Source organism: Medicago truncatula, chromosome 3, assembly GCF_003473485.1.
Source record: "Medicago truncatula cultivar Jemalong A17 chromosome 3, MtrunA17r5.0-ANR, whole genome shotgun sequence".
Lineage (NCBI taxonomy): Eukaryota > Viridiplantae > Streptophyta > Magnoliopsida > Fabales > Fabaceae > Medicago > Medicago truncatula.
Genome location: NC_053044.1, coordinates 25,746,661 through 25,818,749, shown reverse-complemented (window position 1 = coordinate 25,818,749; position 72,089 = coordinate 25,746,661). Strand labels below are relative to the sequence as shown.

General features: G+C 36.8%; 4 protein-coding genes and 3 long non-coding RNA genes across 12 annotated transcripts in view; 4 read left to right on the top strand and 3 right to left on the bottom strand.

The window, feature by feature from the left end:
• Nucleotides 1–1,051, top strand: part of LOC25489069 (disease resistance protein RPM1) — a 3,127-nt gene extending 2,076 nt beyond the window's left edge. Inside the window, exon 2 of one of the 2 annotated variants that reach the window (XM_039831206.1) lies at nucleotides 841–1,051. In XM_039831206.1, coding sequence (XP_039687140.1) covers nucleotides 841–844 — 4 coding nt within the window. In that variant the 3' untranslated portion in view covers nucleotides 845–1,051. Of the gene's footprint in view, nucleotides 237–840 lie in introns of those variants that run through there. The other variant, XM_024779540.2, reaches the window with a different exon arrangement.
• A 6,452-nt stretch (nucleotides 1,052–7,503) lies between these two features.
• LOC25489068 (disease resistance protein RPM1) lies at nucleotides 7,504–10,891 on the top strand. 2 transcript variants are annotated; one of them, XM_024778073.2, is made up of 3 exons: nucleotides 7,809–7,965; nucleotides 8,088–10,348; nucleotides 10,442–10,891. In XM_024778073.2, the coding sequence occupies exons 1-2, from the start codon at nucleotides 7,941–7,943 to the stop codon at nucleotides 10,295–10,297; spliced, it is 2,235 nt and encodes a 744-aa protein (XP_024633841.1). In that variant the 5' UTR covers nucleotides 7,809–7,940; the 3' UTR covers nucleotides 10,298–10,348; nucleotides 10,442–10,891. The 2 variants fall into 2 exon arrangements, with proteins under 2 accessions (XP_013459956.1, XP_024633841.1); XM_013604502.3 differs by having other exon boundaries at nucleotides 7,504–10,348.
• A 2,142-nt stretch (nucleotides 10,892–13,033) lies between these two features.
• LOC25489067 (disease resistance protein RPM1) lies at nucleotides 13,034–16,632 on the top strand. Its single transcript, XM_013604501.3, has 2 exons — nucleotides 13,034–15,992; nucleotides 16,324–16,632. The coding sequence occupies exon 1, from the start codon at nucleotides 13,229–13,231 to the stop codon at nucleotides 15,989–15,991; it is 2,763 nt and encodes a 920-aa protein (XP_013459955.1). The 5' UTR covers nucleotides 13,034–13,228; the 3' UTR covers nucleotide 15,992; nucleotides 16,324–16,632.
• A 493-nt stretch (nucleotides 16,633–17,125) lies between these two features.
• Nucleotides 17,126–21,742, bottom strand: LOC25489066 (uncharacterized). 3 transcript variants are annotated; one of them, XM_039831205.1, is made up of 3 exons: nucleotides 21,564–21,742; nucleotides 19,931–21,398; nucleotides 17,126–17,920 (listed from the first exon to the last, which is right to left on the bottom strand). In XM_039831205.1, the coding sequence occupies exon 2, from the start codon at nucleotides 21,350–21,352 to the stop codon at nucleotides 19,970–19,972; it is 1,383 nt and encodes a 460-aa protein (XP_039687139.1). In that variant the 5' UTR covers nucleotides 21,353–21,398; nucleotides 21,564–21,742; the 3' UTR covers nucleotides 17,126–17,920; nucleotides 19,931–19,969. The 3 variants fall into 3 exon arrangements, with proteins under 3 accessions (XP_039687139.1, XP_039687138.1, XP_013459954.1); XM_039831204.1 differs by having other exon boundaries at nucleotides 17,126–17,915; XM_013604500.3 differs by having other exon boundaries at nucleotides 17,126–17,528.
• Nucleotides 21,743–29,441: 7,699 nt separating this feature from the next.
• On the bottom strand, nucleotides 29,442–31,042 carry LOC120579331 (uncharacterized). Of its 2 annotated transcripts, none has more exons than XR_005645127.1 (4): nucleotides 30,624–31,042; nucleotides 30,183–30,340; nucleotides 29,761–29,920; nucleotides 29,442–29,667 (listed from the first exon to the last, which is right to left on the bottom strand). It is a non-coding gene; the product is annotated as an uncharacterized lncRNA (long non-coding RNA). The 2 variants fall into 2 exon arrangements; XR_005645128.1 differs by lacking the exon at nucleotides 30,624–31,042 and adding an exon at nucleotides 30,429–30,514.
• Nucleotides 31,043–32,511: 1,469 nt separating this feature from the next.
• Nucleotides 32,512–57,904, top strand: LOC120579301 (uncharacterized). The gene is made up of 3 exons (XR_005645103.1): nucleotides 32,512–32,615; nucleotides 39,060–39,063; nucleotides 57,776–57,904. It is a non-coding gene; the product is annotated as an uncharacterized lncRNA (long non-coding RNA).
• LOC120579300 (uncharacterized) lies at nucleotides 57,774–64,322 on the bottom strand. The gene is made up of 4 exons (XR_005645102.1): nucleotides 64,270–64,322; nucleotides 60,219–60,271; nucleotides 60,059–60,111; nucleotides 57,774–58,368 (listed from the first exon to the last, which is right to left on the bottom strand). It is a non-coding gene; the product is annotated as an uncharacterized lncRNA (long non-coding RNA).
• Nucleotides 64,323–72,089: the final 7,767 nt, after the last annotated feature.

The window sequence follows — 72,089 nt, the reverse complement described above, 5'->3', positions numbered from 1 at the left end:
AGAAAGCTACGCCATTTTTTAGGCATTCGTATGTCTTTGATTGAGTTGAAGGATAGTATTGGAGGCATGACATCCCTACAAACTCTAAATAGTGTTTGTTTAGATGATAAGGAAGATGAAAATGATAATAGAGTGGTAGAGCTAATCGAAGATCTAGGAAAGCTAAATCAGCTAAGGGAATTGGTCTTGCTCGGTGTTAGGAGTAAATATATGAGTGCTATATCTTCCTCAATCAATAAGATGCAACAATTGGAGAAACTACAAATTAGTGGAGTCCAATATGACACATTCATTGATCTGGATTAGAAGTCACCCCCACCTAGGCTTCAACGTGTTAAACTCTATGGATATTTTAAGAAATTACCTGAGTGGATTTCAAAACTCCAGAATCTTGTTAAGCTGAGAGTGATGCTTACGAAGCAAGGGAATGATGCAATGAAATTACTCCAAAGTATGCGAAAATTGCTGTCCCTCTATGTCAGTGGTAGTGATGATTATGAAGACAAATTGGAAAGGTTACATTTTCAAGATGGATGGTTTATGAATTTGAAGGAACTAACTATTTTTGGACTTGATAACTTGAGTTACATCGTTATTGACGAAGGTTCATTGGGCTCTCTGAAAAAGCTCAATTTAACCTTCACTACTCAACTCAAGACGTTACCAACTAGCATTCAACACTTTTCTTATGAATATGTTTTTATTTATTCAATTTAATTTTACACATTACTCGATGGCAAGGTTCTAAACCCTCGAAAGGATAATTTTCCAATCCTTATATTAAATTGTGTAATCGTTGCATTATTGTCTTATATATTGATAATTTGGTGTGAACTGCAGGTGATGGTCATCAATGGATTTGAGATTCACATTTCTTCAAGTGGACTTTTATATCAATGTTATTTCTACCTACTTTGTCCTTTTATTCAAGAAAATTGAGTTGTTTATGATGTATAATATATGTTGTGAGATTTTTTCTTTGATGATTGTAATAAGACATTAATATGTTATGAGAGCTTTGCTTGGACAGATAGGATCTGAGTATTGTGCATACTTCTTCTACTTATGTAGTTTTGGTTGTTATTTTTAGAACGGATATAAAATTTCTTTAAAATTCAGTTATTTTTGCCATGTAAAAATGCATTTACATGTTAAAAATTTAGTGAAAATATGACTTTAGAGCTAAACAAGGATTCCCATTTGACTCGGGTAAGAAAAGTTTTAGGTTTTAGCTACAATGATATGCCTTTTTATCTTAAATCATGTGTGTCGTATTTTGGACTATATCCAGAATATTATGAGGTTGAATCAAAGAGATTGATTCGACAATTGATAGCTGAAGGATTTGTGAAAGAAGAAAGGGGAAAAACTTTCGAAGAAGTCACAGAAGGATATTTAACAGAGTGATTATCGAAGTTTGGTGCAAGTATCGTCACTTAGAATTGATGGAAAAATTAAAAGTTGTTCTAATAGAAAAGCTTTTTTCCTCCTTCTCCAAAACACCATCGTCAGCTCACCTAAACGGTGACCTATCGCCGTATTCCAACTTTTGTTGGCCGCATCACTACCATCATTAAATTCCTCTCTCTTTCCTCTACAAAAGCCCGCAATTTATTTCTAGATTGGAGAAGTTTAATTGATGACCACTGTATTGGAAATCATCTCCGCCGCGTCGGGAAAGCTACATGCGCCTGTTTCACTTCCTTTCTTTTTGCTTGGGCAAAAAAATGTTAGAGTTTTTGGTTGAAAGGGATGCTACACATTCATTGGAATCATTATCTTGAATGAGGTAAATCTATAAACTGTGAGAGTTAACTTAAAATCAGAAATCTGGAGTATCGTGCCACGATGGAGAAGCATCACGCCACGATTGTTGAAGCAAGATTCTGAGGAAGCTACTGGAAAAATCGTGCCACGATGAAGCCGTGTCGTGCCACGATGGTCGCGCTGAAGATAAAAATAAAACGTATTTTCAGTTAGATCTGTTTCAGTTTTTTAAGGGTTTACTTTCTGATGACATTCTGTCATTACTCTTTTAGTAGACATTTTTCATGTAATTTTAGGGGTTATTTATTGTAATTCATGGAGTTGCAAGCTACAAAAGAAGAAGAAATTGAAGTTTTCAAGATTGGAAATCGGCCACCGATGAAGAGAAATCGGCCACCGATTTTTGCTGCAATTTTGAGCTTTAGCCTCGTGAAAAATCGGCCACCGATTGAGAAAAATCGGCCACCGATTTGGTACTTTCTGGGCACGCGTTCTGTTGAAATCGGCCACCGATTTTGGAGCACGGTGGCCGATTTTGACCTGCTTATAAATATAAAGAGGCGTTTTCAGATGAAGGGTTGACGAATTTTGAGACCTAAAGGCATATTTTGGAGCAGAGACTTGGAGATCTGGTGGGAAACCATCAAAACTAAGAGTCAATCATCCTTCACATGTATGAATCCTTTTTCTTATGTTAGTTATCTTATACTTTAGCTATGAGTAACTAATTCTTTTGTGGTTAATTCCTGAGATGAATCTGATGTAATCCTATGGGAACCCTAATTTGTTGAACTCCTTTGAACATCAATGAAAGTTTAGTTTTTATTCATATTACTTTGTGCTTAATGCCTTATGTATGTTTATGATAAACTATTAACCCTAGTGTTATGAATATGCATATTGATCATAGAAATTGAATGACCACTAACCCTGGCTTTTAACTCTGAATTAGGTAATAGGTTTAACCTAAGTAATCAAGCTAGAGATAAGATCATTATTAGGTTATGATATAGGGATTAACGTTCGTTTAATACCTCCAATGGTTTCGAATTCACTTAAGAGATTAAGGGGTTGTCACTTGCGGGGAGAATTCTAGGTCAAGAGATTGGATAGAATTACTAAGTTAATCCGTCGTGAAACTAAATAATCATTGATCGTATTTAGGAGTGCAAATTACCATAGGAGAGCTTTGGAGGATTCGAAGGACTTAACCATACTTCTCTCAATTTTCTAAATCCAATTCTTTATTGTTTTTAATCAGTTTATGTTACTAAATCAACTCAACTGCCTAGGGCACCAATATAAATTTATACATCCTTTTTAATAATGAAATCGCTAAGTAGAAGTTAAATACAGTCCTCGTGGAAACGAACTTTTTATTACTTCGATCGAATTTGGTTCACTTGCCAAATATCTATCACTTTCCACTATAAATACAGCCTTGTATCAGATGATAAAGTGTGTAGAAAAACAGGGTTTAGAAACCAACATACAAACTAGGGTTTATGGAGAATTTCTCTTGGCAACAACTCTAGGGTTGGGATTGTTTTGATTCACCTTGAACAAAACACTATTAGGATTGAGTCTCTTGGTCACGGGAAGAGGCTGGGACTTGGGTAGAATTAGGTTTGAAAACTGATTCTTGAAACTCATTATCTCTTTGTAAAGAAACTCATATCATTATAGTGGATCGGAGAACTGCTCTCTCCCCCAGACTAGGTCATCATTAGACCGAACTGGGTAAACAAATATCTTGTGTTCTTTCTCTCTCTCTCTCTCTTCCTTTTATCTCTTGTTGTTTTTGTTTGGATTATTTGCTACCCGCTTCTTTTGATTACTTGGTATTAATTTGCTCCACACATCAAGTTTTTATTGGTGTGGTTTTCTCAACGAATTCACAACAATTGCCGTCCACCGTGGGGCAAAGGTCAAATCAATAACCAGGTATCATGGGTTCGAAGTGGGATATTGAAAATTTTACCGGTAGTAACGACTTCGGGTTGTGGAAGGTAAAGATGAGGGCAATTTTAATTCAACAAAAGTGTGTTGAAGCATTGAAGGGAGAAGCACATATGGCTGCACATCTGACACCTGTTGAGAAGACGGAGATGAATGATAAAGCGGTCAGCGCTATCATTCTGTGTCTTGGGGATAAGGTGTTGATAGAAGTATCAAGGGAGACTACTGCTGTGTCTATGTGGAATAAACTTGATTCATTATACATGACCAAGTCTTTGGCACATAGACAGTGTCTGAAACAACAACTCTACTTTTATCGAATGGTGGAGTCAAAACCTATAATGGAGCAACTGACGGAGTTCAATAAGATTATTGATGATTTGGCGAACATAGATGTTAATCTGGAAGACGAGGATAAAGTCTTACACCTACTGTGTGCTTTACCTAGGTCCTTTGAGAATTTCAAGGATACTATGCTTTATGGCAAAGAGGGCACTATCACTTTGGAGGAAGTTCAAGCAGCTTTGAGAACCAAAGAGTTAACTAAGTTCAAAGAGTTGAAGGTTGATGATAGTGAAAAAGGCTTGAATGTCTCAAGGGGGAGAAGTCAGAACAGAGGAAAAGGGAAAGGCAAGAATTCCAGGTCGAAGGGTGATGGCAATAAAACACAGTACAAATGTTTTATTTGTCATAATCCAGGCCACTTCAAGAAGGATTGTCCGGAGAGAAAGGACAATGGAGGTGGTAATCCATCCGTTCAGATTGAAAGTAAAGATGAGGGTTATGAGAGTGCTGGAGCACTAACTGTGACAAGTTGGGAACCTGAAAAGGGCTGGGTCTTGGACTCTGGGTGCTCTTATCACATCTGTCCGAGAAAGGAATACTTTGAAACGTTAGAGTTGGGAGAAGGTGGAGTAGTTCGCCTTGGCAACAATAAAGCTTGTAAAATTCAAGGTATTGGTACTATCCGTCTCAAAATGTTTGATGATCGTGATTTCCTTTTGAAGGATGTGAGGTATATTCCTGAACTTAGGAGAAATTTAATATCCATAAGCATGTTTGATGGTCTAGGCTATTGCACTAGAATTGAACGTGGTGTGATGAGAATTTCTCATGGTGCATTGGTTATAGCTAAAGGGTCTAAAATACATGGTTTATATATTTTAGAAGGTTCTACCGTAATAGCTCATGCATCGGTTGCTAGTGTTGACACTCTGGACATAACTAAACTATGGCATTTGAGGTTAGGTCATGTCAGTGAGAGGGGTTTGGTTGAGCTAGCTAAACAAGGTTTGCTATGGAATGAAAAATTGAACAAGCTAGATTTCTGTGATAACTGCACATTAGGCAAACAGCACAAGGTGAAGTTTGGAGTGGGCGTACATAAATCTAGTAGGCCTTTTGAGTATGTTCATTCAGATCTTTGGGGTCCAGCATCAGTCAAGACTCATGGGAGAGGTTCATATTTCATGTCTATCATTGATGATTATTCTAGAAGAGTGTGGGTTTACATTCTGAAGAATAAAAGTGATGCCTTTGAAAAATTCAAAGAATGGGATATACTTATAGAAAATCAGATTGGAACTAAACTGAAAGTGTTGAGAACTGACAATGGCCTGGAGTTTGTTTCAGAGCAGTTTAATGAGTTTTGTAGGAAGAAAGGTATAAAGAGGGATAGAACCGTGGCATACACACCTCAACAAAATGGTCTTGCTGAAAGAATGAATAAGACTTTGTTGGAGCGTGTGAGGTGTATGCTGTTGGGAGCTGGATTGTCCAAGAGTTTATGGGGAGAGGCTGTTAGTACTGCAGCATATTTGATTAACAGATGTCAATCAACAGGGATAGATCTCAAAACACCTATGGAGTTTTGGAGTGGGAGACCGGTAGACTACTCTAACTTGAAAGTTTTCGGAGCTTTAGCGTTTGCTCATGTCAGGCAAGACAAACTTGATGCTAGAGCTATGAAGTGTATTTTCATGGGTTATCCTGAAGGTGTGAAAGGTTACAGACTGTGGAAGATGGAACCTGGAGGATCAAAATTTATAATAAGCAGGGATGTTACTTTTGATGAGACCCGAATGGGGATGAAGTGCAAAGACTTGGATATAAGCTCGAAAACGGGGACAGAGAAAATTCAGTTTGAGGTGGAACCTATCACTGATGAAAGGGAAGAGGAGGATCAGACTCCAGTACCTGATGAGAGTGAAGGCCAAGGGATAATTAATCCTGACTATCAGCTAGCAAGAGATAGGGAGACGAGACATATTAATCCACCTGATAGATACGGTTATGTTGACCTTGTTATGCTTTGAATGCGGCTGAAGAATTGCAAGACTCGGAACCAAAGAACTTCAGGGAAGCATTATAAAGCAATGAAAACAAGGACTGGCTGAAGGCAATGAATGAGGAAATGCTTTCATTGGAGAAGAACCAGACTTAGAAACTTGTTTCATTACCTAAGAATCAAAGGGTAGTGGGAAGCAAGTGGGTGTTTAAGAAGAAAGAAGGTATACCAGGGGTCGAAGCACCAAGATGGATGTGAAGACCGCATTTCTACATGGAGAGTTGGAAGAAACTATCTATATGCAACAACCAGAAGGTTTTGTAGAAGACAATACAAAAGTGTGTTTGTTGAAGAAATCTTTGTATGGGTTGAAGCAAAGTCCAAGGCAATGGTATCGTCGGTTTGATGAGTTCCTAGTAAAGGCTGGTTTTGTGAGAAGCAACTATGATAGTTGTGTTTACATGATGAGAAGGAATGAGAAAGTCATTCTCTATCTTCTCCTTTATGTAGATGATATTCTTATGGCAAGTTCTGACAGGCAAGAGATTCAGAAGCTCAAGGAAAGATTGAATGATGAATTTGAGATGAAGGATCTTGGTAATGCAAAGAAGATACTTGGTATGGATATCATAAGGGACCGGAACAAAGGTGAGTTGTTCTTATCTCAGCAAGGGTACTTGAGATTAACAAGACTATCATCAATTCATCAGATTAACAAAACTACACTTAATCTAATTTTATCATACCTTGTTTCAAGTGTAACACCCCACAAAGCGTAACACTTAAGACTATCACATAATATCATCAAATCTGTTTGGATGTTAAAGATGTCAACGATAAAATAGTACATGTAAGTCCAAGATGTTGCAAGCATTACTAGATGAATTACTATTGATCATTAATCAGTAATCAACTATTTAAAAATGAATCAAACATTAAAATCAAAATTAACTTTTTCAAAAAAATCAGTTTCCTGACTGCACCGTAAAAGCTCCCTTAAAAATGAGATAGATATTACATATAAGATAAGATATGTAAGGTATAAAAAAATAATAAATTATAATATTCTATGCTGATGCTAATAAAAACAAAATTCACGCTACAAAGACTACAATATGCATGCATCACAACATGCCATCAATTATAGTGGCCTTAACTGCAACCAGAATTTAACGTTTGATATAGTAATTATGTCGGCAATCTACGACGAAACTCATCACCCTTTTCCTACAAAGACATTCATACCAAGGTCGTCTTTTAAATTTGTTTTTGGACCTCTAATATAACAGAAAATAAAAAATAATGTTCAATTACTTTTATAGGTCCGTTGGATCATATGATTCACAAGAAGCTCTAGTCTAAGAAAATACATAGAAAGTCTCAACTTAAACATCAATGCATACACGTCTTTCTTAAACAATATTGTACAATGACAAAGTCAAATTATATTCCTAGTAGAAGGTGATATATATATATATATATAATAAGTCTTGAGAAATACAATTTTCATATCACCAAAACACAAATCAGAACTTGACTAAAATGGCAGAAATTGCAGTGTCTTTTGCAGTTGACCAATTACTTCCATTGTTAAGGGAAGAAGCCAGTTTGCTCAATGGCATTCACAAAGAATTTGCAGACATTAAAGATGAACTTGAAAGCATCCAAGCCTTCCTTAAGGATGCTGATAGAAGAGCTGCAGGTGAAGAAGATAACACTAGTGAAGGAGTCAAAACATGGGTGAAACAAGTTAGAGAAACAACCTTTCGCATAGAAGACATCATTGATGATTATATGATCCATGTGAGACAACAGCCTCGTAATCTTGGGTGTATGGCTTTACTCCATAATATTAGTCACTTAGTCAAAACTATGATCCCTCGCCATCGAATAGCGTCCAAGATTCAAGGCATTAAGTCATCTGTGCATGGGATCAAGGAAAGAAGTGAAAGGTATGGCTTCCAAATCCAACCTTCTATTGAACAAGGATCAAGCCACTTTAGAGGAAGCCAAAAGGCGAAATGGCATGACCCTCGAATGGCTGCTTTATATATTGATGAATCTGAAATTGTAGGCTTTCAAGAACCCAAAAATAGATTGATTGGATTGTTGGTGGATGGAAGAGAAGAGCGAACTGTCATCTCTGTGGTAGGAATGGGAGGACAAGGAAAATCCACTCTTGCCAAAAAGGTTTTCGACAGCAAAGAGGTCATGGGACACTTCGAATATCGTGTATGGGTCACAGTGTCACAATCATACGATATAGAGGGGTTGCTGAGATACATGTTGAAGGAGATTTACCAACAAAAAGGAGACGACCCTTCTCAAGATATCTCTGAAATGGATCTAGGGTCATTGATTTCTAAGTTGAGAAACCACTTGCAACAAAAGAGGTATGTTTTTGTATTTGATGATGTATGGACCATAGATTTTTGGAATGAAATAGAGCATGTTGTGATTGATAATAAAAATGGGAGTAAGATATTGATTACAACAAGAAGTATGGATGTTGCTATTTATTGTAAAAAATCTTCTTTTATTGAGGTGCATGAACTACAACCTTTAACTGAGGAACAATCTTTTGAGTTGTTCAATAAGAAGGTATTTCGATTTGACTTTGATGGAAGTTGTCCAAAAGATCTAATTGATATATCTTCCGAAATTGCTAGAAAATGCAAGGGTTTACCACTAGCAATTGTAGCCGTTGGTGGTCTTTTATCTACAAAGTTGAAAAATGCATTTGATTGGCGGAGATTTAATGAAAATATGACTTTTAATGAAAATATGACTTTAGAGCTAAAGAAGGATCCCAATTTGATAGGGATTAAAAAAATATTAGGTTTCAGCTATGATGATTTGCCTCTTCATCTTAAATCATGTTTATTGTATTTTGGATTATATCCAGAAGATTATAAAGTTGATTCAAAGAGATTGATTCGGCAATGGATAGCTGAAGGGTTTGTAAAAGAAGAAAGGGGGAATACTTTGGAAGAAGTTGCAGAAGGATACTTAACAGAGTTGATCCATAGAAGTTTGGTGCAAGTATCTTCACTAAGAATCGATGGAAAAACAAAAAGTTGTTGCGTTCATGATCTAATACGTATGATGATACTTGAAAAGTGTGAGGATCTAAGTTTTTGCAAGTATATTAGTGAAGATTGTCATTCATCTTTAAGTGAAGTTACTCGACGCCTATCAATAGCAACCAATTCCAATGATTTTATGGCATGCACTAAAAAAAACTCAAGTGTTCGGTCACTAATGGTTTTCACAGAAAATTTAGACCGATGCTCTCTGAGGAAGTTCTATACAAAATGTAGGCGATTGAAGGTGCTTCATTTTGAAAATGATAATTGGTTTATGGGTGATGAAGATTTGAGAAGTTTGATCCACTTGAAATATTTAAGCTGCAAGAATTCTTCGGGGGATGGATACGTATATCTTTCCAAATCAATTGCCATGCTCCAAAACCTAGAGACCTTGGATCTAAGGGGGGTTAATGTTAGGTTCTATGATATACCAAAGGAGACTAGAATGTTCAGAAAGCTGCGACATTTTTGTGGTTACAAAATCTCTTTGTTTCAATTGAAGGGTTGTATAGGAGGCATGGAATCGCTACAAACGCTAAGTGAGGTGGAAATAGATAGCAATTATGAGGATGGAATAGAGTTAATTAAGGAGTTGGGAAAGTTGAGGCAGTTAAGGAAATTGGGTTTGGTTGGTGTTAGAAGAGAACATGGAAGCGCTTTATCTTCCGTATTGAATGAGCTGCGACACTTGGAGAAACTACGCATTGGGAAAAAATTTGGATACTACTCTGTTTATGTTCATGATGTTATTGATTTTCATTTGGTTTCATCCCCTCCTATGCTTCGAACTCTTAAAACGCGAGCAAAGTTGACGAAGTTTCCAGAATGGATTCCCAAGTTTCAAAATCTGGTTGAATTGATGTTAAGACGCTCCGGTTTAATTGAAGATCCAATAAAGTCGCTTGAAAATCTGCAAAACTTGTTGTCCCTCTCAATCATCAACAATGCTTATGAAGGTGAAAGTTTACATTTTCACGATGGAGGGTTGCAAAATCTAAAGGAACTATATATTAGAGAATCGCCTAACTTGCATTCAATTTTCATCGACAAAGGAGCGCTACATTCTCTAAAAAAGTTCGAGTTATCTAGCATCCCCAACCTCAAGACGGTTCCAGATGGCATCCGACACTTAGAAAAGCTTGAAGTTCTCGATGTTTGGGATATGCCATGTGTAGATATTTATCCTAAACTTTAAGGACTAAGGAGTTTCAAAGCATATGCCATTGAATTTCAAGGAGGGAAAAAGGTGAACACTTTCTTCTGTAGCATTCCTCTTTGTATTTTTAAAACAGTTTTATTGTACTGTGACCTCAAGAGCTATTTTGTTGTTAATCTGTAGGTGGTTGGCTTCTAGTGTGATGTAAAACGAAAAGTGGACTTTTACAACAGGGGGCTGATTATGTTCATGATTTGGAACTTTTGTTCTAGTGAAAAAAAGAATGTGTTGTGGTGTAATTAGTTGTTCTCTGGTGCTGGCCCTTGTTTTTGTAATTATAGTATATACGGTGTTTTCATTTTTAGGTTTTACTTCCTCGGTTCATCTTGAGCTCGGAAAGCCTGTGGTAATATATATCTCATTTTAGTCTCTTTAAAAATAAAAAATAAAAAAGAATGTGTTGTCTGTCTTTAATAATGGTACATGAAACCTCTATGTAATTGATTCAAGATCCTGTGTTTGTGATTTGAGTTGTTTATTATGTATTAAATTTATGTACGCCTAATGTTGAGAGCTTTTTGCTTTCAAGGATTGTAAGACCTTATTTCTCTCTTAAAGTGAAGTTTTATGTAATTTATAATTGGCTTAAACAACTTTTTGAACTGTTATCTTTATTTTGGGGTTCATATTGGCCCCTTTATTAAAATAATGTGCAAATAGGTCTTTTAATTTGTTTAATTGGTATTACATAGGTCTTTTTCATGTGAATTCATGTTTTGAAGTACGAGATCCAAGTGAGTTTCTGTTGGATCCACCCTATGCATCATTGTTCAATGATTTCAGAAAGGAAGAAGATGAGGAACACTCGTGAACTTGACATGTTTGCTCAAATGGAAAAAAAGATTGGTTGAAATCTCTAATTTGGGTCGAAGAAATTGGGGATATGTGGGTTTCAATGAACCTTAATTTTGATTTATAGGGGAATTGGTAAAGTGGAAAGAATGAGATGTTAACTTACATGCCATGTACATTGCATCTTTTTTTAAATAAGGGAACAATATGAATACCGAAATAAAGATAAAGGACCAGAAAGTTGTTTAAGCCTTTATAATTTGTTGTTCTAGTGTGTCTTCCTGATTTATTTAATTGACAGTATTTTTCATATCATTGCTTTGTACTATGTTACAATTTTACAGGTTTAAACATAACCGAAATTTGCATTAAACATACTGACTTGTTATTGGTACTTCACTGGAAAAAAATAACTAAGAAAGTAGGGGTTGGATAGACTACTCACATTAAAATCCAACATAAAATGAGAATCAGGTTTTTCTTAGCAATGACTTCCAAACAATTACTTGAATAAATTGGGATATTGCTTGCTCTAACAAAGAGAAAGGGGGTTGGGGGTTAAGCGGATAAGGAAATTTGATATGGCTCTGGTAGGTAAATGGTGTTGGAGGTTAAAGAAGGGGCGATGTAGTTTATGGTATAGAGTTCTTTCAACCAAATTTGGAAAGGATGGTCTTATGTTGTGTATGGAAGGGGAAGGGAGATCAATTTGGTGGCGTCTTTTTCGCATCTTTTCAACAAAAGACAATTTAAACAAGAGGGGTTGATCCCGGCTACTGCTCAATCCTGCGTGGGAAATTGTGGTAATCTAGACGACACGATCCATCTTTTTCTTCTTTGACCTTTTTCGCCATGGTAGTTCCATACCGTATTTCGGAACACATGACCCAATTTAGTGTTTTGGGTGGTTTATTGAAATCCAAACTTGAGCTTCTTTTTTTGCTGGTTTTCCTTTGGATTATTTGTCAAGAGCGATATAACAGAATATTCAAGAATAAAGATGATACTATTCACCACTTGCTTGACAAAATTAAGCCACATTCTTATGGATGGCCAAAGATGAAACATGTCAACTTTACTTTTAGTTACCACGTGTGGTGGATCAATCCTCTATTATGCTCGTAATTGTTTTTCTTAGCCTTGTTTTTTTGTTTTTGTAATTGTCTGGTTATGTAATTATACTCTTCTCTTTACTTCCTTTAGCACTTCTTATGCAGAAAAATGTTAGTTAATAATATAATTCTATTTTTTTTGGTAGATAAAATAATTCCATTTTATCTTCTTGAAAAAAAATTAAAGACAAATATCTAAATTAGACTTTTAATTTGACCTATGCAACTTGATAGTCCCGCTCTGTTCTTGGTCTGATGTATTGTGAACCCGCCGCTATAGAGGATCCAAATATTCAAGGTATCACATGACATGGAGAGTAAAAATAAATAAAAAAATCACAATATTTATGAAGTATCATGGTCAATTAAAAAGACTGTATTATATACCCTGTGTATTATTATGAGCATCCACGTACATAATTCATTTATTATAAACATTCGAGTAGCACTGGGGGACATTGTGGTCGGTAATATTGACCAACCGTAATGTAACTTTCTTCTCTCTCTTTTATAAGGTTTTTTTTTTTTACATTTATGACATTGTCAACCACAATGTCATCGAAGGGGTAGCACTTGGGTGACACTGAGGTATCAATGTCATGTGACATTGATCAACCACAATGTCAGAAGTGTAAAAAAAAAAAATTATGGTTTTTTCTCTCTCACTTGCAAATTTTTTTATCTTTTTATACACGTGTGACATTGCGGTGGCATCCCCAATGTCACCCAATTGTTTTCCGTCACCCAAGTGCTATCCATTAACATTTTCCACCTATATAATCCCTGTCAATATTATAACCACTCATCACATGCGTGAACCTAATGACTCTTGTTTGGACACTACTCGTGGAATATATTATAAGCCTGAAAATAAAATTGAAACATTCAAATCAAATTTATTTACTCCCACTAGATAACCAATTCAGCAAGCAAATCAAAATAGGGATGAAACAAAATCTTCATCTAACCAAAAATTCAAAACTGCAAAAGTGAGAGGTTGACTGCAATGGCTGAAATGGCTGTGAGTTTGGCTATTCAGCAACTGCTTCCACTGTTAAGGAAAGAAGCCAATTTGCTTGGAGGCATCCACAAGGAATTTGCATACATCAAAGATGAACTTGAAAGCATCCAAGCATTCCTTAAGGACGCCGAAAAAAGAGCTGCAGTTGAAGGAGACAACGTCCGTGAAGGGGTCAAAATATGGGTGAAGCAGGTGATAGGAGTAGCTTTTCGTATAGAAGATATCATAGATGAATATATGATCTATGAACCACGAAAACCTCGTCATCCCAAATATCCAGATTCACTCCATAAGATTGTTCAATTGATCAAAACTTTGATCCCTCGCCATCGAATTGGGTCAAAGATTCAAGAAGTTAAGTCGTCTGTTTGTATGATCAAGGAAAGAAGTGAAAGATATGGCTTCCAAATCCAACCTCAAGAATCAAGTGGAATACAAAATGCTAAATGGTATGACCCTCGATTGGATACTCTTCACATGGAGGAAATTGACGTTGTGGGATTTCAAGAGTCTAGAGAAAGATTGATCGGCTGGTTGGTAAAAGGAAGAGTAGAGCGCACTGTTGTCTCTGTGGTGGGAATGGGAGGGCAGGGTAAAACCACTCTTGCCAAGAATGTTTTTGATAGCAAGGAGGTTTGTGGACACTTTGATTGTCGTGTATGGATCACAGTGTCTCAATCATACAGTATAGAAGGGTTGTTGAGGGACATGTTGCGCAAGTTTCACAAGTCTTTGCCTCGGGATATTCCTACAGAAATGGATAGAGGGTCATTAATCGATGAGGTAAGAAACTACTTGCAGCAAAAGAGGTACGTTGTTGTGTTTGATGATGTATGGAACATGCATTTTTGGAATGAGATTGAATCTGCTGTAATTGATAATAAAAATGGAAGTAAGATATTTATAACAACAAGGAATATAGATGTTGCACTTTCTTGTAAGAGATCTTCGTTAGTCAAAGTGCATGAGTTGCAACCTTTAACTGAAGAACAATCTCTGGAGTTGTTTAATAAGAAGGCATTTCAATTTGACAAATGTTGTTGTCCAAAAGAGCTCATTGATATATCTTATGATATTGTTAAAAAATGCAAAGGTTTACCACTAGCAATTGTTGCCATCGGAGGTCTTTTATCTTTAAGAGATAAAAATTCAATCGAGTGGAAGAGGTTTTGTGAAAATCTACTCTTAGAGCTAAACAAGGATTCCAATTTAATTGGGATTAAAGAGATTTTAAGTTTGAGTTATAATGATTTGCCTTACTATCTTAGATCATGTTTGTTGTATTTTGGATTATACCCAGAAGACTATGAAATTGAATCTAAGATACTACTTCGTCAGTGGATAGCTGAAGGGTTTGTGAAAGAGGAAAGGGGGAAGACATTAGAAGAAGTTGCGGAAACTTATTTATCAGAGTTGATTAATAGAAGTTTGGTGCAAATCTCTTCGATTAATATTGATGGAAAAGTTAAAAGTTGTCGTGTTCATGATCTATTACGTGTGATGATCTTTGAAAAATTTAAGGATTTAAGTTTTTGCTGCCATATTAGTGAAGACAGTCAGTCATCCTTAAGTAAACAATTCCGCCGTCTATCAATAGAAACAAATTCTAATGATTTAATGGCAAGTATTGAAGGTTCACATGTTCGGTCGCTGCTTGTTTTCACGGATAAAGAAATAACTGAAGAATTTGTAAATAAAATCACTACAAAATTCAAGTTGTTGAAAGTGCTTGATTTTAAAGATACATCCCTTGATTTTGTTCCTAGGAATATAGGCAATTTGATTCACTTGAAGTACTTGAGCTTTAGAAACACAGATGTAAAAAGTCTTCCAAAATCCATTGGCATGCTCCAAAACCTAGAGACTTTGGATGTAAGAGGTACAGATATCCATGAGATGCCAAAAGAGATTAGCAAGCTTAGAAAGCTACTACATCTTCGAGGTTATACAATGTCTTTCATTAAATTGAAGGATGGTATTGGAGACATGACATCTTTACAATCATTGCGATATGTTGTATTAGATGGAGAAGAAGTAGTAGAGCTAATCCAGGAGCTAAAAAAGTTGAAGCAGTTAAGAGAATTAGGCTTGGTTCGTCTTAGAAGAGAGCATGGAAGTGTTCTATCTTCTTTAGTCAATGAGATGCAACACTTGGAGAAACTACATATTCGAGAAAAACCAACAAACACAAATGAAGTCAATATTGATTTACATTTGATTTCATGTCCACCAATGCTTCGAGATATTAGACTGTATGGGAAGTTAGAGAAGTTGCCAGAGTGGATTCCAAAGCTACAAAATCTTGTTGAGTTAAAGTTGGAATGCTCCCAATTAACAGATGATCCAATGGAATCACTAAAACATATGCAACACTTGTTGTCACTCTATATCAGCCACCATGGTTATGAAGGTGAAAGTTTGTATTTTCAAAATGGAGGGTTTCACAAACTAAAGGAACTAAACATTGGAAATTCATCTTCCTTGCGTTCCATCATCATTGACAAAGGATCATTGTGTTCTCTTAGAAAGCTCGAGTTATGGCGTAACACCCAACTCAAGACTGTACCTACCGGCATCCAACACTTAGAGAAGCTTAAAGTTCTCAATATTTGGGATATGCCAACTGAATTTGTGCAAAGCATTGCTCCAAATGGAGGAAAAGAGCACTGGACCATTCAGCATGTGCCCTTTGTAAAGTTTTATCCTGCTGGCGGCAAATCAGTTCGATACTTCAGGACAAAGAACTAAGGTATGGTACTTTTCTTCCAAATAATTTGTAATATGTTTTGGTTCTGTCATCAAACAAACTGGATTCTCTGCAGTCAGCTTTATAGTTCAGTCGACTGTAGAGGATTCAGGTTAGTCATCAAAGTACAAACTCATTTATCTCCTAAATTAATTTCTCTATTTGCCTCACTTTACTTTTCTTTTGGAATTTCTTTTTCTTTCTAAAAAAACTATATCAATAATTATAAGTTTTTAGCATTCAGTTTCCTCAAAGGCTTTTTTGTTGTAGTCCTTTCATACTAAGTAGAGAAAACTTAAGTCATATTTAGTAATAATTTTTTCTTAATTGGTAGGTGGTTGGCTTCCGGTGATTGCTTCAAGTGTACTTTTACAACTGTTGCGGCACGTCTGTTCCAAATGAAGAAAATAATGTATTGTCTTTCTCTAATAATGGTATACGAAGCATCAGTTATTTTTTATGAAATCTAAAGTTATCGATTCAAGATTCTTGGTTATTTTATTTGAGATTTGAGTTCCTTGTAATGTATCATGTATGAAATATGTTGTGAGAGCTTTTTTTCTTTCAAGGATTGCAATACATTATTTCTCTGTTGATTTATCTTTTCTTTTAGAATAAGAGAAATGAAGTTTTATTTAATATATGATCTGTTGTTCTAGTGTTTAGTATGCTTTGTACTACATTACAATTATACTACCAGTTTAATGAAGCATAACTGGAATTTGTTTTAGATATTTCTAATTTATGCAGGGACATTTATGAGTTAGGATCCTCTCCACTTTCCCTCTACATTTTTCCCTCTTATTTTCTACTTAATATGTGGTCTTAGCTCCTTAACTTCCTCTTTGTAGTGTGACAGCTCTATAGAGCTATCCTAAGTTTCTCTGCACTTACTAGGTTTTAAGTCTCTCTTAATATCAGTGTATATTCTTTTGTGCTTGTTCTATCAATAGAGAATAACTAACTGGCCAATCATCTACATAGAAGAAGCACTTTCTGACATTGACTTGAATGAAACAAATGGTACGGTAGAGTTTTCTCAAGGATGTAGACTCGATAAAGAAAATACTAAAATTTTAAAATGAATGACTTCTTTGAACCTCGATTAAACGTGGTTGTTTCTGATTCATCGAGAATAACACAAAGGCTTCTAATTCATCAAGATTAACACAAAGGCTATTACTTTCCTCATCAGTAATAATTACAAGTTACAACAATAGGTGACAATGCCAGATAAGTTGAAGAAATTCAAGCATTTTCCTACAAGCAAATGACTATATACTCCCTCTTTTATAAATTATACAACAATGATACCAAGACTGTTTCTACCAATTTTCATTACAACATAAATCTAAGACAGGGAGTGAAACTGATACAAGGTAAGAGTCCCAACAACCTGCTTTGTAAAAGCATCAAGATCAAAACATACCTGTAAGACAATTAAACATAATCCAGGATCCGAATGAGTTGCTCAACACTCGTTCTACAAAAAGATCAAGTCATATGCCCGTTTGATGCACGAATACGAATTAGTCTATTCTGCATATATCAGAATGAAGGAGTATTAACTACATCAGATAATCTATCAGTGTAACGGATCTTCATCAAAATTGGAAAGAGACTCAACAACACTATTTCTTAGTTCACTCAGTGGAGAGGTTGCAGTAAGAACAAATTGAGCTCACTCGGTGTTGGCGTGGTTAGAGTGGAGACAGAGGCTGTCGTCACTCGTCAGAGTCCACGGCGGAGGTGTGGTGGCGACTGGCTTGGACGACGACAACAGGCGGTTGGGAGGGAGAGGATAATCAATGAATCTCTTCATATTCTTTATACGGTGTTTCTTTTTATTGATTTTGATAAAGGAGAGTATTTCCGTCAAAATGTGTGTCGCAAAATGTTGGAGACCAGAGAAGTGACTTGCAGGCCCTACACTTATAAGAAGAAAATGAAGGAGTGACTATGGTTTAGAATTAGATGGTGCTTAGTGTGAAAGGATAGGCATCTGTGAAGCCCCGATACTTCAAAATGGATGACGTACCGTATCCCCTGCGTTTCCTGCACCGATACCTGCCCGATACGTATCCGGAGAGTATCCAAATATTAAATTTTATTTTTTAAAAAAATAATTATCCGATACTTTCCGATACGTCCCGATACGCACGGATACTTGTATTTTTTATATTTTTTTGATTTCTGTTTTTTTTTTTTTTTTTTTTGTAAAAAACAAGAGTAAAAACATTATATTACTATAATATATATACATTTCCTTTATCTTTCTTTGGTGCCAGTACGACCCACACCACACAAACAATTGCATCTTTCCCTTTCTAAGAAATTAGGGTTTCAACTTTTTCTTCCAAAGTGGTCGCCGTCCACTTTGGCCACCGTCGAGAAATTAGGGTTTAAAGCTTCTTGTGCAACCTTGTTCTTCCTCATGTTGTGAGAGAAATTGGAGTACTTTTTCTTTTATCCATTCTTTGAAAATAAACAAAATGGATCCAAAAAGGGTAGAAGATTTGGTTTATGTGCATACTAATCTTCAACTCTTGTCAAGGAAAGAAGATGGATATAAGAAAGGACAATCAAGAATTTGGGACATTAGTGGAGATGTGCATGAACCGCTTGATGGTTTTGGAATTGAGTTAGCAGAGTTGTCTTTGGATGAACCGGATTTGGAAGATGATTTGTATCTTGATGATGGGAATGGAGGAGAGGAGATGTAAACGTTAGTTACTTGTTAGTGTTAACTCTTAGTACTGATGTGTTCTTTTTTGGATATAGTGCTTCTTTTTTGGATCGATATAGTATAGCACTAACAAGTTCCTTTTGGATATAGTGTAGCATTGATGTATAACACTGATAGTGCTCTTTTTGTATATATTTCGTATGTAATTGACTAATGACCACTCTCTCAATCGTCAATATTATTTATATTTATGTTAATGTGCTACGAGTCTGGTTTCTTGTGTTTGTTAATATATTTGCATATTAAAAAAATGGTTATAATTATATTGTACATTTAATTATATAATTTTTTTTTTAACGTATCTCAGCCGTATCGTATCTTGATTTTTGAAAATTTTCTGTATCGGCGTATCGGTGCAGTATCGTATCCGTATCGTATCTCGTATCTGGGCTTCATAGATAAGCATTAACAAAATATATATATATATATATATATATATAATATATCGTTGATAATTGATGAATTTATAATTGATAAATGATAAAATAGTTTATTAAGTTGATAGCTTTGATAAAATTAACGGTTGAATTAATAAATAAATTTATAAAATTATTGTTTTTTATAGTTAACTTATTTTAAATTATTTATCATCTTAAAAATCAGAATATTGTTATTTTATGAAGGCCATAAGCTCCGTGTTAAACAGAGTATGACAACGGTTGAACTAAAGGCCCCATGGGATTGTAGAACTTTAAGGATGTAGACTTAATAACTAGAGAAGTTACTAAGGGCAACCCGGTGCACTGAAGCTCCCGCATACGCAAGGTCCGGGAAGGGGTCCCACCATTTGGTGTATTGTACGCAGCCTTACCCTGTTTTTACACAAGAGGCTGTTTCCAAGACTTGAACCCGTTACCTTACAGTCACATGACAACAACTTTACCGTTGCGCCAAGGTTACCCCTCAACTAGAGAAGCTACTGACAATTTAAAATGAATAACTTAAATAATACAAACTGATTTGGGCAGAAGCCGAAATGCAATTCTCCTTGGACCTCACTGAAATGAGTGACAAATAATAGAATTGGCCAATTCTGACTCATCAGGAATAATACAATGCTATTACTTTCCTCATCCGTAATGACAGAAATGGTGACATTTATTAGTTAAGTTTTACAAATTCAAACATTTTCCTACAAGTAAATGGATATATACTCGTTTATTAACCCGAAATCTATGTAAAGATCAAAACATACCTGTAAGATTGATTAAACATGATTTGGGTTCCAAATGAGCTACTCGATACCCGTTCTACGTAACGATCTAGTTATATGCTCGCTCGTTGCTCGAAGAGGAGTTAGTCTATTCTGCAAAATTCTGAATGAAGGAGCATTAACTACATCCGATAATGTATCATGATACAGTGGATCCTCATGAAAATTAGAAAGAGCCTCAACCACATTATCCCTTAGTTCCCCAGTCTCGTCGTGTAGTAAATCAATAAGAAGCGGAATTGCTCCTGCATCACCAAGGACCATTCTACCACATTCCTGGTAGCTCATCTGAGAAAAAGCCCCAGAAATCTTTTTCTTTATTTCTTCAGTCCCATGGCTCAACAACTCAACAAGGATAAAAGCCGCACCTGAATTCCGGAACACAGAAGGTGTGTGCTTGTATCGCAACAGATCCCATATCACATTGACAGCTGCTGCTTTAGTTTCGTCATCACCTTCTCTAAGAAGTCTCACCAAGTGACCCACAATTTCAACAGCATTCGCCTCTGCAACAGCCAATATACAAAACACATCCTCAGCTATCTCCTTACCAGAAACATCATCTCCTCGAAGAAGCTCCGCATAAAGAGGTATAGCCCCAGCTTGAGCAATTGGTCTGATGTAATCAACATGGTTCAATAGCACACCAAGAGTATTACCGGCCACAAGTTTTGTAGTGTTATCTCCATCACGAAACAAATCCACAAGCACGGGTATCACTCCCAATTCAAAAAGCATAAGCTTAACTTGCCTTGAAAGACCAACCAATCCAATCGATTGACATGCCCTTTCCCTCGAAATCATGTTACCAACACCAGCAGCCTCAACAATAAAACGAAGTGCTCCTAATCTAACGAGTTCCTTCCGAACCTCCATCCGAAGCGCCAACGCACTCAAAATCTCTAACAAATACAATCTAACATCATCGCTACAAGTACTCAACAAACTAATAATAATCTCTAAACCACCATTAGCTGCAACAAATGTCCTACTATTATCACAAAAACTTAAAACAACCAACAAACATTCTATCAACACTTTTTGCATCTTTCCCTCGGCACGAGGTAACAACTTTATCAAAGAACGCGCAACACCATGTTCGCCCATTTCAATTGCCAAACTACCATCACCTCTGCAAGCAATACACTTCAAGCAATAAGCAGCAGCTTCTTGAAGTGAACCAGGAGCAGAATTATTTGCAATGTTATTATGAGAAAGAATCTCAGTGAGAATTGGAATGGTGGTAGATAATACATGTTCCGGGGCTTTGTTCGAGTATTTGGCCAGCATGAACATTGCTTTAATTTTCATAGATTTGGTTCCTGAAGCTATAACATTCTCATAATTTCTTAGTATAACTTCCCAATTAAGGTTGTCAGTTTTACTATTTTCACCCCCTTCCATTGTTTTTCTTAATCCCTCAAGGTTTGTTCAATTCAATGAGAAACCGCTGAAAAAAAATAAAAGCAATAAAAGATTATACATGAATATATATATATAGAAAATTGTAAGAGTAACTCTAAAATGAAAAAAAAAATGAAAAATTTGACAGAAAACGAAAATAAAATGATAGGGAGATAGAGGAGAGGTTGCAGTAAGAACAAAGTGAACTCACATGAGTAGATACTTGTTCAATTCGAGAAAGAGGCGGTCGTCGGAGTCCACGGCGGAGATCTGGTGGCGTCTGGCTTGGACAAGGCAGCAGAAGTGTAATAATCTTCTGTCAAAAAGGGAGTATGTCCGTCTATTCAGAATTGGAAATTGTAATGTATTTTCCTTCCGAGCACGAATGTAAGCAAAATTTCATTTTAAGATTCACTAAATAAATAAACAATGTATGTAAATATGTTTTTGGTCCCTATAAATATGTTAACTTTTCGTTTTAGTCCCTCTAAAATTTTCCTACAACTTATAGTCCCTATAAAATTTTCAATCTTCATTTTTGGTCCCTCTTTTAAAGTAAAATCATATTTAAAATTCATATTTTTTAATAAAATTTTCCAGAAAAATTTAAAATATTATAAGAATGACTTCCAAAAAAATTTTGAATTTTTTAACAAAACATGAATTTAATATGAATTTTTATATTTTTTACAGTTAAAAATTCATATTTAATTTGTGTTTTGTTAAAAAATTCTAAAATTTTTTAGGAATTTTTTTTAGAATATTTGATACATTTCTGCACAATTTCATTAAAAAAAACAAAAATTAAATTAAAAATAGGGACCAAAAGTAGTGATTGAAAATTTTATAGGGACTAAAAGTTGAAGGAAAATTTTAGAGGGACTAAAACAAAAAGTTGACATATTTATAGGGACCAAAAACATATTTAACCCTATTATTTATTAAATGAATTTAAAAAGTCAACTTTTGCTTCGTGATGGGAAGGAGTAATTGCTTATCAACTTTGTATCGTACTATCGATTAACTTATTTTTGAATTTATATAAAACAAATGTTGAGAGACATGACATCATCTATTAAAGAGTAATGCTAACAACACTCTCTTTTAAACACCCTCTCTAATTCGGTTTTTTTTAGATTATCCTCTCTTATTTAGAGGGTATTTTACCCTCTTATTATATCAACCAATCAAAATATAATATACATTGACAACATTAAATGTCATAAATGAGTCAATTTTTTTCTAAAAAAAAGAATCAATTATAATCAAAAGGTAACTTTTAATACTTTTAATTTTTATTTAATTATAGACATGATTATATTACGGATCCTTTATCTTATTTATTTGTTACACTTGGGTCCTTTATCTTTATTTTTTTCCTCTTAGGTCTTTTATCTCTTATAAAAACACATATACATCCTTTTTCTCATTTTTTTTATTAAAAAAAGTACATAATTTTATTTTTTTAAATATCTTTTTATTAAAAATGAAACAAATCCGGAAATATGATGAAGATGTTCATCATCTTCATCTTCTTCCTTTGAATCTTCATCATCTTCATTGAATCAAAAGAATTTCTACACAAATATATCTCCAAATATCATGAATTAATGTTATATTCACCTCAAATCTTCTTTTAAACACAAAATTCAAACCCCTATAGAGAAAGAGATTTAGTTTCATCAAAAAAACTAAAATAGTTATATAAATTGTCACGCTGTATATTATTATTATTATTATTTTCTAACTCAATATTCAAGTCCGACATAAAAATAACCCCAAAATTGATAGCAGCTTTGCACATCAATTTTGTTGTTTCCAGAACAATCTTAACTTTCGTAAAGTTTAACTCTTCCGCCAGTGACTAAGCCTCCACCATCCGCCTTGCAACATTTGTGAAATTAAGGTTTTGATTTTTGTGTTTAAAATAAGATTTGAGGTGAATATAACATTAATTTACGATATTTGGAGATATATTTTAGTAGTTTTTTTATTTATTTAAAGAAGATGATGAAGATTCAAAGGAAGAAGATGAAGATGATGAACATCTTCATCATATTTTTGGATTTTTTTTCAGTTTTAATAAAAATATATTTTTAAAAATAAAATTATGTATTTTTTAATAAAAAAAATGCGAAAAAGGATCTATATGTGCTTTTAAGAGAGATAAAGGACTTAAACGGAAAAAAATATAGACAAATGACCAAAGTGTTACAAATAAATAAGATAAAGGACTCATAATGTAATATTCCCTAATTATATTTAGGTGTTCAATCTTAATTAATTTACACTACAGGACTGGTTATAACAATTAAAATTTCACATCAAATTTCTTTCATCTGAATGTCCTTAAATTTATCAGTTATATTCATAAAATTTATTCCACCCATTTTGATTGTTCAATTTTGTCGTTCACAACTGCCGCATTTTTTAATTTTTGTGATGATTTCAAATATCGTGAGAATTGCAGTTATTTCCAGTACAACGTCAGGTATGATGACTTGATTTGTCTTTTTTATTTGATTTTTCTTGGTTGTGAGGTAGTTAATTATAACAATTGAGTAAATCATCTGTTGTACTTTGAGGGTTGCTAGCAGGTGTTGCCGCTGTGATGTTGTGGGAGTTTGCTAGCATTTTTTTGGCTGCTGCTGAAATGGTTATGTGATGAGACTTTTGTTCTTTTATTTGGACTTGAAGGTTTTTGCTGATAGTGAGACAGATCTATGTGTGTTAATAGATTTTATTAGGTTGACTGCTTAAATAAAAAAAAAAATAAGTCACGATACCTGACGCGGTTCGAGAAACAACGACAATTCTCACGATAATTGAAAATTGGGGCAATTTGGAACGACAAAATTGAACAATCAAAATGAAAAGAAGAATAAAAAAGAAACAAAAATTGATCAATATGGAAGAATAAAGAAGAAGAAAATTGAAAGAAGGAGATATTTTTGTTCTCATGTTTGGGGTTCTAGAATGGAAGAAATTTTATGAAAGTAAATGATGAATTTAAGGACATTCGGATGAAAGAAATTTGATGTAAAATTTCATTTGTTATATAAGTCTTGTAGTGTAAATTAATTAAGATTGAACACCTAAATATAAAAAAAAAATTAAATCATTTGTTGTTTCAAAAAAAAAAAATTAAAAGTATTACCTTATGATTAAGATTAACTCTTCTTCAAAAAAAATAATCAAGATTAACTCTTTTATTTTTAGAAATAATCTACTCATTTATTTGACATTTAATGTTACCTATGTATATTACATTTTGATTGATTGATATCATGAGAGGGTAAATTACCCTCTAAACAAGAGAGGGTAACGTAGGCTTCACCCTCTAATTCTCACTCTCTTATAAGTTTAAATCATTGTGAGTCTACATTTTGAAAATTGAACTCCCACAAAATGGTGGGACATACATTAATTTTATCCAATAAATGAGTGAGTGTTAAAGAGAGTATTAAAAAGTAAGTGTTACTCAGGCACGAATACAATGTGGGGGCAATGGGGTCAAGCGACCCCACTTGCCTCCACTTGTGTATTGCATTTTTAACCCAAAATTAAATATATTTGACCACTCTTTAATAATTTATTACACTACAAAAAATTACAAAACTAAGAAGGATCCTAATAAGTGTTCTAAGAGCACTAGTTAATAAATTAAAAGAAGTATTTATTTTTTTTTATTTTATAAAAAGTTGTTATAATTATTATATCTATACAAATAACGCTTATTTTTTAGATAAAATTTTCTTTTATGAATTCTTTAACCAATTATCTTAGAGCACATCGTTGGCAAGACCATAAAACTACTATTATAATATAAATTATTCTTATATTTGTTGAAAAAGGTTGTAATTGACCTATGTTGGGGGTGAAAAAAATTAATTATGGTTATATTTTTTATACTCTATTAGAAATGGACAAATATTTTAAACAAATCAACATTTTAGGGTAATTATAAATATAATTGGTATAATTTTCGCACGCTTACGCGTGTATAATGTTTTATATAAATTTTTATGATATAACTTGACCTCACTTATCAAAATTTCTGGATCCGTCACTGGTGTTAGCATTCCTCTTTGATAAAATGGTGAAAAGTTAAAAGAGTTGATATTTCTTCCCATTTAAACTTATTTTGATTTGTACATGAAATGGCAATCATTATATGAAACTCACATTTGCGAGAACTCGGTTTTAAAACAAAGTATAGGTGTCTGGCTTAATATTTAACAATATCAGCAGTGTTAGTTAATCAATTTATGTACACACAAGCATTTTGTATTTCATTTTTTAAAACATTTGAATAAGAGTTGGTATAATTACATTGAATAAATAAATTCAATGACTCAGCCATAATAAAAGCATCTTACATTTAGGAGAAAAGAATGTATTATATCAGAACACTTGTTTTACGAATTTTTAAAAATAAAATCTTGAAAAATGAGTAAATCTCGAGATAAACACTGAATTGATTAATTAAGAAGTTGATATAGATCAAATGAATGAACTCAATAACATTGTCGTAATAAAAGCATATAACGTTTGCTAGTGACAAGTGTATGTACTAGCAAAGATGTCAACCTAAGTGAGTTAGAATATTTAATAACAATAATAAATTATTCCCCTAAAAAACAGTAGTAAATTATACATTTTACTTGTTTCTAGCCACCATTATTTGACATGTTTCATAACATCGGACATGGTAATAAATTAATTTTAGTTATTCAGTTTTCTTTCTTAATTTTCATTATTATTTTTATTGTTGTTGTTGTTTTTCTAAACGTTTTTTTTATATTATGCAGCAATCAATTAAAAATTAATTAGTTGATATGGTCAAGTTTTGGCCTTATAAATATTTCATCGTAGAACATAGTAATGTATGTACTATAATCAAGATGGACACAACAAGACTTATGCATCTCCAACTTGCACTGTTGGTTGTTTCTTCCATCATTGTATCAGGTTAAAAACAATCGAGCAGTTTGAGTAAATTTTCTAATTTTCATCAAATATAAATCTCACATTTGTTCTAAAGTACATGTATTGTTTGTTTGTGTATGCAGATATATGCGTAGAAATCGTTGCAGGAAGAATCAATGCTGAGATTTTAAACCAGAGACGACCGAAATTCAAACCAACTCGAAATTGTCCCTATTGCAAAAAAAATAATAAACTATGTTCTTATTGTTGTGATAGTTTTAAACCTCCACTTTACGGCGTTCCTGGATGCCATGATTTCCCGCCCTTTCCTTCCCAGTGCGTATGTTATATACATTCAACTGTCCCCAATAATATTTCTAGTCTAACACCAACAATTGCAATCTGAGTTTTCTTAGTATTGCTCAAAAAAGAGTAGTGATGTTTAATGCCACGAATTACACTTTAATAAAATGTAAGAATGTTGATTTTTCTTGTTATACTACTGGTTGGTCCAAAAGTCCAAATCTGTTTTTAAGAAAATCATGGGATTATTCTGAAAATTTATCATTCATCTAACCTTCATTTATTTATATATTTTGTTTTGTGTTCCATCGTACCAAACATCATTTTTCTTATAAAGATATCCAAAAAGCAAATAGAATGAAGGATTGCATCTTTTAACATCTCAAAAAGATTATGCCATTTCGCTTTTGTTGAAGTTTTGTTTAACTCTTCTAAAGAAAAGACCCGTGACTTCTAGAGTGAGACACTGATCTTTTGTTGAAGTTGTGTCTCGCTAACAACTATAATAAAAAATCATTGAAGTTTAGCTCATTTGGTAAGGAATAATGCACAATATGTGTAGGGGACGAGGTTCGAATCCCAGACATCGCACTTATTCATCTTTAAGGTGAATTTCTCTAGCCACTAGGCTACTTGACCAAAAAAAAGAAGAGCTTAGAGATTCTATCATGCATCACATCATATTAGATATTTCTTCCCTCTCTTCTCTACATTGGACGATTACTTTGCAGCGTACGCGACCTCAACTTTTTGAATATTTACCACTGTTACATCCCTCACTTCCAAACCACCCTTTTCGAATGAATAGACAATTACACTCAAAATTGTAAGTTTCGTCAAATACCCCCAACTTTAACAAAACTTCAAAAACCTGTAAAATTGCACAACATCAATCAATTTCACCCCTCCGTCCATTTCTTCCGTTTGAATATGTGATGTGCCCATTAACTGGCCAAATGACACCTCCACGTGAGACAAACATTATGACACGTCAGAGGGGTCTTTTTTTGCTTAGAGTTATTTTTTCAAGTTTTTTTTCCTCATCGGTAACTTCATCTTCTTCATATATAGCCCTAACTTCATCTTCTTCCTTATTCTTCTCCATTTAAATTTAGTTCCTACTAAATCGTTTGAAAATGATGGATGGTGGATTTGGATATACAAATCAAAGGAAAATGAAAGAAACAAAAAGTTCTCCTTCCATGGATGAAAGCATGAACATTATTACCCTCAAATGCCACGGTGAACGCGTTTCTGTTGTTAGAGTTGCTGGAATTGAATCTATTTTTCGTAGAGAATTTTTCTCATGCCCATTTTCAAAGGTAATTGAATCCTAATTTTAGTTTTTCCTTTTTTTTCCCAAATTCAGTTCCTCCGTTTTGTAATTTTAAGGATTTACCCCCTTATTATACCCTATTTTGAGATTTATTAATTTGCCGGATAACTTTGATTTGCAGGATCATAAGTACAATTTGTTTTTTTTTTTTGTATGGGTTGATGAGGCCGAAGCTTTGGGGTTGCTTAATGGAACACTTGATCAAGATGTCTATAAGGCTGGACTGTTGAGGAAGAAGGATAATTTGAAGAAAAGAAATGCATGTAATTATTGGCAAAATTGTAGTGATATTTGGAAATTACATTTGATGGAGAAAATACAAATTTTAAAGTCAAGATAGAAACAATGAAGAGGTGTGGAAGACAGTGCTACTGGATAGAATTGATGCATTGCTGACTGAAGTACATGATAATATTGTTAGTTTTGATTGAAATTCTTGGTTCACAATAGTTATCATAAATATGTATTGTGGTGGCTGAAGCATAAGGTTGCAAATAATTCTTTTGAGTTTGTTGGTTGGTGGCAGCGTCCCTTTTGAGTTTACATTGAATAAATAAATTCAATGACTCAGCTGTAATAAAAGCTTCTTACATCTAGAGGTGAAAAGAATGTAGTATATCAAGACACTTGTTTTACGAATTTTTAAAAATAAAATACTGAAAATGAGTAAACCTCGAGATGAACACTGAATCGATTAAGAAGTTGATATAGATCAAATGAATGAACTCAATGACATTGTCGTAATAAAAACATCTTACGTTTGCTAGCTAGTGAGAAGAGTGTATATGAGGTCACTAGTTTTACTGCTTTTTAAAAAAGAAAATCCTAGAAAGGAGTGAACCTCGACATGAACAGTGAAGCAGTTAATAAGATGATATAGATTAAATGAATAAATTCAATGATGTTACCGTAATAAAAGCATATTATATATTCAACAAAAAGAATATGTATAAGAAAGATATGAGGTCGCTAATTTTACGTCTTTTTAAAAAGTAAATCATGAAAAAGAGAACCTTGGGATCATCAATAGAGGAGTTAAAGAAGTTTATGTGGATTTAGTGATGAATGTCGGTAGGTAGAGCACTAACATGTGATTGTGGTGTAGTCTTCCAAGGATGAAAAGAACATGTGATTATTAGGGTTGGACGTCGGTCGGTTTCGATCGAAAATCGGTCTGAAAACCTGAAACCGAACAAGCCCACGGTTTCAATCCCAAGGTCCATTTCCGACCAATTTATGTATCGGTTTAGTCGGTTTCGGTTTAATCGGATAAGGCGGAAGATCGGGGGGGGGGGGGGGGGGGGGGGGGGGGGGGGGGTGGTACCGTCGGTTTACACTAAACCGAAAACACAAATTTAAGTATTTGCCTATAGTTTTTCTAATTTCTGCCTGACTTCAGTTCTTATTCACCTATATTTCAGGGCTAATCATATCCTAAAATAAAGTAAAATTCAACATAAAATTCATGTAATTCACCAAACATTTATTTAAGGCCATTCCTTAATAATTATGGAACACCGCTTTGGGGTCGAGGCCATTAATACTATTGTAATATGCTTGCATCAATTCAAAGCACATTACAAACTAGCACAGCACAACCAACATGTATTTAAACTAAGTCACAAGTATTAAGTGTATTATAGTACAATCATCCAAATGTAAGATTAAAATAATTAGTCATCTTCAATGTTGAATATGAAAACTGCAGTATGCTGATGCTCAACATGGTGTAACTCTGCAGTAAGGTCTGAAAAAAGAGAAAGAAAAAAAGTAAAGCTTTTTATTAAGCATCAAAATAATTTGAAAAAAATAATAATAGAACAAACGTAAAAACACCGACCTGCTTTTTGCACAATCAGAATGGAGTTCAATGATAATGTAAACAAGCATTGGATGATAGCTGATGCACCTCTTCTACGTGGCCAATCAATGTGCTTTGATGCACATCATGTGTCTCTAATGCACACCATTAGGTGATAGCTTCAATTCACATATTAATCCTAACAATAACCATGTAGATGAAGCTCAATTTAAATGAACAAAGTAAACTCAATAACATAACAGTATATATCAAATTTAACAATGTCAATATGCATCATTTTATCTAACAGAACATTATGCATCAAATTATCTAACAGAGAAGTACATATCAAATTTGACAATGTCATAATGCACCAAATCTAATAACGTAACAATATATATCAAATATAACAATGTCAGTATGCATCAAGTTTATAACATATCAGTTAGCCATGGACATACCAATATGTAAGCGTAAACCAGTTTAACAAGCAAAGCCAACACCATGGAGCCAAGCAAAACTACCAGGTTCCACATCGACTTCATTATCAAAAACCGTAGGCATGTGCTGTGTAGTACAAGTCACATTTGACTTCAAAATATCCCAAAAAAAGTCACTCCTGCAGTACGTAAAATTACACTAAATAAATATATATACATATGCAGTACATAATATATAAAATAGTAAAAAAATTAATGTTTTTTTACCATTAAATGGAATTAGAGCCCAGTTGCTGGTCCAACACCAACAGCAGGACTAGCAGGGCCAACATGTACTCCACTCAAGACTTGTCCAATTTTTAAAATGCATGGCAAACAATATATGAGAAACAAGTCAAATAATTAAGCAATATCAAATACGCATAATAAAAATACGAATTTATTGACAAAATAATAATTTACCTGCCACAACATTTTCCAACAGCTCATACTCTTCACTCAAATTTAGATCTTTGAAGTCGACGAAAGATGGTTTCAGCCAATTCTGAGTACAAATCAAAGCTTCCGCCATTTCCGGACTCAATGAGCTCCTATATGTGTCTAAAATCCTTCCTCCGGTGCTAAATGCGCTCTCCGAAGCAACTGATGATACTGGTGTGGCCAACACATCTCTAACCATTGTTGCCAAAATAGGGTAACGAACACAGTTTTTCTTCCACCAAGTAAGAATGTCAAAGCTTGGATCATCATTTTCTGGAGGGTCACTCAAGTATCTCTCAAGGTCATTTTGTGGAACAATGGTTTCTTTGGTTTTCAAGTGTTTTTTGTAGGCATCTGCCCTTGTATTTAGGGATGGATTTTTTGGAACAGTGATGGGATAAAACCGCAAGTGCACGGTCTTACCGAAGTAGTAAAATATGAGTATCGTTCCGACAGGGAGTTATGAATTCAATTAACTTTAGATAATGATTGGACTAAAGGTTTATAAGGTAGAAAGGTTTGGGTTTTTAATTAAAAGCAAATAATAAAATAAAAGATAAAAGCCTTGGGGTTATTGGTTCATCCTAACGACACGTCCTTCTCAAACCAAACTATTAAACTTATAACTTTCTGTTAGACCTAATTTCTCAAGACAGTTTCTCTTTTGTTCCTCTAGCAACCAAGCCTATTTCGCTGACTTGATTGTTATTAGTTCCCTTGAAGATCGAAACTATATGTCTCAAAGATTGCAAAGCCTATTTCGCTGACTTTGCAATCCTTGTCTAAATTCACTTGTTCGAATATCAAAGCTCCACTTTCGTTTTATGAATTGATATTTGAGATGATGGATAAACAATTATCAAACCCTCCACTTTCGTTTCCACAGTTTGATAATGGTTGATCCATGTTAAAGCGGTGAATTTAGATAAGGAATTAGGGTTACATAAGATTAAGGTTTAAAACTTGGTTTGATTAGGATTATGTCATTAGACTTATCCAACAATCCCAAGACAAGAGAAGTCTACTCACTGACGTTCATCGTAGACAAGGAGAAGAAGAGAGAAAGCATAAAGATAAATAACAAGAAAGTAAAATGAACTTTTATTAGAAAGACAATTGTCACATATTGTATTCCAAGAAAAGATGAATATTTGTGATGGCTAGCTACTCTATTTATAGCACACATTCGACTTAAAATCTAAGCAAGTATATTCCAAGAATATTCCTCGAGAGATTGCGCGCCAAAATAGAATAGCTCAGAATCTAAGCAAAAGCAGCAAAAGGTGTTCTGGAGGGTGGCACGGCCGTGCCAAGCCTAGCACGGGCCGTGCCAACATTCTGACTTGAGGGAGACGTATTTTTGTCTCCGAATCTTCATATTTTTGTACCGAATCAGCTCCAAACCCCTTTCTTTTGCTCCAAGACTCAATCCATCCAATATTCGTTCCTGAAATATAATAAAATGCAATTTGTAGTAAACTATCCTAAAAAGGAAATAATACTAATATAAAATCATATAAAATCTAAATAAAACTAAACTAAAAAGCATATTAAAATAGTATATAAATGACTCATCAAACAGCAGGTTGTTCAACAGAGGAATTGTTGCTGCCCGAAGGGCCAGCAAAGGATTCATGTTCAGATTTGTAAAGATTGTACAACTTGAACAAATTATCACTCACACTCCCAGCCCTTTCTTTTGCTATTTCACTACCAGCACCATACAAATCATTAAAAGACCACTCAATGTACCCAAACTTATACCTAGGATCAAATATTACTCCAAAGTATAAGAATTAGTTCATTTTTACAACATTACCCCAATACTTGTCGTACTTGGCCTTCATTTCTACTCCCATATCAGCCACAATTGTATTCAAGTCCATACATGCCTTTTGAAGCTCACATAAAATAGAAGCCAAGCTGTGAAAGGCTGTGTGTATAGACACTTGTTGGGAAGATGAAAACACTTTTGTAGCATTGTTATCATGGTTTTTGGGTGCCAAGCCATTAATTGGACTTGAACCTTTTGACCGTTGATATTCTCTATTTTTTCTTGGGAAGGGCAAAATTGAGAAAAACCCTTAGATTCTAAGTTCGGGGGTCGTTTTCGCTACGGGAAGGTGTTAGGCACCCGGAGCGATTATGGTACTCCATAAGAGCCGCTCTCCTAAGTTGATTTCTACGCTTTATTTTTATTGCCTACTTATTGAAAGAAAAGAAGTTTTATTTGAGTGAAGAATGGGGGTGAGAAGAAGTAGAATTTAATTTTATTTCGGCTTGGAGGGGTTAAAGTCCCTTGCCTACGTACCGTTTTACGGGATCAAAACCGGCGTAGTTCTTGCTAAAAAGACTTGTTGTTTTTTTGTTTTAATTGTTTGATTTTAAATTTTGAAAATGATTTTGAAGAAGGGGATTGAGAGGCTTCATGAGCATTAGAGTATGAAAAAGTGGGGGTTTGTTTAGTGATTTTGCAAAAAAGTCTAAATGATTAGATTTATTTGAGAATTTTATTAAGAAAATAAAAGGTGAAAAGTTGTTGGAGTTTTGACTCCATTTTTATGAAAAATATTTGAAGCGAGTTTGTTTGCATATTTTTTGGAAAAAAGTTGGATTTTCTCTAAGTGTTTAAACCTAAGCATTCATCTAACCATGCAATCCTAGCCATACATCTACACATGCAATCCTAGGCATACATCTAGGGTGAGTGTGTGCGTGCCGGTGCGCCATAGTGTCCATAATCCAAATTACAAAAATTGCCTAAATACATTCTATGGCCTCTTTGCCAAGCTACAAACCAATGATAACAAATTACATCACCGAATGAATTAAAATTTGCAAAAATAAATGCTAAGCTAAAGAAAGTGGAGGAGATAGTGAAATGCTATGAGTGAAGTCACATAAGGAACAAAATGTTAGTGAAACAAGGAAAAATATAATGGGAATGATGAAAAATGCACCAAATGAATATGCAATAAAAAGGGGTAAAAACATGAGAATTTATCAATCACAATATGTAAAAATGCATCAAGAACATATATGGAATTTTAATGAGCAAAAATTAAAGAACAAAGTAAAGGAAATAAATGCAAAAATAAGCAAATAAATTCTAATACTTAGAGGAAAAATTAAAATGATGGGGAAGTATTTTTAGAAAATTTTTAGGAGCATAAAACACCAAGAAAGTGTAAAAAAGTATTTAAAACACAATTAAAAAGCAATTAAAAAAAACTCAGCAGGATTTAATCTGGACCGTTGGATGAATCCAGAGGTCCAGATCAAGCCCTCAAGATCACATCACAGCCATTTGATCAAAGATCAAAGGGTCCAGAAAAAAGCATAAAAGATAGTGTAAAATGCAGGGAGCACAGTGACCGTTAGATCAAAGATCTAACGGTTCAAACAGAAGATATACCATATTTCACACAAAAAGTCATGCACAGGATTCAAAATCAAACACACAGCAGCCATCAGATCTTGGAACAATCCAGATCTGATGGTTCACAGAGCGAGGGAACACAACAAGAGCACGCACGCGCGCGCGTGGGATCGGAGGGAGTATAAAAAGGATTTCTCTCACAAAAATCTCACAATTTCTTTCCTCTTCTCTCTCTAAGTTCAACACGCCGGAGCTGATGGAGGAGGTGGCGGCCGGAGCTTTTTCCGGCGCGGTGGCCGGCCGGTTTCCGGCGGCGGCGCCACCGCGTCGGAAATTTTTTCTTTTTTTTTTTTTCAAAATTTTTATACCAAAAGCTTCGTCTCCTCCTCCTCTACACAAATCCGGCACTAGTTTTAGCGAGAAAGGTTCGATTCGGACTAGATCTACATTTTTCTTTGAAAATTTTTTCACACTTTTTTTAAAAAAAAACCACGGATTTAGATATCCTTTTTGCTCTAGTGTCCGAATCCGGCCTTAGAATTTTCAAAATCCGAACGTACAAGCCTAGATCTACCGATACATATCCGTAACAAACTTTTCACATGTGTATATGCGCGAAAACGAGGGAAAAAAGTGTTACCGTCGTCGTGAAACGGAGGAAAAATCCGAGCCTCCTCTTCTCTCCGCCGCGCACGCGCGTTATGCTCCGGTGGTGCCGCTTTTGCTCGAAAATCCGGTACGGATTTGGTGTTGGTGTGGTGGTTCGCGGTGGTTTTGAATGATTCCGGTTCGGATTTGTTGATTTTGTGATGATTTGAGTTGGTTTTGAGTGAATCCGGTTCGGATTTGTTGATTTTGTGAAGATTTGTTCTTGGTGTTCTTGGAGAATTTTTTGGTGATTTTCTGTTTTGGATCTAACTGATTTTGGAGAGAGAAAGAAATTTCTGTTTTTGTGATGTGACTGATTTTTTTTTTATTTGGATCTGACACATCTATTTATAGCCTGCCATGTGTATTTGTGGGCCAATGAGAAAATGCCATCTGGACTGGGACTGAAGTGTGCGAAAATTCTGGACAAAAATGCCCCTGGGACCTTTTCTGCAAAAAAAATAATAAAAAAGGACTGGACAGCAATTAAAAATGGACAAAAAATGAAAATTAAAAAGTTTTGAACTAAATTGTGATTTAAAAATAAAATTGAACTAAAAAAAAGTAATTTTGACAAACGTAAAGTGAAACTAAAATTAAAATCAACAAAAGGACTAAAACGAACCAATGGCTTAAATGAGGTACTTCAAAGTAAACTCTCTATGCCAAAATTTTGTGTGAAATGACCAAAATGCCCCTAGGGCTAAAAATGACCTAAACAGATTCAAATTGACTTGACACTGACTCAGATGCAAGTTTGAAATGAATTTAACAAGGTTTACTGATGAAATGTTAAAAATCAATCTGAAAAGACTCAGAGACAGTCACAAGGATGAAAATGGGTCCCACTGCAGGAAATGACCAAAATACCCTTCTGTACGACTTTTTGCAAATTTTGAAATAAACTGTAGAAAAAGCAATGTAATGATTCAGAGACACTTTTGAATGACTTACAAGACAAGTAAAGACGTTTCGAAAGGTTTTATGCAAGAAAAACATAGGTAAAATTGTGATTGAAAATACTGCGAGGCAGAGACAATTTGAACTGTGCAGTTGAAATTTGATAATTGACAAAGTTTGAAATGAAATTGGGCCCAGTATTTTTAGGTCCAAAAACAGGGTATAACAGCTGCCCCTATTTAAGTTTCTTTGTCTGGAGAGTCAAGAGACGGAGTCTTTGGCTTGACAGGACGAAGATACTTAAATATTAGCATTTGCACTGTGTTTGGACGTAAAAATACGCCTACCCATTTTCAAATAATATGCATGCCATGCATCATTTGGATTATGAACGCAAGACCTCATGGGGATTGGAATTAACAAAATATGTCGTATCCATTGCGGGATTGGTAGACATTGACAAAGATAGTGAATAGCAGAGTAACGGGAAACTAGAAACAAGTTGGACAGGTACAAGCTGTTCTTGGATTCAAACTAGCCACTTGACCGGGGATGAAACAAACAGACAACTGCGAGTTGTTCTTATGGATTCGAACTGGTCACTTCACAGGGGATAGAGGTTACTGGACAAACATGAGTTGTTCTTATGGATTCGAACTGGTAACTCACTTGGGGATATTGGAAAGTGCGAGTTGTTCTTATGGATTCGAACTGGTGACCCGACTGGGAAAAAGAGAAAATTGGCAAGTACGAGTTGTTCTTACGGATTCGAACTGGTGACTCGACTGAAAACATGTAAAATTGGCAGGTACGAGTTGTTCTTAAGGATTCGAACTGGTTACTCGACTGAAAGCAAGGCAAATAGACAGGTGCGAGCTTGTTCTTGGATGCGAACTGGTTACTCCACCGGAGACAAATACAAAATAGACAGGCGCAAGCTGCTCTTGGATCGAGCTAGCCACTTGAGCGAACAGAAACAGATAGACGGGTACAAGCTGTTCTTGGACTTGAACTAGCCACTTGACCCAAAATCATAGACACATAGACAGGTACGAGCTGTTCTTGGATTCGAACTGGTAACTCGACCGGGGTCATGGAAAAGTAGATAGGTACGAGTTGTTCTTGGATTCGAACTGGTCACTCGACCGAAAGCAAAGGCAAATAAACAAGTGTGAGCTTGTTCTTGGATGCGAACTGGTTACTCCACCGGACAGAAACAGATAGACAGGTACAAGCTGCTCTTGGATTGAGCTAGCCACTTGACCAAACGGAAACATATTGACAGGTACAAGCTGCTCTTGGATTGAGCTGGGCACTCGACCGATAACATAAGCAAATTGATAGGTACAAGCTGTTCTTGGACTTGAACTAGCCACTTGACCAAACAGAAACATATTCACTGGGGATTGGTTTTTTTTTTTTGACAAAATATAGATTGAGATTGACTTGACGTCGATTTGAATTGAAAGGCAGAAATTGACCGAAATTATTGGCTCACAAGGTTTTGACAGAGAACCTGACATGAGTATCGAATTGAGACTGATGTTGACATTGGAAATGCAATATGCACGGATGATATAACAGTTTCATTAAATGCATGGGCACGTAATATACATGATTATGCATGTATGAATGCTTGTAATGCATGACTGTTAGCAGTTTGTAGGCACGACTTCACGGGGAAGACAAGACATTAGAGTATTGGGCACGTAGTGGCTCGTGCTATATTACACATTCTTGGAAATCCTCTTTGGAGATGACGTCGTTGGGAGACGTATCGGGACCATGGCTGAGGGCAGGTAGGTATGCAACTTGCTGGGGATAGAATCTCGGAAGACTCTACTGGGAATAATGCCGGATGTATCGTGGACGTCGCATCTGTGGTCAATGCTTTTTGCATGTTATTTTCTCAATTTTCAATCATTCATTTTTTGCATCCCATTTTTGCCTGGATCGCCCTTTCGGGTTTTCGATCCACCGGGGAAATAAATTCTTTTCAATGCCCCATTTTTGCCTGAACTGCCCTTTCTGGTTGTCAATCCAGCGGGGTGCTCATTTTTGCCTAAGCCGCCCTTTCGGGTTTTCAACTTAGCGAGCTCATTTACTTTCATGCATTTTTATTCTGTTTTTTCATTCTTGCCATTGACCACAGACTATCCTGGAGGAGAACCTGCTTGTAACATATATTGAAATAGACATCAACATACTCTCGCTCATGCATGTTTCATTTGAATGTACCCTGTTGCTCAGGTTTGCTTTTCAAAATAGACAAAAAGTTTTCAATTTTCAAAAATGTTTGTTTCAAGCATTGTCATTATCAAAAGAGAAAGAAAATGTTTTGTATATAGCTTTGAAAGTAAAAAGAAAGCAGAGTTTCAAACAAAAGCACAAGCTCAAATTGATGTATAAGAGTGGTGGTCAGCCGAAGGCGTGACTCCACGGATTTACAAAGCTTGGAAAATGGTAATTTTATTGGTTGGTGGTACATTGAACACAGTAATCATGACATCTCCTAGAAACTTTGAATTCGCAAGCATAAGAGCTTTTGATGAAAATGGTCATTAACAGCTGCAGATGCCCCAAGGGGGACGGTGGTTGGCCAGATATAGTTACTTGCCTTTTGTTTCAATCTCATTTTTGCATGAACCGCCCTTCCGGGTTTTCGGCTCATCGAGACGCTCATTCTTGCCTGAGTTGTGTACAATCTCAGCGAGCTTTTCATATATTTTTTTGTCCCTTATTTTTGTCTGGACCGCCCTTTCGGGTTTTCGATCCACCGGGAAGCGCATTTTTGCCTAGGCCGCCCTTTCGGGTTTTCGACCTACCACGCTGTTCTTTTCATATTTCTAGGCAAAGTATTTCTTGACTATATCGGCATTCACTGGATTTGGAAGTTCTACACCATCCATGTGTGTAAGGATTAAAGCACCACCGGAGAAGGCCTTCTTGACAACATAAGGACCTTCATAGTTAGGCGTCCACTTGCCCCTTGGGTCGGGTTGCTGGCTTACCCTCCTTTTCAATACAAGTTCCCCTACCTTGAATTCTCGAGGATGGACTTTCTTGTCAAAAGCAGTCTCCATTCTTGCTTGATATGACTGTCCACGAGCCATGGCATCCATACGTTTTTCCTCAATCAAATTCAACTGATCATACCGGCTTTGGCACCATTCAGCCTCAGATAACTTTGCTTCCATGATCACACGGAGAGATGGGATCTCCACTTCCAAAGGAAGAACTGCTTCCATACCATATACAAGAGAGAAAGGGGTTGCCCCGGTTGAACTGCGCACGGTAGTACGGTAGCCATGCAGAGCATAGGGTAACATCTCATGCCAGTCCTTGTAAGTGGTTACCATCTTCTGGACAATTCTCTTGATATTCTTGTTGGCGGCCTCAACTGCACCATTCATCTGAGGTCTATAGGGAGAAGAGTTATGATGCTCAATTTTGAATTCTTCACAAAGAGCTTGCACCACATTATTATTCAGGTTGGTACCATTGTCGGTAATAATCTTGCTGGGAACACCATATCGACAGATGATGTTGTTCTTGATGAACTTAGCTACCACTTGCTTGGTCACATTAGTATAAGGTGCTGCTTCAACCCACTTGGTGAAGTAGTCAATTGCCACTAAGATGAAACGATGACCATTTGAAGCCTTCGGTTCAATTCTTCCAATCATGTCGATGCCCCACATTGAGAACGGCCATGGGGATGAAATAACATTGAGAGCGTGCGGAGGCACATGAATCTTATCAGCATAGATTTGACATTTGTGGCATTTTCTGGCGTGCTGGTAGCAATCATGCTCCATGGCCATCCAGTAGTAACCTGCCCATAACAACTTCCTCGACATAGTATGCCCTGTAGCATGGGTCCCGAAGGTACCGTCATGTACATCATGCATTAACTGCTCCGCTTCATGTTCATCAACACATCTTAACAATACCATGTCATAGTTTCTCTTGTACAGAATATCTCCATCTAACAGGAATCTACTGGCCAATCTTCTCAAGGTCTTCTTGTCTTGTTTGGAAGCACCCGGCGGATACTCACGGCTCAGCAAGAACTGTTTGATGTCGTAGTACCAGGGTTTATAGTCAACCACATTTTCGCCAGCCTGATCGATCACATCCCCAATAGCAAACACATGTGAAGGTCTTTCAAGGCGTTGCACTTTGATTATTGGCACATCATTCCAATGGTTTACTCGAAACATGGAGGATAGAGTAGCAAGAGCATCAGCCATTTGGTCCTCATCACGAGGAATATGGTGCAGCTCAACCTTTGTAAAATATGTCAGCAAACGTCTCGCATAATCACAATAAGGAATCAACTTAGCATGGTGGGTCTCCCATTCACCCTTTATCTGATTGATGACGAGCGCAGAATCTCCGTAGATATCGAGGTGTTTGATTCTCATGTCAATTGCTTCCTCAATTCCAAAGATACATGCTTCATACTCAGCCGTGTTGTTGGTACATTCGAACAGAATTCGGGCGGTAAAAGGAATGTGATGCCCCTGCGGGGATACAATGACTGCCCCAATTCCTTTACCATAAGCATTGACAGCACCATCAAAGATTAAACCCCACTTGCTATTGGGATCTGGACCTTCATCAATCAACGGTTCTTCGCAGTCTTTTGATTTTAAATACATGATCTCTTCATCGGGGAAATCGAATTCAATTGGTTGGTAATCATCAAGAGGTTGGTAAGCAAGGTGATCGGCAAGAATGCTACCTTTGATTGCCTTTTGAGTTTTGAACACAATATCATATTCAGACAAAAGCATCTGCCAGTGTGCAATCTTCCCAGTAACAGCAGCTTTCTCAAAGATATACTTTATCGGATCCATTCTGGATATCAACCAAGTTGTATGATTCACCAAATAATGACGCAGGTGTTTAGCGGCCCAGGCCAAAGCACAACAAGTCTTCTCAAGCATTGTATACCGAGTTTCACAATCGGTGAACTTCTTGCTTAGATAGTAGATAGCATGTTCTTTCTTTCCAGTTTCATCTTGTTGACCAATTACACATCCCATGGATTCATCAAATACTGCCAAATACATAATCAAAGGCCTTCCTTCCACGGGTGGGACAAGGATAGGTGGTTCCAACAGGTAATTCTTGATGCTATCAAAAGCTTCCTGGCATTCATCGTTCCATACAATAGGCTGATTCTTTCTGAGTAGCTTGAAGATCTCATATGGTATATCATCATCATCCTCTTCATCTTCGGCTTCACACACAGGGAATTCAAAATTTGGAGGAACCGTAGGATTACTGTGTTCAACGGGTTTATTATGGTTCAAACTGCATAGAATGGTTGAATGATTTTAGAAAATGGTTTTTTTTTTTTTTTCTTTTATGCAGATCTTTGAAATTAATAAGAAAAATAAAGATGTTTTGGTTTTTTCTGGCATTACCATTATTTCCAAGGAAAAAAGCACTAAAAAAAAAAATAAAAGTCGTGAAAGAAACGACAATTTTTATTAATAACGGCGATGCCGAAACAAACATGCCCTTACAGAAAATATCACTGTCGCTTCGGGCAGAGCGAGAGGATTGTTATTTTTGAAAAACAAAACACTTAGGCAACAAGACACATTACTCGGAAACATGCATGATTGAAGGAATGATGATGGCATCCCAATTTCTCGCAATGCCTCCTGGTATAACAAACATAGGCCTAGGATCAAATCCAGTCGTCTTTTCGGTAATTGCATTGGCAAACCCAGCACTGTAGAAGGTTCCTGTGGAGACTCCTGAAGTTGGGGAATATCCGAGACCCTCTTTATGCTTATTCTCAAGGAGTTGTATTAACTTGCCCCAGCCAGCAGCTTGTCCTTCTTGGATGTCATTGACAGTCAGATAATTGTCGTTCATCAGTCTCTGGATGTCATTCTGAACAACGTAGCAACCCCAAGGATTATGGAAGCATTCTGGGCAACTGGCATGATCATGGTCAAACAGAGAGGCTTGGCATAACTCGATGTGTAGTGGCAACAGAGGAGTTGCAACGTTACAAACGTCCGATCTGGGAGCTTCCTCATATACCTCAATCATGTTTACAGCAGCGTGATTCGGAAGAGGATTGTCGACGACATGAGGGACGTTATTCTCAAAGGTCAATTTTCCTTGGTCTATGAGTTTTTTTACAATGTACCTCAACGCGTAGCATCCTTCGACATCATGACCCATAGCACCTTGATGGAAATCACACTTGAGGTCCGAACGGAACTTGGGAGGCGATGGATCAGGTGGAGGCTTGCCCTGTCTGGTTGTGCAGTGCCCTTTGAGAAGTAGAGTCGGGAGTAATTCAGCATATAACATTGGTATCAGAGGAAAGGTAGGTCTAGCCTGTTGCTGCTGTCGTTGTTGAGCTGGAGGCTGTTGTTGCATTCGCTGGACGACGGCATTAACGGGTACCTGAGGTTGACCCGATGGCAAAGGATACTGATGATAGAATGGTGGAAAGAAGGGATGCCGAGAGTATTGCGCATACGTGTACGACGGAGGTAGCTGAGCAGCATTGATGTCCATGACCTGGAACGTGATCAGAAAGGTTTCGGGACAGATAGTTATTGGCAGATCTATCTCCCCAAGAATGTTCTTACGGGATCCGTCGAAGGCTTTAACCAGAAAGGTGCTCATTCCCAAGGGAGTTCCCCGATAGCTCAATCGATCTAGAGTGGCCGTTGTCTGAGGCAAGGTGGTATTGACAGAGACATGGTTCTTCCCAGGAATCTGGCCATTATTGACAGTACCAGAAACGCCAGCTGCAGTACTGGGAGTGAAGAACGGTGGAAGCCCATACGGAAACCCAGCTGTCATAGCAAAGCGAGCGTCTGCAGATGTGGTTGGGAGCACGCTTGTAGTCACCGGTGCAGCTGTGGCTATAGGGATAGCCGTAGCTGATTGTTCTTGAGCGGCTAGCAGAGCAGTCATGACATCATTAGCTTTAGCCAATTCCTCCCTTAGAGTGGCTAACTCAGTACGGAGCTGAGCGTTCTCTTCTTCCATAGCCTTTTTCCTTCTTCTGTACTCTCTGGTTCGATCGATTCTATCAGGTTCGTAGACCTTCTGAGCACGAGCCACTTTTCAAACTGTGGCAGAGGAACCAGGAAGTAGTGAGCAATTGGAAGCCTTTGTGACCGATGTATGATGCATATGATGCATGATATGCAGATGCAAATGCAAAAACGACTCTTTTTAATGTCATCGAAGGACTTTTTAAACAAATTCGAAACATTGTAAACACTGTTAAACAAGCAAAATAAGGTTTTACAATGGTAAACTTATGAATACAAGTTCACACCTGCGGTGTCTTACAATGTTTCGATCTGTCTAAAAAAATCTTCGATGTATGCGTGAAAAAAAAACTTATGCATGAATGCATGTATGCATGGTTGTTTTGTTTAGTTACAAAGAACAAGGTGGGTTGAGATTCAAAGTAACAGGGCCACGGATGGACACGGCGTCCGGTGAACTAAGGCTTTGGATAGTAGTAACCAAGGTTCTAACACAGTTCCCAAACTGCAACCTCTCTCACATATATCATGGTAGTACAGGACGACACCCGTTCCATGATTATTTGTGAGAAGGTCTAGTTTGAGTGTAGTATCGCGTGACGACTAAAGTTTGAGACAACACTCAATTTAGCCACCGCACTACGTCCTAAAAAGGCTAGGATGGGTTTGGTAACTACGGTTCATAGCTTCGTCGAACAATTGAAAGTGAAGTGCCTAAGCATGACAACACACGCCGACAATATCACCTTCAAAATGCCTCAGCTATGTGAGATTGATCGCATAATCCAATACACGAGGCAACCCCCGGATCGAATTGTCGATTATATCTCTACCTAAACATAAGTTCACTCAGCCCGGGTATAGGACTTTTGATATTCTCACCCCACACGTCAAATGAAAATAAACAAGTATTCAAATATGTAAGCAATAAAACAAAGCGTAAATATAAACTAAGGAAAACTAGGCGTGACCCGCTAAAAAGAATCCCCAGTGAAGTCGCCATTTCTGTTATCATGGTTTTTGGGTGCCAAGCCATTAATTGGACTTGAACCTTTTGACCGTTGATATTCTCTATTTTTCTTGGGAAGGGCAAAATTGAGAAAAACCCTTAGATTCTAAGTTCGGGGGTCGTTTTCGCTACGGGAAGGTGTTAGGCACCCGGAGCGATTATGGTACTCCATAAGAGCCGCTCTCCTAAGTTGATTTCTACGCTTTATTTTTATTGCCTACTTATTGAAAGAAAAGAAGTTTTATTTGAGTGAAGAATGGGGGTGAGAAGAAGTAGAATTTAATTTTATTTCGGCTTGGAGGGGTTAAAGTCCCTTGCCTACGTACCGTTTTACGGGATCAAAACCGGCGTAGTTCTTGCTAAAAAGACTTGTTGTTTTTTTGTTTTAATTGTTTGATTTTAAATTTTGAAAATGATTTTGAAGAAGGGGATTGAGAGGCTTCATGAGCATTAGAGTATGAAAAAGTGGGGGTTTGTTTAGTGATTTTGCAAAAAAGTCTAAATGATTAGATTTATTTGAGAATTTTATTAAGAAAATAAAAGGTGAAAAGTTGTTGGAGTTTTGACTCCATTTTTATGAAAAATATTTGAAGCGAGTTTGTTTGCATATTTTTTGGAAAAAAGTTGGATTTTCTCTAAGTGTTTAAACCTAAGCATTCATCTAACCATGCAATCCTAGCCATACATCTACACATGCAATCCTAGGCATACATCTAGGGTGAGTGTGTGCGTGCCGGTGCGCCATAGTGTCCATAATCCAAATTACAAAAATTGCCTAAATACATTCTATGACCTCTTTGCCAAGCTACAAACCAATGATAACAAATTACATCACCGAATGAATTAAAATTTGCAAAAATAAATGCTAAGCTAAAGAAAGTGGAGGAGATAGTGAAATGCTATGAGTGAAGTCACATAAGGAACAAAATGTTAGTGAAACAAGGAAAAATATAATGGGAATGATGAAAAATGCACCAAATGAATATGCAATAAAAAGGGGTAAAAACATGAGAATTTATCAATCACAATATGTAAAAATGCATCAAGAACATATATGGAATTTTAATGAGCAAAAATTAAAGAACAAAGTAAAGGAAATAAATGCAAAAATAAGCAAATAAATTCTAATACTTAGAGGAAAAATTAAAATGATGGGGAAGTATTTTTAGAAAATTTTTAGGAGCATAAAACACCAAGTGTAAAAAAGTATTTAAAACACAATTAAAAAGCAATTAAAAAAAACTCAGCAGGATTTAATCTGGACCGTTGGATGAATCCAGAGGTCCAGATCAAGCCCTCAAGATCACATCACAGCCATTTGATCAAAGATCAAAGGGTCCAGAAAAAAGCATAAAAGATAGTGTAAAATGCAGGGAGCACAGTGACCGTTAGATCAAAGATCTAACGGTTCAAACAGAAGATATACCATATTTCACACAAAAAGTCATGCACAGGATTCAAAATCAAACACACAGCAGCCATCAGATCTTGGAACAATCCAGATCTGATGGTTCACAGAGCGAGGGAACACAACAAGAGCACGCACGCGCGCGCGTGGGATCGGAGGGAGTATAAAAAGGATTTCTCTCACAAAAATCTCACAATTTCTTTCCTCTTCTCTCTCTAAGTTCAACACGCCGGAGCTGATGGAGGAGGTGGCGGCCGGAGCTTTTTCCGGCGCGGTGGCCGGCTGGTTTCCGGCGGCGGCGCCACCGCGTCGGAAATTTTTTCTTTTTTTTTTTTCAAAATTTTTATACCAAAAGCTTCGTCTCCTCCTCCTCTACACAAATCCGGCACTAGTTTTAGCGAGAAAGGTTCGATTCGGACTAGATCTACATTTTTCTTTGAAAATTTTTTCACACTTTTTTTAAAAAAAAACCACGGATTTAGATATCCTTTTTGCTCTAGTGTCCGAATCCGGCCTTAGAATTTTCAAAATCCGAACGTACAAGCCTAGATCTACCGATACATATCCGTAACAAACTTTTCACATGTGTATATGCGCGAAAACGAGGGAAAAAAGTGTTACCGTCGTCGTGAAACGGAGGAAAAATCCGAGCCTCCTCTTCTCTCCGCCGCGCGCGCGCGTTATGCTCCGGTGGTGCCGCTTTTGCTCGAAAATCCGGTACGGATTTGGTGTTGGTGTGGTGGTTCGCGGTGGTTTTGAATGATTCCGGTTCGGATTTGTTGATTTTGTGATGATTTGAGTTGGTTTTGAGTGAATCCGGTTCGGATTTGTTGATTTTGTGAAGATTTGTTCTTGGTGTTCTTGGAGAATTTTTTGGTGATTTTCTGTTTTGGATCTAACTGATTTTGGAGAGAGAAAGAAATTTCTGTTTTTGTGATGTGACTGATTTTTTTTTTTATTTGGATCTGACACATCTATTTATAGCCTGCCATGTGTATTTGTGGGCCAATGAGAAAATGCCATCTGGACTGGGACTGAAGTGTGCGAAAATTCTGGACAAAAATGCCCCTGGGACCTTTTCTGCAAAAAAAATAATAAAAAAGGACTGGACAGCAATTAAAAATGGACAAAAAATGAAAATTAAAAAGTTTTGAACTAAATTGTGATTTAAAAATAAAATTGAACTAAAAAAAAGTAATTTTGACAAACGTAAAGTGAAACTAAAATTAAAATCAACAAAAGGACTAAAACGAACCAATGGCTTAAATGAGGTACTTCAAAGTAAACTCTCTATGCCGAAATTTTGTGTGAAATGACCAAAATGCCCCTAGGGCTAAAAATGACCTAAACAGATTCAAATTGACTTGACACTGACTCAGATGCAAGTTTGAAATGAATTTAACAAGGTTTACTGATGAAATGTTAAAAATCAATCTGAAAAGACTCAGAGACAGTCACAAGGATGAAAATGGGTCCCACTGCAGGAAATGACCAAAATACCCTTCTGTACGACTTTTTGCAAATTTTGAAATAAACTGTAGAAAAAGCAATGTAATGATTCAGAGACACTTTTGAATGACTTACAAGACAAGTAAAGACGTTTCGAAAGGTTTTATGCAAGAAAAACATAGGTAAAATTGTGATTGAAAATACTGCGAGGCAGAGACAATTTGAACTGTGCAGTTGAAATTTGATAATTGACAAAGTTTGAAATGAAATTGGGCCCAGTATTTTTAGGTCCAAAAACAGGGTATAACAGCTGCCCCTATTTAAGTTTCTTTGTCTGAAGAGTCAAGAGACGGAGTCTTTGGCTTGACAGGACGAAGATACTTAAATATTAGCATTTGCACTGTGTTTGGACGTAAAAATACGCCTACCCATTTTCAAATAATATGCATGCCATGCATCATTTGGATTATGAACGCAAGACCTCATGGGGATTGGAATTAACAAAATATGTCGTATCCATTGCGGGATTGGTAGACATTGACAAAGATAGTGAATAGCAGAGTAACGGGAAACTAGAAACAAGTTGGACAGGTACAAGCTGTTCTTGGATTCAAACTAGCCACTTGACCGGGGATGAAACAAACAGACAACTGCGAGTTGTTCTTATGGATTCGAACTGGTCACTTCACAGGGGATAGAGGTTACTGGACAAACATGAGTTGTTCTTATGGATTCGAACTGGTAACTCACTTGGGGATATTGGAAAGTGCGAGTTGTTCTTATGGATTCGAACTGGTGACCCGACTGGGAAAAAGAGAAAATTGGCAAGTACGAGTTGTTCTTACGGATTCGAACTGGTGACTCGACTGAAAACATGTAAAATTGGCAGGTACGAGTTGTTCTTAAGGATTCGAACTGGTTACTCGACTGAAAGCAAGGCAAATAGACAGGTGCGAGCTTGTTCTTGGATGCGAACTGGTTACTCCACCGGAGACAAATACAAAATAGACAGGCGCAAGCTGCTCTTGGATCGAGCTAGCCACTTGAGCGAACAGAAACAGATAGACGGGTACAAGCTGTTCTTGGACTTGAACTAGCCACTTGACCCAAAATCATAGACACATAGACAGGTACGAGCTGTTCTTGGATTCGAACTGGTAACTCGACCGGGGTCATGGAAAAGTAGATAGGTACGAGTTGTTCTTGGATTCGAACTGGTCACTCGACCGAAAGCAAAGGCAAATAAACAAGTGTGAGCTTGTTCTTGGATGCGAACTGGTTACTCCACCGGACAGAAACAGATAGACAGGTACAAGCTGCTCTTGGATTGAGCTAGCCACTTGACCAAACGGAAACATATTGACAGGTACAAGCTGCTCTTGGATTGAGCTGGGCACTCGACCGATAACATAAGCAAATTGATAGGTACAAGCTGTTCTTGGACTTGAACTAGCCACTTGACCAAACAGAAACATATTCACTGGGGATTGGTTTTTTTTTTTTGACAAAATATAGATTGAGATTGACTTGACGTCGATTTGAATTGAAAGGCAGAAATTGACCGAAATTATTGGCTCACAAGGTTTTGACAGAGAACCTGACATGAGTATCGAATTGAGACTGATGTTGACATTGGAAATGCAATATGCACGGATGATATAACAGTTTCATTAAATGCATGGGCACGTAATATACATGATTATGCATGTATGAATGCTTGTAATGCATGACTGTTAGCAGTTTGTAGGCACGACTTCACGGGGAAGACAAGACATTAGAGTATTGGGCACGTAGTGGCTCGTGCTATATTACACATTCTTGGAAATCCTCTTTGGAGATGACGTCGTTGGGAGACGTATCGGGACCATGGCTGAGGGCAGGTAGGTATGCAACTTGCTGGGGATAGAATCTCGGAAGACTCTACTGGGAATAATGCCGGATGTATCGTGGACGTCGCATCTGTGGTCAATGCTTTTTGCATGTTATTTTCTCAATTTTCAATCATTCATTTTTTGCATCCCATTTTTGCCTGGATCGCCCTTTCGGGTTTTCGATCCACCGGGGAAATAAATTCTTTTCAATGCCCCATTTTTGCCTGAACTGCCCTTTCTGGTTGTCAATCCAGCGGGGTGCTCATTTTTGCCTAAGCCGCCCTTTCGGGTTTTCAACTTAGCGAGCTCATTTACTTTCATGCATTTTTATTCTGTTTTTTCATTCTTGCCATTGACCACAGACTATCCTGGAGGAGAACCTGCTTGTAACATATATTGAAATAGACATCAACATACTCTCGCTCATGCATGTTTCATTTGAATGTACCCTGTTGCTCAGGTTTGCTTTTCAAAATAGACAAAAAGTTTTCAATTTTCAAAAATGTTTGTTTCAAGCATTGTCATTATCAAAAGAGAAAGAAAATGTTTTGTATATAGCTTTGAAAGTAAAAAGAAAGCAGAGTTTCAAACAAAAGCACAAGCTCAAATTGATGTATAAGAGTGGTGGTCAGCCGAAGGCGTGACTCCACGGATTTACAAAGCTTGGAAAATGGTAATTTTATTGGTTGGTGGTACATTGAACACAGTAATCATGACATCTCCTAGAAACTTTGAATTCGCAAGCATAAGAGCTTTTGATGAAAATGGTCATTAACAGCTGCAGATGCCCCAAGGGGGACGGTGGTTGGCCAGATATAGTTACTTGCCTTTTGTTTCAATCTCATTTTTGCATGAACCGCCCTTCCGGGTTTTCGGCTCATCGAGACGCTCATTCTTGCCTGAGTTGTGTACAATCTCAGCGAGCTTTTCATATATTTTTTTGTCCCTTATTTTTGCCTGGACCGCCCTTTCGGGTTTTCGATCCACCGGGAAGCGCATTTTTGCCTAGGCCGCCCTTTCGGGTTTTCGACCTACCACGCTGTTCTTTTCATATTTCTAGGCAAAGTATTTCTTGACTATATCGGCATTCACTGGATTTGGAAGTTCTACACCATCCATGTGTGTAAGGATTAAAGCACCACCGGAGAAGGCCTTCTTGACAACATAAGGACCTTCATAGTTAGGCGTCCACTTGCCCCTTGGGTCGGGTTGCTGGCTTACCCTCCTTTTCAATACAAGTTCCCCTACCTTGAATTCTCGAGGATGGACTTTCTTGTCAAAAGCAGTCTTCATTCTTGCTTGATATGACTGTCCACGAGCCATGGCATCCATACGTTTTTCCTCAATCAAATTCAACTGATCATACCGGCTTTGGCACCATTCAGCCTCAGATAACTTTGCTTCCATGATCACACGGAGAGATGGGATCTCCACTTCCAAAGGAAGAACTGCTTCCATACCATATACAAGAGAGAAAGGGGTTGCCCCGGTTGAACTGCGCACGGTAGTACGGTAGCCATGCAGAGCATAGGGTAACATCTCATGCCAGTCCTTGTAAGTGGTTACCATCTTCTGGACAATTCTCTTGATATTCTTGTTGGCGGCCTCAACTGCACCATTCATCTGAGGTCTATAGGGAGAAGAGTTATGATGCTCAATTTTGAATTCTTCACAAAGAGCTTGCACCACATTATTATTCAGGTTGGTACCATTGTCGGTAATAATCTTGCTGGGAACACCATATCGACAGATGATGTTGTTCTTGATGAACTTAGCTACCACTTGCTTGGTCACATTAGTATAAGGTGCTGCTTCAACCCACTTGGTGAAGTAGTCAATTGCCACTAAGATGAAACGATGACCATTTGAAGCCTTCGGTTCAATTCTTCCAATCATGTCGATGCCCCACATTGAGAACGGCCATGGGGATGAAATAACATTGAGAGCGTGCGGAGGCACATGAATCTTATCAGCATAGATTTGACATTTGTGGCATTTTCTGGCGTGCTGGTAGCAATCATGCTCCATGGCCATCCAGTAGTAACCTGCCCATAACAACTTCCTCGACATAGTATGCCCTGTAGCATGGGTCCCGAAGGTACCGTCATGTACATCATGCATTAACTGCTCCGCTTCATGTTCATCAACACATCTTAACAATACCATGTCATAGTTTCTCTTGTACAGAATATCTCCATCTAACAGGAATCTACTGGCCAATCTTCTCAAGGTCTTCTTGTCTTGTTTGGAAGCACCCGGCGGATACTCACGGCTCAGCAAGAACTGTTTGATGTCGTAGTACCAGGGTTTATAGTCAACCACATTTTCGCCAGCCTGATCGATCACATCCCCAATAGCAAACACATGTGAAGGTCTTTCAAGGCGTTGCACTTTGATTATTGGCACATCATTCCAATGGTTTACTCGAAACATGGAGGATAGAGTAGCAAGAGCATCAGCCATTTGGTCCTCATCACGAGGAATATGGTGCAGCTCAACCTTTGTAAAATATGTCAGCAAACGTCTCGCATAATCACGATAAGGAATCAACTTAGCATGGTGGGTCTCCCATTCACCCTTTATCTGATTGATGACGAGCGCAGAATCTCCGTAGATATCGAGGTGTTTGATTCTCATGTCAATTGCTTCCTCAATTCCAAAGATACATGCTTCATACTCAGCCGTGTTGTTGGTACATTCGAACAGAATTCGGGCGGTAAAAGGAATGTGATGCCCCTGCGGGGATACAATGACTGCCCCAATTCCTTTACCATAAGCATTGACAGCACCATCAAAGATTAAACCCCACTTGCTATTGGGATCTGGACCTTCATCAATCAACGGTTCTTCGCAGTCTTTTGATTTTAAATACATGATCTCTTCATCGGGGAAATCGAATTCAATTGGTTGGTAATCATCAAGAGGTTGGTAAGCAAGGTGATCGGCAAGAATGCTACCTTTGATTGCCTTTTGAGTTTTGAACACAATATCATATTCAGACAAAAGCATCTGCCAGTGTGCAATCTTCCCAGTAACAGCAGCTTTCTCAAAGATATACTTTATCGGATCCATTCTGGATATCAACCAAGTTGTATGATTCACCAAATAATGACGCAGGCGTTTAGCGGCCCAGGCCAAAGCACAACAAGTCTTCTCAAGCATTGTATACCGAGTTTCACAATCGGTGAACTTCTTGCTTAGATAGTAGATAGCATGTTCTTTCTTTCCAGTTTCATCTTGTTGACCAATTACACATCCCATGGATTCATCAAATACTGCCAAATACATAATCAAAGGCCTTCCTTCCACGGGTGGGACAAGGATAGGTGGTTCCAACAGGTAATTCTTGATGCTATCAAAAGCTTCCTGGCATTCATCGTTCCATACAATAGGCTGATTCTTTCTGAGTAGCTTGAAGATCTCATATGGTATATCATCATCATCCTCTTCATCTTCGGCTTCACACACAGGGAATTCAAAATTTGGAGGAACCGTAGGATTACTGTGTTCAACGGGTTTATTATGGTTCAAACTGCATAGAATGGTTGAATGATTTTAGAAAATGGTTTTTTTTTTTTTTCTTTTATGCAGATCTTTGAAATTAATAAGAAAAATAAAGATGTTTTGGTTTTTTCTGGCATTACCATTATTTCCAAGGAAAAAAGCACTAAAAAAAAAATAAAAGTCGTGAAAGAAACGACAATTTTTATTAATAACGGCGATGCCGAAACAAACATGCCCTTACAGAAAATATCACTGTCGCTTCGGGCAGAGCGAGAGGATTGTTATTTTTGAAAAACAAAACACTTAGGCAACAAGACACATTACTCGGAAACATGCATGATTGAAGGAATGATGATGGCATCCCAATTTCTCGCAATGCCTCCTGGTATAACAAACATAGGCCTAGGATCAAATCCAGTCGTCTTTTCGGTAATTGCATTGGCAAACCCAGCACTGTAGAAGGTTCCTGTGGAGACTCCTGAAGTTGGGGAATATCTGAGACCCTCTTTATGCTTATTCTCAAGGAGTTGTATTAACTTGCCCCAGCCAGCAGCTTGTCCTTCTTGGATGTCATTGACAGTCAGATAATTGTCGTTCATCAGTCTCTGGATGTCATTCTGAACAACGTAGCAACCCCAAGGATTATGGAAGCATTCTGGGCAACTGGCATGATCATGGTCAAACAGAGAGGCTTGGCATAACTCGATGTGTAGTGGCAACAGAGGAGTTGCAACGTTACAAACGTCCGATCTGGGAGCTTCCTCATATACCTCAATCATGTTTACAGCAGCGTGATTCGGAAGAGGATTGTCGACGACATGAGGGACGTTATTCTCAAAGGTCAATTTTCCTTGGTCTATGAGTTTTTTTACAATGTACCTCAACGCGTAGCATCCTTCGACATCATGACCCATAGCACCTTGATGGAAATCACACTTGAGGTCCGAACGGAACTTGGGAGGCGATGGATCAGGTGGAGGCTTGCCCTGTCTGGTTGTGCAGTGCCCTTTGAGAAGTAGAGTCGGGAGTAATTCAGCATATAACATTGGTATCAGAGGAAAGGTAGGTCTAGCCTGTTGCTGCTGTCGTTGTTGAGCTGGAGGCTGTTGTTGCATTCGCTGGACGACGGCATTAACGGGTACCTGAGGTTGACCCGATGGCAAAGGATACTGATGATAGAATGGTGGAAAGAAGGGATGCGGAGAGTATTACGCATACGTGTACGACGGAGGTAGCTGAGCAGCATTGATGTCCATGACCTGGAACGTGATCAGAAAGGTTTCGGGACAGATAGTTATTGGCAGATCTATCTCCCCAAGAATGTTCTTACGGGATCCGTCGAAGGCTTTAACCAGAAAGGTGCTCATTCCCAAGGGAGTTCCCCGATAGCTCAATCGATCTAGAGTGGCCGTTGTCTGAGGCAAGGTGGTATTGACAGAGACATGGTTCTTCCCAGGAATCTGGCCATTATTGACAGTACCAGAAACGCCAGCTGCAGTACTGGGAGTGAAGAACGGTGGAAGCCCATACGGAAACCCAGCTGTCATAGCAAAGCGAGCGTCTGCAGATGTGGTTGGGAGCACGCTTGTAGTCACCGGTGCAGCTGTGGCTATAGGGATAGCCGTAGCTGATTGTTCTTGAGCGGCTAGCAGAGCAGTCATGACATCATTAGCTTTAGCCAATTCCTCCCTTAGAGTGGCTAACTCAGTACGGAGCTGAGCGTTCTCTTCTTCCATAGCCTTTTTCCTTCTTCTGTACTCTCTGGTTCGATCGATTCTATCAGGTTCGTAGACCTTCTGAGCACGAGCCACTTTTCAAACTGTGGCAGAGGAACCAGGAAGTAGTGAGCAATTGGAAGCCTTTGTGACCGATGTATGATGCATATGATGCATGATATGCAGATGCAAATGCAAAAACGACTCTTTTTAATGTCATCGAAGGACTTTTTAAACAAATTCGAAACATTGTAAACACTGTTAAACAAGCAAAATAAGGTTTTACAATGGTAAACTTATGAATACAAGTTCACACCTGCGGTGTCTTACAATGTTTCGATCTGTCTAAAAAAATCTTCGATGTATGCGTGAAAAAAAAACTTATGCATGAATGCATGTATGCATGGTTGTTTTGTTTAGTTACAAAGAACAAGGTGGGTTGAGATTCAAAGTAACAGGGCCACGGATGGACACGGCGTCCGGTGAACTAAGGCTTTGGATAGTAGTAACCAAGGTTCTAACACAGTTCCCAAACTGCAACCTCTCTCACATATATCATGGTAGTACAGGACGACACCCGTTCCATGATTATTTGTGAGAAGGTCTAGTTTGAGTGTAGTATCGCGTGACGACTAAAGTTTGAGACAACACTCAATTTAGCCACCGCACTACGTCCTAAAAAGGCTAGGATGGGTTTGGTAACTACGGTTCATAGCTTCGTCGAACAATTGAAAGTGAAGTGCCTAAGCATGACAACACACGCCGACAATATCACCTTCAAAATGCCTCAGCTATGTGAGATTGATCGCATAATCCAATACACGAGGCAACCCCCGGATCGAATTGTCGATTATATCTCTACCTAAACATAAGTTCACTCAGCCCGGGTATAGGACTTTTGATATTCTCACCCCACACGTCAAATGAAAATAAACAAGTATTCAAATATGTAAGCAATAAAACAAAGCGTAAATATAAACTAAGGAAAACTAGGCGTGACCCGCTAAAAAGAATCCCCAGTGAAGTCGCCATTTCTGTTATCATGGTTTTTGGGTGCCAAGCCATTAATTGGACTTGAACCTTTTGACCGTTGATATTCTCTATTTTTTCTTGGGAAGGGCAAAATTGAGAAAAACCCTTAGATTCTAAGTTCGGGGGTCGTTTTCGCTACGGGAAGGTGTTAGGCACCCGGAGCGATTATGGTACTCCATAAGAGCCGCTCTCCTAAGTTGATTTCTACGCTTTATTTTTATTGCCTACTTATTGAAAGAAAAGAAGTTTTATTTGAGTGAAGAATGGGGGTGAGAAGAAGTAGAATTTAATTTTATTTCGGCTTGGAGGGGTTAAAGTCCCTTGCCTACGTACCGTTTTACGGGATCAAAACCGGCGTAGTTCTTGCTAAAAAGACTTGTTGTTTTTTTGTTTTAATTGTTTGATTTTAAATTTTGAAAATGATTTTGAAGAAGGGGATTGAGAGGCTTCATGAGCATTAGAGTATGAAAAAGTGGGGGTTTGTTTAGTGATTTTGCAAAAAAGTCTAAATGATTAGATTTATTTGAGAATTTTATTAAGAAAATAAAAGGTGAAAAGTTGTTGGAGTTTTGACTCCATTTTTATGAAAAATATTTGAAGCGAGTTTGTTTGCATATTTTTTGGAAAAAAGTTGGATTTTCTCTAAGTGTTTAAACCTAAGCATTCATCTAACCATGCAATCCTAGCCATACATCTACACATGCAATCCTAGGCATACATCTAGGGTGAGTGTGTGCGTGCCGGTGCGCCATAGTGTCCATAATCCAAATTACAAAAATTGCCTAAATACATTCTATGGCCTCTTTGCCAAGCTACAAACCAATGATAACAAATTACATCACCGAATGAATTAAAATTTGCAAAAATAAATGCTAAGCTAAAGAAAGTGGAGGAGATAGTGAAATGCTATGAGTGAAGTCACATAAGGAACAAAATGTTAGTGAAACAAGGAAAAATATAATGGGAATGATGAAAAATGCACCAAATGAATATGCAATAAAAAGGGGTAAAAACATGAGAATTTATCAATCACAATATGTAAAAATGCATCAAGAACATATATGGAATTTTAATGAGCAAAAATTAAAGAACAAAGTAAAGGAAATAAATGCAAAAATAAGCAAATAAATTCTAATACTTAGAGGAAAAATTAAAATGATGGGGAAGTATTTTTAGAAAATTTTTAGGAGCATAAAACACCAAGAAAGTGTAAAAAAGTATTTAAAACACAATTAAAAAGCAATTAAAAAAAACTCAGCAGGATTTAATCTGGACCGTTGGATGAATCCAGAGGTCCAGATCAAGCCCTCAAGATCACATCACAGCCATTTGATCAAAGATCAAAGGGTCCAGAAAAAAGCATAAAAGATAGTGTAAAATGCAGGGAGCACAGTGACCGTTAGATCAAAGATCTAACGGTTCAAACAGAAGATATACCATATTTCACACAAAAAGTCATGCACAGGATTCAAAATCAAACACACAGCAGCCATCAGATCTTGGAACAATCCAGATCTGATGGTTCACAGAGCGAGGGAACACAACAAGAGCACGCACGCGCGCGCGTGGGATCGGAGGGAGTATAAAAAGGATTTCTCTCACAAAAATCTCACAATTTCTTTCCTCTTCTCTCTCTAAGTTCAACACGCCGGAGCTGATGGAGGAGGTGGCGGCCGGAGCTTTTTCCGGCGCGGTGGCCGGCCGGTTTCCGGCGGCAGCGCCACCGCGTCGGAAATTTTTTCTTTTTTTTTTTTCAAAATTTTTATACCAAAAGCTTCGTCTCCTCCTCCTCTACACAAATCCGGCACTAGTTTTAGCGAGAAAGGTTCGATTCGGACTAGATCTACATTTTTCTTTGAAAATTTTTTCACACTTTTTTTAAAAAAAAACCACGGATTTAGATATCCTTTTTGCTCTAGTGTCCGAATCCGGCCTTAGAATTTTCAAAATCCGAACGTACAAGCCTAGATCTACCGATACATATCCGTAACAAACTTTTCACATGTGTATATGCGCGAAAACGAGGGAAAAAAGTGTTACCGTCGTCGTGAAACGGAGGAAAAATCCGAGCCTCCTCTTCTCTCCGCCGCGCGCGCGCGTTATGCTCCGGTGGTGCCGCTTTTGCTCGAAAATCCGGTACGGATTTGGTGTTGGTGTGGTGGTTCGCGGTGGTTTTGAATGATTCCGGTTCGGATTTGTTGATTTTGTGATGATTTGAGTTGGTTTTGAGTGAATCCGGTTCGGATTTGTTGATTTTGTGAAGATTTGTTCTTGGTGTTCTTGGAGAATTTTTTGGTGATTTTCTGTTTTGGATCTAACTGATTTTGGAGAGAGAAAGAAATTTCTGTTTTTGTGATGTGATTGATTTTTTTTTTTATTTGGATCTGACACATCTATTTATAGCCTGCCATGTGTATTTGTGGGCCAATGAGAAAATGCCATCTGGACTGGGACTGAAGTGTGCGAAAATTCTGGACAAAAATGCCCCTGGGACCTTTTCTGCAAAAAAAATAATAAAAAAGGACTGGACAGCAATTAAAAATGGACAAAAAATGAAAATTAAAAAGTTTTGAACTAAATTGTGATTTAAAAATAAAATTGAACTAAAAAAAAGTAATTTTGACAAACGTAAAGTGAAACTAAAATTAAAATCAACAAAAGGACTAAAACGAACCAATGGCTTAAATGAGGTACTTCAAAGTAAACTCTCTATGCCGAAATTTTGTGTGAAATGACCAAAATGCCCCTAGGGCTAAAAATGACCTAAACAGATTCAAATTGACTTGACACTGACTCAGATGCAAGTTTGAAATGAATTTAACAAGGTTTACTGATGAAATGTTAAAAATCAATCTGAAAAGACTCAGAGACAGTCACAAGGATGAAAATGGGTCCCACTGCAGGAAATGACCAAAATACCCTTCTGTACGACTTTTTGCAAATTTTGAAATAAACTGTAGAAAAAGCAATGTAATGATTCAGAGACACTTTTGAATGACTTATAAGACAAGTAAAGACGTTTCGAAAGGTTTTATGCAAGAAAAACATAGGTAAAATTGTGATTGAAAATACTGCGAGGCAGAGACAATTTGAACTGTGCAGTTGAAATTTGATAATTGACAAAGTTTGAAATGAAATTGGGCCCAGTATTTTTAGGTCCAAAAACAGGGTATAACAAGCATCATAGAAAATCTTTAAAAAGCTAACAAAGGCTCTAGCCTTTTCCCAATCATTAGGAGTAGGAAGGCCAGCCTCTTTAAACCACTCAACATAGCCAGAATCTTCATGCACTAACTTCTCAAAAGCGGGTTGAAATTTTTCAGCGGTATCCAACATCATGAAAAGTGAATTCCACCTAGTGGAAACGTCAAGACAAACATGTTTTTTACATGTTATCCTTGACATATCAATGCATTCTTTAAATTTCAAAGCTCTTTGAGGTGAAGACCTCACAAACCTAACCGCATTGCGGATGCTAGAAATAGACAAATCTTGATCTTTCAACCCGTCCATGACTACTAAGTTCAATATATGGGCAACACACCTCATATGGAAGTGATCCCCTTCACCCAACAACCCATTCTTGATCTTAAGTCTTTTTTTCAAATAACTAACAGCCACATCATTAGAGGAAGCGTTGTCCACGGTGATCGTGGACACATTTCTTATACCCCACTCTTTCAAAACCTCCTCAACCTTCTTGCCAATGGTTAGTCCTTTGTGATTTGGTATTGGGGCGAAACTAATGATTCTCTTTTGGTAGTTCCAACACCTATCAATGAAGTGTGCAGTGATAGTTATGAAACTAAGGTTTTGTTGGGAAGACCAGCAGTCTGTAGTTAACGCTACACTTCTACAATCAGACTTAAAAAATGCCTTAAGTTTCAATTTTTCATCTAGAAAAAGTTGGAAACAATCTCTAGCAATTGTCCTCCTTGAAGGGGGGGTCATATGAGGTTGCAATTGTTTACAAAGTTGCTTAAATCCCTCACCTTCTACAACCCTAAAGGCATGTTCATCAAGGATGACAAAGTTTGTTACAGCTTTCCTACACTCTATTGCATTGTACCTTTGGTTTGCATTAACTAGCAAACCACCCTTTCCACTTACAAGGTTTGATTGCCTAGTGTCTTTTAACATGTTAGAGGGTTTTTGAAGACAAATTTTAGTGTGTGCTAACATGCTGGATGTCCCATGTGCTTTAGAATGACAGCGATATCGTTTATGGCAATGTTTACAAGCTGCTATAGGTTCTGATTCATTGGGTAAAGGGTTAAAATCTAACCAAATAGGAGAGGATTTCCTATTACCATTAGCATTAGGTCTTCTACCCCTAGTAGGAAGGGGGGGAAGTGGAGCATTAATAGGTAAAGCAGCTGGTTGTTGAGTTTCAGCAGCTGAAAAATATTAGTCAAGTATTTTAGATGTGTAATTAACTAAATAATTTACATTATAAAGCATTTTCTAGCAGAAGAGTATGCACAAATTTAACAATTTTATCTAACAGAACATTATGCATCAAATTTACCAATTAATTAGAAATATAAAACACTGATTGCTGCAACCACTAGAAATAAAACACAATTAATGTAGGGAAAAAAACTGATTAATCATAGAAATATAAAACACTAGAATAAAAGAACTATTAATTAGTACTTCTTCCACTGCTATGACAAAATATAGATTGCTGCAACCGAAAGTTGAAATTCCAATTGATCCAAAAAGGCTGGCTGATGCTAAAGTAGTATACTACACTGACATATTTCAGAAACAATTCAAAAACTGAACTGATCAACTGTAATGTAACCACTATTGGTCCAAAACGCAGATAAGCATATAAGCATGGGAACAGATCTCAAAACGCAGATAAGCAACACTTAGGCAGATAGATATATCACCAGACATACATAAATAAAACTCAACTCAGGCAGATAAGCGTGTGAAAACTTACCATTGACACCAGCTCCATTTACCACATTCATAGTTGCAGCTCCATTAACCTCCTCCATTGTTGCATCTCCAGTCATCCCTTCCATAGGTGCAGCTTCGTTTATTTCCTCCATAGGCTCAACTTTATACATACAATAAAAAAATAAAAAATTAATGACAGTTTATATAAATTCAAGAGCTTGTAAATGAGATTCAAACCAAAAAGAGGCAAGTTGTACTCATTATTTTTTAGAAAAAGCATTAACATAGAATAGATTAGTATTGATCTGTTTTGTGTATTAACATCATACATATATGGAGCTGAATGTTTATAAACAATATACACATAACAAAATGTTTATTGATTGATTGATTAGGCAGAGTTGTTGTTTTAAACTTAGAAGTAGTGAAACTGAAAGATAAAAAAGAGTTTTCTTCTTTAGTAAAAAAATAAAGTATTTCTTCTACTACACAATGATTCAACTACCCCATTTCTTCTTACTGAAAATCAGAGAGAATAGAAAAAAACGTACCAATTCCTTGGCCATCTCCTTCATCCATCTTTCAAGTTACAAACTATCTAAGCCTCCAATAACATAAAAGCCATAAGTTAGAAATTTGCTTTCATCACTTAAATATAATGAAATCATTTAACAATATAAAATATAAACACTCTAGCTTAGCAACTTTTACCTTTTTGTCAATCAGTGATAAAATCAACTTCCTCCTTATCTACAAGTACTAAGCTGAAATAGAAATAAAAACTGTTATCGTGGTTTTTGGGTGCCAAGCCATTAATTGGACTTGAACCTTTTGACCGTTGATATTCTCTATTTTTTCTTGGGAAGGGCAAAATTGAGAAAAACCCTTAGATTCTAAGTTCGGGGGTCGTTTTCGCTACGGGAAGGTGTTAGGCACCCGGAGCGATTATGGTACTCCATAAGAGCCGCTCTCCTAAGTTGATTTCTACGCTTTATTTTTATTGCCTACTTATTGAAAGAAAAGAAGTTTTATTTGAGTGAAGAATGGGGGTGAGAAGAAGTAGAATTTAATTTTATTTCGGCTTGGAGGGGTTAAAGTCCCTTGCCTACGTACCGTTTTACGGGATCAAAACCGGCGTAGTTCTTGCTAAAAAGACTTGTTGTTTTTTTGTTTTAATTGTTTGATTTTAAATTTTGAAAATGATTTTGAAGAAGGGGATTGAGAGGCTTCATGAGCATTAGAGTATGAAAAAAGTGAGGGTTTGTTTAGTGATTTTGCAAAAAAAGTCTTAATGATTAGGTTTATTTGAGAATTTGATTAAGAAAATAAAAGGGAAAAATTGTTGGAGTTTTGACTCCATTTTTATAAAAAAAAATATTTGAAGTGAACTTGTTTGCATATTTTTTGGAAAAAATTGGATTTTCTCTAAGTGTTTAAACCTAAGCATTCATCTAACCATGCAATCCTAGGCATACATCTAGGGTGAGTGTGTGCGTGCCGGTGCGTCATAGTGTCCATGGTCCATATTACAAAAATTGCCTAAATACATTCTATGGCCCCTTTGCCAAGCTACAAACCAATGATAACAAATTACACCATCAAATGAATTAAAACTTGCAAAAATAAATGCTAAGCTAAAGAAAGTGGAGGAGATAGTGGAATGCTATGAAATGTATGTCACATGAGATGAAATGGTTAGTAATCATAAAGCACGAAATAGTAGGAAATAAATAAAAAGGAAAGCATAAGAATGGCAAAAAGGAAGTAATAAAGTGGTAAAAACCTAAAAAATTTGATATGATACCTAAAGGTGCTTGTGACTCATATTATCACACCATGGCAATTTTGTAAGAGATTTTGTTTCAAGCCATGACATGAAATTAATAGAGACACATGCAAGCAAAGTATCACACCAAATTCATAGAGAAATTTGACACTTTATTCCTTAAGACAAACACTTGTTGCTTGCAAAACAAGAAATTTACAAAATCATGTCCAAAGACAGCAAAAAAAAACACATGACCAGAGGCATATTCATCACAAGATTGGGTATCATTTATTCATGTCACATATCAAAGTGTCAAGAACAAAAACATAACCAAAATAATACCAAAAATGTAAAAACACATGGAAATTAATTCATGCCATTTTACCATTTTTTTTTTATATGCAAAACACCATAGAAATACCAAAATATATATCAAGAAACAACTAGGATTTTTAGGAATTTTTGTAAAAAAAATGTGAGCAAGCAACAGGTGCAGATAGCAAGGAAAACAGTGCAAATAGCAAAAACGTAGAAAGAAACTTAAGCCCAACCCAAAACCCACTGGACCTGGATCATCCAAAGGCCTCAGAGGCGTTAGATTGATCCAGACCTAGATCTGACGGTTCAAAGCAAGCAGCGCATGGTAACACGGATCAAGCATACGGAAACAAAGCATCACAACCATTCAAATGAAAAACCCTAGATCCTACGGTCCAAGATGAAGACAAAATGAACCAGACCGGTTCAGGCGTCTATATAAGGACATGGACACCGGTCCAGTTCATTTCTTTCATCTCTTTCTCTCTCTAAACTTCTCTCTTCTCTCGCCTCTCTCTAAAAACTCACCGCCGGTGAGGATGAAGCTACGGCGGAGACCTTGAAGGTCCGCCGGAAACTTCATCTTCTCCGGCGAGCCTATGAACTTCCGGTGACCTAACTTTCCAGAATTCAAAGATTTTTACATCTCTTGATTCGTCCTTTAACCCTAAACACGAATCCAGCAAAGGTTTTTTCAAACACAGCTTGAAACGACGTAGATCTGAAAAAACTTCGTACGGTTTTGAAACTGATTTTTTTGATTTTTGAAAGAAAACGTTTAGATCTTTAAGGATCTACATCGTTTCGTCGTTTATTACTTCTCTGGTGCTTGTTCTTGCTTTCAAAACTTGGATCCTTATGGATCTAGGTTTTGTGTTTACGGTTATGGTTTTCTTTGTGATTCTGGAAAATTTTTTCTGCTTATTCACGTGATTTTGCAGGTTTAAACTATGATATTATTTTTTGAAGAGAAACTCTGAGTTTTACCTGAGTTTTGGTTGAAACTTTTGATAGAGAAAATCTTTGGAAAACTTGATTCTGTTCTTGATGATTTTTGATTCTTCTGCTTGTTCTTTGGACCGAAAATAAATCGGTGATTCACCGGTTCTGTTTCTTCATCTTCTTCGCCGGTTTCAAACCTGCTTCTTTTCCTCTTCTTCTCTTCGAATCTTCTTCGTGATCGGTGCTGGAGTTTACTGCTTCTGCAGTGAATTCGTGCCTTGAATTGCGAAGAAGATGATTCAATGATGATGATTCCTTAGGAATCTCTGAGAATCAATGGAAAATCCAACGAATTTTGATGATTTTGGTTTTCTGGAAAACGGTTAGGGTTTTTGTGATCTTGGTGTTCTTGAGAAATTCTGAGATTTTTCTGTTTTGATTCAATTGCTCAGAGAGAGAAAAACGGATTTGTGTTTATGAGTTGGCGTGTGATTAATGGGTCTGTGTGGCACTGTACACCTTTTATAGCTGACATGTGTGATCTTGGACCAATAGAATTGTGACATCTGGACTCTAACTGAAAAAACGCAAGTTTGACACTTTGAGCCCTTTTCTGCAAAATTGAAAGATTAAAGGGCTAAAATGAAAATAACAAAAAGGACTAAAAAAGCAAAATAGAAAGAATTCTGGACTGAAATGCAAATTGGAAAGCATCTGGACTGAAATGCAATTTTGGGCCTCTTCGAGGACCAAAATGCAAAATAAAAATAAAATTGAAATAAAATTGGTAACCTGACAAAACGTAAAGCGAAACAAAAATAAAATTGACAAAACGGACTAAAACGAAACAATGGCTTAAATGAGGTACTTCAAAGTAACCTCTCTATGCCAAAATTTTGTGTGAAATGACCAAAATGCCCCTAGGGCTAAAAATGACCTAAACATATTCAAATTGACTTGACACTGACTCAGATGCAAGTTTGAAATGAACTTAACAAGGTTTACTGATGAAAGGTTAAAAAACAATCTGAAAAAAGACTCAGAGACAGTCACAAGGATGAAAATGGGTCCCACTGCAGGAAATGACCAAAATACCCTTCTGTATGACTTTTTGCAAATTTTGAAATAAACTGTAGAAAAAGCAATGCAATGATTCAGAGACACTTTTGAATGACTTACAAGACAAGTAAAGACACTTCGAAAGGTTTTATGCAAGAAAAACATAGGTAAAATTGTGATTGAAAATACTGCGAGGCAGAGACAATTTGAACTGTACAGTTGAAATCTGATAATTGACAGAGTTTGAAATGAAATTGGGCCCAATATTTTTAGGTCCAAAAACAGGGTATAACAAAAACATAGGAAAAAAATGTGTTAAGATAAGAAATAATAAACAAACTAATTAAACAATAGTAAATAATGAGTAGATGAGTTTTGTTCATCATAGACTGTTAACAAATATAAAAAATACACTTTTGAATACCAAAATATAGTCCAAAATATTGTTTACTTCTTTCATCAGTGCAAAATCATAAGAAGTCTAAAACCCTACATTGAAAAGCACAAAAGAGAAACCCTAGATTTTACTTCTTATCAATTAGTGACGAAAAATGCATGATAAACCACAATTTCTTGACAGTATAGTATATGCCATGAAAGATCTAGGAAAAAAAAAAGATTATGAGATAAAAAATTAAATCTTAGACGAATTGGAATCGTAAACAAACATATAACCTGAAGTGTAACGAGATTGATCGAAGATTCGTCGGAGTGAAGAGAGTGCTGGAACGGCAGAGTGAGAAACAGAGGACGAAAGGAGAACAGGAGTCTGTTCAACTGTGTTGTGCGGCTGCTGCTATGCTAGGGTTTTTTGCTATCACTGAGGGAGGAAGTGTGAAAATGAAAGGAGTATTTGTATCAAAGGTAATACGACATCGTTTGAAGCCAACAGGATTTTATGAGCAAATAAAAAAATATGATAAATATAAACTGGGTCGGTCGGTATTGGGTTTCGATGGGCTAATAAACTTGGACCAGACCGACCCATGCATGCCCAGCCCAATCCGCCTCCAGAGCTCCGCTTAACCCGCGGACCCACGTGACCCGACCGATTCGGTTTGCTGTGTGGCGGAATTTCCGGTTTCGGGCGGAAATGGGTTTTTTGTCCAGCACTAGTGATTATGGCTTTTTAAAAAGTTAAATCGTGAAAATGAGCAAACCTCGAGATTATCAACCAAGCAATTAAGAAGTTGATCTAGATTATGTGATGAAAAACATGTTTTGAGATTTGACATCTGTAAAAACATTATTTTAAAGAAACAAAAAGTAGAAATTTTGTATCGAAAACAATAATTTTTAAAAATTCAAAAAGTTTAATATATCCTTCTTTATAATTTTTCCAAGATAATATTTCTATTTTAGTTTTCTTAACAAGTTCATAAAGACACGATCATCATCCTTTCCCTATATTTATTTATCAATGGCATATTTTAAAACTTGGGATGTTTTCATTTAAGTTCATAAGATCATGAAATGTTTCGCAAAGCCCCTAAACTAATTTGCTGCATCTAATTCATCAGGAAAAATACCAAGGCTATTACTACTTTCCTCATCAGTCCTGATAGAGTAATATATATATATAGGTGACATTTAGCATATAAGTTATACAAATTCAAGCAGTTGCCACCAAGTAATTGGATATATATTTAGCTCATTTATACCTGCTAGGTAAAAAATAACACTTTTTTTAATATACAGAAATGATACCAATACTGTTTCTACCAATTCTCATGACAAATAAATCTATGTTAGGGAGTTAAAATTCATCAGAGGTAAGAGACTCAAACACTATTTTGTAAAAGCATTGAGATCAAACATACATGTAAGACGATTAAACATAGGTATGGCAATGGGGCGGGTGTGGACGGGTTTTACCTTCCCCGTCCCTATATCTGATTCTCATATGCTTATCTGTTACCCTACTCATACCCAACGGGGATGAGAAATTGAATCTCATCCCCGTCCTCGACGGGTTCGGGTATCCCCACTCCATCCCCATCCCCGTATCGAATAATTTTTTTTAATAAAAAATATAGAATTTTTTTTGCATCCCCAAAAGCAATATTATAATACATTATACAACAATATGCTCACTTTAACATTTGTTAGACAGAATGATTTAGTTGATCCTTTAAATATCAATGGTAGTTTTTATTAACATGACAATTATCAAACAAAATAACATGACATATCAACATAAAATAATTTTTTACATTTAGGACGAGTATGTGTATGGGTTCGGGGTGGGTGCCTGTATACCCGTTACCCGTCCCATATCCGTGTTTTGAAATTGGGGAAAACTCATACCCATACCCAAACCCAGTCAAAACGGGGAAAACCCATCAAATTGAGTTTGGTTCGGGCGGATAACCGCGGGTATGGGTTTTGTTGCCATGCATAATTAAACATGATCCAGGGTCCGAATGAGTTGCTCAACACTCATTTTACCTAAAGATCTATCATATCATATGGCTTTTAAATCCAAACTTTCATTGAATAAAATCAATAAAAAATTTCAAATGGTGCGAAAATGACAAAATGTCAATGGAACGACACGCAACCCTTGAATTGCTGTTTTATTCTTTATCTTGAGTCATGTTTGTATTATAATATAAAATATTCATTGTATAAATCATTAGTATCTTCTGCAAACACCAAATGAAATGATAATAGGTAAATGTGAAATAGAGTTTTTTTAAGATGGTGAAATTAAGTAGAGAGTTTTGAAAGTTGTGGCAGTTAAAAACATTGGGTTAGGAAGCATTTCATCTTTCTTATGGATACGTATATTTGTTTTTGTTGTCAATGATTTGCATTTCATATCACTCCCACCAATACTTCAAATCTTAGACTGTATGGAAAGTTGGAAAAGTTAAGGTTAACAGATGATTCAATAAAGTCTCAATATCAAATCCCAGCTAATTGCCTACCATGATTTTTCCTTCTCCTATTAATAAAATGAGAAAATTGTATCCGCGTGAGCTTAGTTTATTTGATAGAAATATTATATGTTATATGAAAATGTTCAAATCCCGTACATTCCACTTCTCCACGTTTAAAATATGCGAACTTTAGCTACTAGACTACTTGAACATAAAAAAAAAATGAGAAAATTGTTCCATGCAAGATAGTTGCAACCAATTCTCAAGTGGGCTTCATATAATCTGGAATGTTTCGATAACCGGATTAACGAAATTTGCTACATGAGTTGTAGTGCAAAGTCAGATTTATTAATTTTTTTTCCCTTTCGGGTAAGGTTTATTAATCTTTCCTCATGTATTTTTTATTGTTTTTATTTTCTCTTTTTTTACTTATTATTTTCTTACGGTTTGTGATTTTTGGTTGTAGGTGTCAACCTGATTATCATGACTAGCCTTCTTTAACTTTATGTACCTGCTTTTATTTTTGCCAAAAAATAATTAACTTTAAATATATAAATAAAGAAGACTACCAATGATTTATTATTATTCTTCCACAAAAAGAAGACCACCAATGATGTAGTATATTACTTTCTTGTTGTCCTTGTGAATTTAACTCAGTTGGTATAAATAATGTATAAAATATACAAAGTCTGGGGTTTAAACCCCAACCACCACAAAAAAAAAAAAAAAAATATATATATATATATATATTTGTCCATATGTTACCTCACCGGTAAGGGTGTAATATTGTAATTTTAGGGACTAAGTTCGTCCTCTAAAAAAGGATTAAGTTTGAATCCACTAAATAATTTTGTAGAATTGATATTTGTGACCCTTCGATTAATCATATAAATTCCCCATCTTAGTTTTTTTTAATGTATCACACAACTTTTAAATAAAAATAATTTAAAAATTAAATTAAAAGGTTTTATTGTAAATCATAATTTTTTCTTTTAAGAAACTAAAATGAGATATATTACCACAACAAAGGCCTTCCTAGCACAAGGTGTGCAAAGGAATAAAAGCCTTAAAAAAGATACAAAATATGGAATTTACAAGAATCACAATAGCAAGCACCACAACACAGCTTACCACCAAGAACAACCATTAACCTATTCCAAGTAAAGTAAATGGACTAAGCCACCACCCATGATAGTTAAAAGGAAGAGTGACAAACTTCACCTTCAACCACTGGAAAGTTAACAACCTTAATCCTATCCACCACCTGTATAATAGAGCTCACTTTGGCATTAAAAATCATATTATTCCTTTCCTTCCAAATCTTCCACATAGTCGCGAACCAGATCACCTGAAGTATAGATTGCTTCGTCTTAGAGACACCGCATAAATAACTGAACTGCTTAAAATGCCTTAGAATGTTATTAGGCACGACAGTAACTATACCAATCCATTGAAAAATAGCACTCCAAACCGAATCAAAAAAATTACAATGAATAAACAAATGATTAGATGTTTCAATGAGTCCACAATCAGCAACACAAAATTGGCCATCAGCATTTAAAACATGACGCCTATAAAGGTTTGCCTTAGTAGGCAACCGATCACGAAACATACACCACACAAACAACAACACCTTCAAGGGGACATCCTTGTGCCACAAAGACGTTGTGTCTGACACATGATCCACCTGAACCTGGGCAATGAGTGTATTGTAAGCACTTTGAACAGTATAACAAGAAGAATGATCCGCCTGCCATAGCCACCTGTCGTTTTGATGAACCTGTAAAATAACATTGTGAACTAAAAGCCTAAGCTCTACTACAGACTCCTCCTCCCACGCAAAAAGCCTACGTCTCCACCTCCACGCCTCACCCTCTTCTCCCCACCCTAAAGCTCTCATTGATGCCACTGTTTCCCCCTTTAGTAACGACAACTCATATAATCTACTAAACCTATCACGTAAAGACAATTCTCCCAACCAAACATTCGTCCAAAATAAAATATGGTTACCATCACCCAACGAGCAACTAATATTATTACTAAACCAACCCTCCGATCGTAACCCCGCTATAACCCGCCACCACGCGGAACCATCTCTCCCACCAGCTCTCAAGTGACCGCCCTCCAACCCATTCCTCGCCACCAACACCCTAAATCATAAACTATCCCTATCCACCAACACCATTTCCCCAATAACGCTAAATTAAATTCTTTTAATCTCCTTACCCCCAGACCTCCAACCTCCTAACTCCGACAAACAGATTTCCAGTCAACCCAAATGATTTTTCTGTGGTCCTCACCCCCCCCCCCCCCCCCAAAAAAAATTATTAAAAATAGATTCGATAGAGGAAACAATACCTGACGGAGCCTTAAAAAAAAGAAAGAGCATAAATAGGTAAGGACGATAGGACAGGCTTCAATAAAACCAAGCGGCCACCCAACGACAAGTGTTTCGACTTCCAACCCGACAGTCTAGAGTTAATACGATCAATAAGAGGTTTCCAAAACACCAACCGACTAGCATTCCCTCCAATAGGCAACCCAAGATACAAAAAAGGGATGGTACCAACCTTACAATTCAACACCAATGCCGCTTCTGACAACCAAGATCCAGGAACATTAACCCCTATCAAAAGACTCTTAGAGAAATTCACCTTTAGACCAGAAAGTTCTTCAAAAATCAATAAAATGGCCCGCATTGCTCTAATATTTGCCCAAGATTTTGCACATAAAATAATAGTGTCATCCGCAAATTGAAGATGCGACGCCATCAACGGGTTGTGGCTACCCACGAAATAACCATGAAAAAGCCTTTGAGCTACCATTGCCTCCATAAGCACACGAAAACCTTCCGCCGCCAAAAGAAACAAGAAAGGTGACAAAGGATCCCCTTGCGTCAACCCCCTACCTAGAGGGAACTCATTAGTTGGAGAGCCGTTAACCAACACCGAAGCCGTAGCTGTCCCCACACACTCTTTAATCCATTTACGCCACAAAGTTGGAAAACCCATCTTGACCATCACATCCTCCAAGTACCTCAAATCAATAGAGTCATAAGCTTTCTCAAAATCAACCTTAAAAAGTAACAGATCCTTTTTCCGTTTTTGAGCATCATCAACAACCTCATTTGCAACCAGAATCCCATCAAGAATCTGACGACCTTTAATAAAAGCCGATTGAGCATCAGAAATAACAGAGCCGATAACAGAGCGAAGTCTATTAGCAAGGACCTTCGCCAAAATTTTGTACAAACTACCAACCAGTGATATGGGCCTAAAATCATTAAGGCATTGCGGGCTGTCAACCTTTGGGATAAGAGCTATAAATGTACTGTTTATACCTTTTGCCAACTTCCCGTTCCTATGAAATTCCACCATGAAACGCATCACATCACTTTTCAACAAATCCCAAAACTCCTTTAAAAAACCAAAAGAAATTCCATCAGGACCCGGGCTTCTAAAACTTGCACAATCCCACACAGCAGTCTTAACCTCCTCCTTTGTAAAAATTTTAATCAAATCCAACCCTTCACGAACATTAAGTGATCGAAATTGCAAACCATCAATATTTGGCCGATTAACTCTTTGAGCTTGATAATGAGAAGAGAAATGATCATACACTGCTGCCCGTACATTTTCTACCCCTTCCACCAAGACACCATTTACCAGAAAAAAAGGTATAGCATTCCGACGCCTCCGATTAGACATAATATTATGGAAGAATTTTGAATTAGCATCCCCTTCACGTAACCATTGCAAACGAGACTGTTGCCAACAAATGCTTGAATTTACCCGGGATAGAGCGAACAACTCCTCTGACAAACCATGCAAATAAAAAATTTCATTATCCTCTAGGAACGAAGTCTCGCCCTTCTCCTCTAAAATTCCAATCCGATCCTTCAAAGAAACAATTCTAGCTGGTAAGTTTTGAAAATGAGACCGATGCCACTCCAATAAGTCCTTTTTTATCAGCTTTAATTTTTCTCTCAACACAAAACCACCCCATCCTTCGAGACAATAGGAAGACCACTTTTCACTTACAAAAGACTTATAACCAGGTAATTTCTCCAACATTTTAACATACGGACCGGTTTTGGTCCCCAATTAGCATCATCAACACACAGCGTAAGAGGACAATGATCTGACAAACCTCGCGTCGTAGCCATCTGGAAACAATTAGGCCACGTCAAGCACCAATTTTCTGACAACAAAAACCTATCGATCCGGCTCATCGACCTCCCATCTCCATGATACCAAGTAAATCTACGTCCCCGAAGAGGTAAATCAATTAAACCAAGATCATCAATTATAACATTAAAACTAGCGCTGTTAATCAGATTCATAGCACTACCCACACTTTTTCTTTCCTCGGCACATCGAACCACATTGAAATCACCACACACACAGACATTCTCGGACATCAAAGTCACCAACCTTGTTGAAACCTCTTGCCAAAGAACTTGTTGTCGATTAACTTCACATGGAGCGTACACATTTAGGAAACTTATCATCGGACTTCAAAAATTTACCTTGAATTCCTAACACATGATCAAAATGAAAAGAAGACCACACCTCAACTTCAGCACTATTCCAAAGAGTTATTATACCCCCTGAAGCTCCACACGCAGGTTTAAAAGAAAAATCAACTTTATCATCATGCCAAAGACCTTTACACACAAACTCATTTACAACAGACAATTTAGACTCTTGTAAACATAAAATAAACGGATTTTTCTCCCGCACCAACTGGCTCACTTCCCTTCTCTTTTCAAAACCACCCAAACCCCTAACATTCCAAGAGATAATCTTCATCACCACTACCACTCCACCACACCAAAAAACACCCTCACACCTCCCACCAATCCTCGACCTCACTTCCCTTCCCCGTTACCCTCTTTATTTTTTCTTCCCACACCTGACAGAACATCAAACCTATTAGAAATATCCCCTTGGAAATTTACCCCCAACTTCTTTCCCATACCTTTAACATCATCCGACATAGCCTTACTACTTCCATGAAGAACCAACCAATTTGACCAGTCGTTATTGAGAGAAGATTGAGAACCAATAACAGAGGAGCTATCATTCAAAATTACCTTATCTACATGAGTCTCCGACACCACCTTTTGTCGCCTTCTTGTCTTACGCAATGCACGTAAAACTTCCTTACGGTCTCCCTCGGAAAGCCTCGCAATACGCTTCAAGTTTTTTGCACAATGACGAAAGGAACTACGTCCCTTCTTTCTCAAGATTTTATTTTGCTTTGATGTCTTTATGTTGCTGCTTGACTTCAATTGCACTGCGTCATCAATAGCCATAACCTTATGCCTGTGTGCCCACTCCAAACTCCACGGACCATTCGAAACAGCATACACTCTACCAGGAGGACAAGAAGAAGTACGATGAGAATGTAATGGATTTTTTAAATAAATTTTCTTGCAAAATTTGTTTAGTAAAATACTCAAATGATAAACTCCTTCATTTCTATTTTATTTTGAAGATATTTGATAATGTGTTAAATACAATATATAAAGTTTAACCAAGTGTGTCTTGTGTTTGAATGCAGCTATGAGAATGCATCAATGCAAAAAATTTTGAGGATGAGATTTATCAT

What these genes read in the sequence shown, in the direction of transcription:
- LOC25489068 (XM_013604502.3), top strand. Translation starts at nt 7,556, where the DNA reads ATGGCAGAAATTGCAGTGTCTTTTGCAGTTGACCAATTACTTCCATTG.
- LOC25489067 (XM_013604501.3), top strand. Translation starts at nt 13,229, where the DNA reads ATGGCTGAAATGGCTGTGAGTTTGGCTATTCAGCAACTGCTTCCACTG.
- LOC25489066 (XM_039831205.1), bottom strand. Translation starts at nt 21,352, where the DNA reads ATGGAAGGGGGTGAAAATAGTAAAACTGACAACCTTAATTGGGAAGTT.